At 59.7% G+C, this 65,075-nt stretch overlaps 3 protein-coding genes across 5 annotated transcripts in view; 2 read left to right on the forward strand and 1 right to left on the reverse strand.

The window, feature by feature from the left end:
* Positions 1-3,339: 3,339 nt before the first annotated feature.
* Positions 3,340-8,801, reverse strand: GID8 (GID complex subunit 8 homolog). Of its 3 annotated transcripts, XM_032878830.1 has the most exons (6): positions 8,666-8,801; positions 8,254-8,394; positions 6,015-6,144; positions 4,778-4,974; positions 4,113-4,310; positions 3,340-3,606 (listed from the first exon to the last, which is right to left on the reverse strand). In XM_032878830.1, exons 3-6 carry the CDS (start codon positions 6,130-6,132, stop codon positions 3,433-3,435), a joined length of 687 nt encoding a protein of 228 aa, XP_032734721.1. In that variant the 5' UTR covers positions 6,133-6,144; positions 8,254-8,394; positions 8,666-8,801; the 3' UTR covers positions 3,340-3,432. The 3 variants fall into 3 exon arrangements, with proteins under 3 accessions (XP_032734721.1, XP_032734722.1, XP_032734720.1); XM_032878831.1 differs by lacking the exon at positions 8,254-8,394 and having other exon boundaries at positions 8,666-8,798; XM_032878829.1 differs by lacking the exons at positions 8,254-8,394; positions 8,666-8,801 and adding an exon at positions 7,093-7,170.
* A 16,589-nt stretch (positions 8,802-25,390) lies between these two features.
* Positions 25,391-56,775, forward strand: DIDO1 (death inducer-obliterator 1). Its single transcript, XM_032878827.1, has 16 exons — positions 25,391-25,452; positions 25,964-26,075; positions 26,852-27,680; positions 28,341-28,662; positions 30,558-30,770; positions 31,710-31,920; positions 40,807-41,263; positions 41,385-41,544; positions 42,453-42,569; positions 42,700-42,804; positions 43,014-43,149; positions 43,534-44,059; positions 44,475-44,628; positions 45,287-45,376; positions 46,212-46,407; positions 53,716-56,775. The coding sequence occupies exons 3-16, from the start codon at positions 26,854-26,856 to the stop codon at positions 56,760-56,762; spliced, it is 6,561 nt and encodes a 2,186-aa protein (XP_032734718.1). The 5' UTR covers positions 25,391-25,452; positions 25,964-26,075; positions 26,852-26,853; the 3' UTR covers positions 56,763-56,775.
* Positions 56,776-64,888: 8,113 nt separating this feature from the next.
* TCFL5 (transcription factor like 5) overlaps positions 64,889-65,075 on the forward strand; it is a 14,431-nt gene continuing 14,244 nt past the window's right edge. Inside the window, exon 1 of the mRNA XM_032878705.1 lies at positions 64,889-65,070. Coding sequence (XP_032734596.1) covers positions 64,904-65,070 — 167 coding nt within the window. The 5' untranslated portion in view covers positions 64,889-64,903. The remainder of the gene's footprint in view (positions 65,071-65,075) is intronic.

Consider the following 65,075-nt stretch of genomic DNA (forward strand, 5'->3'; position numbering starts at 1 on the left):
GAAGCTTCCTCCGCCGGCTCTCGCGGACGGGCTCCCGGAGGACCGTGTGCCACACTGAGTTCCTTATTCTTATCCGAGTATCCTTGTGTGGAAAAACACAAAAGACCTTCCAGGCAACCACTCTGAGAAAAACATACGCAGCTGACCACGAATTTAAGAAGAGGCACCAAAAGCCACCTACTCTGCGTTTCTCAGAAGACGCTGTGGCGGGCACACGTGCCCTCAGGAGCAACGCGGACTCGGAACCAGGGGCGCACGGAGGCTTGCGGCTGGCCACGGAGGGACACCGAAGTCACATGACTGACGCAGACAATATAATTTACTCTTAAATCCGAAAAAGCAACACATTTCTGAAACAGAAACATACCCGCTATAGAAGCAAAGCGCGTGGTTTCCAAACAACACATCAAACGCCACACCACGGTGCTTCTGAGGCCACACGGCCTGGCCCCCGACCACCCACTGTGCTCGCATCTCGGGGGCAGGCACGCCGGCCTGGCGGTCCCAGTCTGGCCTCCCGCTCATGCTGGGACCACACAGTAACTCCCAGAAGCGGGTCCTGCCCCGCTCCCCCAAAGACACCACGGACTTGAACGTAGAATGTGCACAGTTCTTTCTGAAGCCGCGGCCCCGCCCGTCCCCCAAACCAACACTGTCCCAGGACACAGGCCTCACGCTGCCTGACCAAGACTGTCCCCCGGAAGCACCCTGACTGCAGGAAGAGCCGCCTCCTTGCTCCTGACGCCTCACACACGGGGTCTTCAGTCAATCCCGAAGACCAGTCCCGAGACACATTTGCCTGTTCTAGAACCTGGAAACCTTAATCCAAACCAAATCCCAAGTACGTTAGCTCTCACTGGATTTGCAATAATCCCGACACCTCGTAAAGACTCCAAACGGGGGTTTCCTCCCACAACTTCACGGTATCAGGAACGCAGACTACCAGGGTATTCTCACATTTTATTTATTTCAAGGCACTTTCCACAAGAAAATGTAAGAAGAATAAACTACGTAAAACATCACATTTTAATAAACGCAACAGCAAGATCCAAAGAAGATAAAGAAAAACTAAATTACACTTGAAGTTCATTATCTCAAAATGGCTTAATGTCGTCTGCCTGAAGACGGAGAGACCGCAAACGGCGGCCAACAGGAAAAGCCCGCAGAGCCGCTCCCGCCAAAGCAGGTTCCCAGTCGGGGACAGCACAGGAGGCACGAAGCGGGCCACAGACAGAAGCCAGGCCAGCAGGAGCACAGCCAGGGCGCCCGGTCCCACCACACCCAGCCCCCACTGGCAGCAGCGCCTGCTCGGGACGCCACGCGCGGCCCCAACAGGTGACCGTGCGCCAACACGCCGGCCTACGCCGCTCACTCGCGCTTCCTGCACGTGACAAAGCCCGTCGGGGCCCTGCTGGCTCCTGGGTGGCTCCCGCATACAGAACTTCCCGTCACCACGCAGCTCACACCCTCTAATGTGAAGAGCGTGTCAGGGCGATCGTATATAAATCATGCTCGTAAATGACCTCACGTACACGACTAGAAACGTGCTGAGTCCTCCGGCGCTTTTCGAACGCGGGCCCACGCACACCTCTCTGCTGCTGTCTCTTCCAGCTTCTGCTCTAGGTGAAGATTTGTTGCCTGCAGATCCAAACCTTAGCTCTAACTTACCACGTTCAAGCCTCAGAGGAAACGGCCCCCAAGAAAGGTCCCATTTGGAGAGCACTGCTGAGACGGTCGGAGCAGAAGCACGTCTGCTCCCTGGAGTCGAGAAGACCGCCCTCCATCCTCACAAAACCACAAGGGCAGAAGGGCAGTCAGAGGCCAGGACAGCCTCCCGAGCCCACACCATCTTGCCTCTGCGTCACTGACCCCCCAGGGCAGCCGACCCTGCCCAAGGCTCCTGCCCACCGCAGGAAACCACTGCTCCCAGAGCGCGGCAGGAGAGGAGCTGACAGACATCACTTCACACCACCACCCAGGGCTGCAGGCACGCGGGGGACAGGGCCCAGCCACCACCGGACCTACAGGAGCACCCACAAGCCTGCCCAACCTCGCCAGACATAAGCACACGTTCCTGGCAATTCAGCTGCCGTGGGCATCTCCCTCCATGAAGCCACAGGTGCCGGACCCCATCCCAGCACAAGGATCCACCCAGTGAGGACAGAGTCCCAGCCGCCACGGCAGCTGGGAGCTCCCACCAGGGGACGTGCACTCCTAGGCACCGTCACCACCACCTCCACGAGACACAGCTCTGTAACGATCGCCCCACAGAATCCGTGGCCAGTGACACCTGCAGTGAGGCCACACACACATGCTCGCATCCAAGTCACAAGGGCCCCAGCATCTGCCCCGGTGGTGGGACCGGGGAGAGCGCAGAATCAGAACACCTGGGAACTCACAAACACCATGAGACCGCAAGTGCACAGCAAGCTGCTGTGGCACCAGCCTCCTGATGTGAGCACGCACTCCCGGCAGGGACGTCTGCGGCCGAGGCTCAGCCGTCAGCGCGGGTGCTCCCTCCCAAGCACACACACCACACCGGGCAGAGGGGCCCTCCAGCCACAGGGACGAGCTGATGCCACTGCCATCACCACCGGGACAGAAGCCCCGAAAGCAAGAGGTTTGAGATGATTAAAACTTTTTAGAGGCCGTTTGGTCATTCTTGAGATCAAAGAGAAACCTTTATTTTCAACAAAACTGCCTAGAAGAGAAGGTTCATTGATCCACCAGGAAAGAATCTCTCACCACAACCAGCACCAAAATATATATTTAAAAAATTAAAAAACACACAGCCCCACCCCTCAGGCACACATCTCCCCAAAAGCCACACAACCCAGACGGAAAGGGAAAACAAATCAAACTCAATGCCCTCACACAAGAAAAAAGTCTGTGAATTAGGATTTACAAATTTATAGTCTCCCCCTATGGAAAAAGAAAAACAAAAAACCAAGGGGTAAGAAACAACTTCTGCACCGAGGCCTGGCGAGTCTTAGGAGATCCGAGAAAACGTACGCTCTGCCTACAAGCTAACAGAAAGCAGAATAACGATCAGTGCTTTTGCAGATTCGAGCGGGAGGCCTCCGTTTCACAGTACTCCCTCCTGACCGAGCACTCGGCCGGTGCGGTCCCTCGGGAGCCGGTGGCAGGCGCGCCCCGCCGCCCGTCCGCGCCTTCAGAACACGCCCTGCCAGCAGCGTCTGCATCGCCCTTCCCACGAGACAGTGCCATTCGCTGCAAGTTCTCCAGCGCTGAAAAGGGCCACTTTTCCCTTTGGAAAGGATGCCAGGTCAAAAAAAAAAGAAAGAAAGAAAGAAAGAAAAAGAAAGAAAGGGAGGGAAGGGGCAGAGTTCTCTACTGCAGTACAAACGTCTCAGTCACAGATGGCTGCTCCGAGGAGTCCGGGCCGTGGGAGCACGGGGCCACTGGCGCACTCTACTTGGGCTCCTCGATCACACCTTTGCTGAGGTCTGTCATTTTGGGATATTTGACTTTCTTCTGGTCCAGCTCATTCTGAGCCCAAAGGAGGAGTTTCAGTAATTTTGCCAGCTTGGGCGTTGACTCACGATTTTCATAATCTAGGACAGCCTGGTTAACCTCGCTCCACACCTAGAAAATAAACACATCCCGTAAAACCACCACACGCGCAGAGCACCAGCGAGAGGCTGCTACCACGTGCTTTTTATACTTCCTGGAAGCCGTTCTTACAGGCCGAGCTCGTTACTTATTTAAGCGAACGCGAAGGCCGTCACCAGGAGACATGCCGGCAGATGTGAAACCACATTCCTCGCCCAGAAGGAGCGCGTGGTGCGGTTGGCACCCATCACATCTGGCCTGGGAGAGACGCTTAAACTGACTGAGCCACCCGGGTGGCACCTATTTCTAAGTCTCCGAACAAAGAGAAAGATTGTGATAAAGGAGAAGCTAACAAAGACGTCTGAAAATTGTATGATCAGTCACAACGCTCCGTTCCGGGCCTCGCACAAAGACCCCACATCAGGGAAGGATCGCTGCCGCTGCCACTGTGCGTCACCCGCCCGGAGGTGGCCGCTGTGGTCTCTGAGCCCCACCCCGAAGGCCCGCAGGGGGGACGGAGGACGCCTCGGTGGGCTTACCTTCTGCCTCTGCATCATATGAAGCAGGTCTCCAAACGGCGACTCCTCGGGGTTATCGAAGGCCAGCAGGGCCAGCGTGCGCTCCATCTCTGTCAAGCACTCCCTGCTCTCCTCGCCCTGCTCCGCCAGCTGGGTCTGCGCGAACTCCAGCGCTGCCTCGGTCTCCCGCTGGCGGATCAGCTCTATGAGGTGCTGTTGCTGGTCACCGGCAAAGGCACACAGGCTTACACACCACGTCCAGCAGCGCGGCGCAAGTTTCTAATCAAAGGTCACCTTAGAGGACAACCTCCTAGCATCCCTGAGTTACTTGAATAGCGTTTTTTAAAATTTTATGTATTTCAGAGAGAGACGGAAAACACCCAAGCGGGCTAGGGGAGGGGGGCAGAGGGAGAGGACGAGAGAAGCAAGCGGAGCCCGACCTTACAACCTTGGGATCATGACCCGAGCCTTAACCAAGGGTTGGGTGCCTCAGTGACGCAAGCACCCAGGTGCCCCTGAATTAGCATTTTTAAAGCAAACATCTTCTGAAATGCAAAAAACCACAGCTACCTGAAACCCCTTCCCCACGCAAACGGACATGTACTGTAGGAATGCAACTTAGCCCCGTGACTTCTGAAACAGCCGCACGCAGCTCACGGCACGCCCGCGCGCAGCCGGCAGCTCACCTGCAGGTGAAAGTACAGGTACCGGTTCGTGTCCAGCAGCTCGGGGTGGAGGCTATTGATCAGTGCGATGGCCTCCTGGATCTGGCCTTTCAGGATCATCTCACGGATCTTGATCCGCTCGTCCAGTGTTTCTAGGTCCACGCTAGGTTCAATCCCGGATTCCATTCGAAACTTCTCCGCAGCTTCCTTAAAGCCCTCTGGAAACGACAACCATCGTCAGTGCTCAAAAGCCACCGGGACACGGATGCAAAGCATTTTTAACCCCAGAAAGCCCACTCACCTCCAATAACCTTCAACATGACCCGCACTCTCTTAGGGATTTGATATTGACATCTCTGTCACCTACCAGTTACGCCCCATAGAGAAAATGAAAAGAATGAGTTTCACTCCTTCCCATCCCACCCAAAACACCTCTCACCCACCAGCCGGGGTGAAAACGAATGCCACGAAGCCCGGTACATTGTGGGCTCCTTAAAGAGGGCTGCGGCCCAGGCCCAGGCCCAGAGGCAGGGAAGGTAGAGGTCTGTCCCAGGCATGTGTCCCCCAGGCACATCCGGACACAATGGCTTGCCTTCACAGATGACAGGGACCTGGTCACCCCTGCCTCTCGGGAGACCATACTTCTCCTCAACACCCAAGCAGCGCGTGTGCTGTCCCCCCACCCCACCTGGCCAGCAATAGGCAGACACTTCCTCGTCGCCTTTCCAATGACGGCCGATGAATTTGGGGAAGGGGAGTGTCGTGAACAACGGGAAGGAGACTCATACCTGTTTGAAACAACTAGATTTCCTGATCGGGCACAGAATTACCCTTTTCCTTCCCAGTATCAAGGAGGACTGTTAGTTACAGACCCCGTTTGTTCGTTTCTGTAGGCTTCTACCTTTCCCCCTTCCTCTTTTGAGTTAGGCGCACCTTCTAGAGACAGTGACTTATCAGACTGGCGCGAAGAGATCAGTTACCTGGGACTTTCAACGAACTTCAGAACGTTCTTACTTATCTCGCTTAACGTAAACACGTCACCGGTCAAGAAACAGGTTTTCGCCTTAGAGCTCAGACACCCAGAGTAACAATCTCCTCTCCAGAAGACCTCATCTTTACTACACCGATCTGCGAATTTGCTAATCAGCCTGGTGTTTTTTCATAACGTGCAAACAAGCTAACTTCACCAAGGAACGTCGGCGGTACAGCTCTGACCGTGGGCACGTCCACCAGGCAGCACCCCGCTGCAGGCCGTTACCTGTCACCAGGTAGTTCATGATGAGGCGGTTCATGTCCGCGCGCTGCACGTGCAAGTTATTGAGTTTCTCCAGCCACTCGTCTTTCGAGATTTCGTCAGGCTTCTCTGTGTAACTCATTCCGACGTGTTTCTACAAGAAAAAATATTTTCAAGACCAGTGAAGACGCTGGGAATGAGAGACACAGGACGGGAAACACACTCAGCGGCACTGCCGTCGGGCTAGACGTGACAGAGGGCGGCTACACTTGTGAGCACGGCACAACCAGACAGCTGTCAAGTCCCAACACAGCGCGCAGGAAACAAACCTAACACTGGTCTCCGCCATACTTCGGTTACAAAAAAAATTCTTAAGAATTCTACGACAACTGTGATCGTTTCAGAGATAAACACAGCTACATGGTGTGAAGTGACAGAGAGTGGGCAGATTTAAATCTGGAGGACAGCAAGTGCAAAGGGCCTGATGCCCAAAGGCAGTGGGGGGACCCGAGAGAAGGCTGGGATGTTAGGAGATAGGATGTGGGCAAGGAAGGGCCAAGAGCCTCTGAACTGCCAGGTCAAGAAGTGGAGCGTGTCATACTAAGGCCTTAGAGACTCGGGAATTTAGATCAATTCTCTTCCAGGCAGAGGGCAGCGAGGGCCGGGAGTGAAGGAAGCGTGCCCCCTGCCACAGTGCCCACGAGAAGTCCGCTGCCAGACGCTCGCTGGACCGACCAACACGGAGGAGTGCGACAGAGACACAGAGCTCCCTCGAGGTCTCCGACGCTGCCGTCAGGGCAGACAGGAACCGCAGACGTATCTGGCCCTTCTGCAGAGCTGCTCACAGGCCAACAATCCCACCACAAGACTGAGACCCCCAAGGCTCCCCACTGAGCACCAGACACACACAAACCCACTCAAAGGACAACTGCTCAGAAAGGCAGAAACATGGGAGCCCCCCACCCCGCTGTTCATTCGGTAGCAGCACGGACAGACAGACAGTGGTTCACAGAACCACAGCCCCAGGCCCCGAACCCTTAGGCAGGTATGTTCCAGAATTAAAAATCTTGCAGGCAGTATAGAGCCTGTTGGCACAACTCACCTACGTCACAGGACACTCACACTGCAGTCTGGGGCGGCACCCCACGCTAAGGACTACTTCTTTGGGGACGGGTCTGAACACCCACACTGAGTGAAACGCAAGTTATTAAAACTTGCACCAACTCAGATTTTTTGCCATCCAATAGTTCAAAAAAATAAAACACAAAAAAACTTCTGGTTTTCAGAGCTATCTGGATATCAGGATTGCTGAGAAAGGGTTATGATCGTGTGGTCCCGTAAGAAAACTGACTAGAACAGTTACAGCAGAAACACAGCCACACGAGTGACTCTCGCCAGCCAGCTGGGGAGGCACGGGCGTTGTGGCAGAGCTTGCAAACAGCCCCCCTGCAGGAAACGCGAGTGTGCAGTGTTTGCTTGTTTCAGCGGCGGCTACCGTGGGAGGGCAGGGTGGACAGGTGCCCCGGGAGCCAGCAGGGCTCTCAAGACGGTGGTGAGCCATCCGGTCCGCCATCGGGTCCTCCACAAGCAGCCTGTAGTGTGGATGCGGCTCCAGGCAACGGAGTCCACGCTGAACTGAGAACTTCAGCAGTGGAAGCCGGGTGGCCAGCACGCAGCCACCAGTGAGAGCTGAGCCAGGAACGTCAGAGCCACAGCGGGCGACAGCCTTGGCGGACCGCGTGCACAGGATTAAAACACACTCACACACTCACACACAAAACAGCAGCCCCTGAGCCGGCCGGAGCTTTCAGGCCTGAGACCTGGGAGGACAGGACAAGGCCACAGCCGCGGAGGCCGGTCGGAGGAGAGAACAGGTTCGAGCGGTGGGACGAGTCTGGGCCGACTCTCCGACGCGCAGCCGGGACGCCCCGCAGGCCCCTCCGCCGCAGGCCCGGCTCGGCGCTGGGAGCGCGCATGAGGAAGGCCCCCTCCGAACAAGGATGCTGAGGGCCAGGAGCCGGCCAAGGACCGCGCAGGGGAGAGCCGGCTGGGGAAGCACCGGCCCAAGACCGAGTCCTGCAGCGCCCGGAACAAGGCCGCGTCTCCGGGCAAGCACGGACCTCGCTCGGGCCGCACGCCACTTCCCCGACGAGCCCCGGCCTCCCACCACCGCACCGGGAAGCTGCCGGCAGCGCGAGCCGCTCTGCGTAGCGCACCGAGAGCGCAGCAGGCGGGCAGCCCACGGGCCCCGTCGCCTCCTCACCCGGCCGGCGAACGCTCCGCCGCGCGTGTCCCAGACGCCGTTCTCTCCCCGGGCGCGCCGGCGCGGCGTTTCGCGGCAGGACCGGCGTTCCAGAGCGCGGCCAGCCCGGCACGTCGGAGCCCTCGCCTGGCGCGCTCTGCCCTGAGGAGCAAACACCGGATTACGGAGCGGCCTCCGCCCCCGGGACACCAGGGGCGGCTGGACGTGCAGCGCGCAGGGCCGCGGCGCGCCGCCCGCTCGGACCTCGGAGCCGGCAGAGCCCCGGCGCCGGCCCCTCCGCCGCCCCCGGCCCGCGCTCCGCCCCGCGCTCCTCCCCGGTCCCCGCCGAGCCCCCGCCCAGCCGCGCCCCGGCCAGCCGCGCTCCCGCGGGGAAGCCCGGCCCAGCCGCCTGCGTCCGCCGCAGCCATCTTACCGTGCGGATCCCGCCTCCCGCGCTGCGCAGTCTACGCGGCCGCTCGGGGGGCCGGGCCGAGCCGGGGGTGGCGGTGAGGCGCCGAAGACGGGAGCGGAGGCGGGAGCCGCGGCGGAGGCGGGGGCGGAGGCAGGGAACGCGAGGGCAGACGCACCGACGGCCGCCCCTCCAGGCACCTCCGGCGAGATCGCGAGAGCGCAGGCTCACGATCCCGCAGCCAATCAGAAGCTCCCGCGGGGGGGGCGGGGCGCGGCCGCCGCCCGGAAGCGCGGGACTCCGGCTTCCGTCCTTGCGCAGAACTCCGCTCGCGGCGCCCTCGCTGTACGGGTTGGCGCGAGAGTCAAAAGGCGTCGGCCGACCCTGGACAAGATGGCCGCCGTCGAAGTGTCGTTGTGGGGGAACTTCGCGCCGCGATGGCGACATCTAGACTGAGTCGGAGGCCAAGGTCCCCGCTTCCTTTCCGTCATTTGTGTGAGCTCGGAGGGCAGGGGGCGGGGGGCGGGCGCCGGTGCCGCGCGCCGCCCCGAGGTGGGGGGGCCCTCCCCGCTGGGCGCCTGCCTTCGCGCGGGCCTGGGAGGAGGCGGCCGAGCGCGCCCGGCGGGAGTCTCCGCGCTGTCGGTTGAGGCGGGCTGCGGGGGTCGCCCGCCCGGGGAAGCAGCGCCCGGCGCTTCACTAGTGGACAGAGACGGGCCTGCCCTCGGGGGGCGGCGCGGGGGTCCGCCGGCCGCGCGAGGTCGGGGCGGGGCTGCGGGCGCGCGTGCGGCCGGGCCGGGTCGGGCCGGGGGCAGGCGTGCGGCGGGGCCGGAGCTCCCGGGCTGCCGGAGCCGGGCGTCGGGGGTGGAGGCCGACGTCATCCTCGGCTAGAAGCCGGGGCTCGCCGGGGTTGTGCGGTCGCTCCCGCGGGTGGCGGGTCGGTCTGACCGCGGCGCCTGCTGTGGCTGCTGCCCGGGCGACGGCCGACCTACGGGCCCGAAGTTCCGACGCGAACCCAGGACGCGCGGGCGCTGCGTGTCGGTGGCGGGGCCGTCCGTGCCGTGCGGCTGTCCGGCGGAGTGCGCGGGGGGCCGAGGGCCTTCGAGGCAGAGCGCCGCGCCCTCCGGAGACGGACTGCTCCGCCCGAAGAAGCATCCCGCGCCTTCTCCCGGGGTCGCGGGCGCACGGCCCCTCCCGCCGCGGCCACCGGGTCCCCAGCCGCGCAGCCCCCACGTCCCCCCGTCCTAGGTGGACGCCCGCGGCGTCCAGCGTGGGCAGCTCTGCCCCGACACTGAGGCCACCCTCTGCTTTGGGAGTGCGTCTGCCGGGGTCCTGCGCCGCGCTCTCCTGAAGCCCTCCCAGCGGCAGGGTGACCTCGTCTTCGGGGACCCCCTGGCGGCCCGGTCCGGGCGAGCACGGCCGGAAAGCTCCCCACGCCAGCCCCTTCCCCGCCGGCCCCTGCGGTCCTGGCGAGCGGAGGGGCTTCCCCGTCTCCCTGGGGTCTCCCTGGGGTCGGCGGCCCGGCAGGGTGGGGAGGTGTTCCCGAGCAGGGCGAACGCGTGCCCCCGCGTCCTCTGCCGTGTGTAGCGGGTCTCGCCGCGGTTGTGCTCACTGAGGCCTGATAACGGGTCAGCTCGGCGCAGACGTGGCAGCTTCCCGAGCGCCGAAAGCTCTGAGACATTTGTTGAGGACGGAAGGAGCCAGCGAGCGATGCTGACGCCGACCTTCCCGACCAGCGCTGCCAGCACGGCCCGACCTGCCCTGCGGAGAGAACAGTGGCGGTCCTCCGGGAAGGAGCTCCGGGACTGGATGGGCCTGGCTCACCCCTTGACGGTGGTGACACCCGCAGAGGAAGAGCCATCGGCGGGGCAGTGGGCCGGAAGGGGGCGGAGAGACGGGGCATCGGTGGTTCCCGCCGGTCGTGGTGAGAGCTGAAGGGGGAGACAGGCCTGCAGGTGAAGCTTCTGCCGGGGCAGCCGGGGACCCCTGAGAGATGTGTTTAGAGAAGGCCCTAGAGAGGAGGAGCGGCGAAGTCCAGGATCCAGAAGGATGGCAGCAGATGGCTGTTACCCGGAGAGCCTGTCCGCTAAGGCGGCAAAGAGGCTTGACAGGGCCGGGGCTGAGGCGGGCTCTGGGGAAGCCCTGGGGTGGGCAGTTTGAGACGACGCAGACAGCAGCAGAGCGCTCGCTGAGAGCGGCAAGGCCGTCCGCTGGTCCTCCTGCACAGGCGTGGTCATAGAGCAAGGAGCTCAGGGACGCGGCGGGAAGGGAGGACGTCAGATGGCAGGGGTCCAGAGGTGACTAGGGTGAGGGGGACACAGACGTGCGTTGAACACGTTCAGAAGCAGCATGTGTGGGAGCAGGCCGCAGGTGACATCGATCCCGAGAAACGAATTAATTTAAATTAACTAATTTAAAACTAAATTAACTTTCGCTAAAGCAAAAGAATCTGGTGGCTGAAGGGAGGATCTCCAAGCTTCCAGCGGGTGTGTGTGGGTTTACAGGGTGGGACCAGCACTGAACAGGGGACACCGGGGAAGGTCTTGACGGGAGGAGACGCTCAGAAGTCAGGAGCTCATTTTGCACACGTTTTCAGTGCATTTGAGGCATCGGGTGGAGGAGTTAGGGGAACACGTGAGTGGATGGATCCAGGTCTGGGCACAGGTAAAGGTCAGCACAGCCAGGAGGGAGCTCCCGTGTGGAGAGTGCGGAAGGCAGACAGAGGCCAGCCTGGGCCAGGGCCCTGAACCCCCCATGCCGCTGAGAGTCTGGGGGTGTGGGGTGGCACGAAGGACATGGGCCACTCTGATCACCGCCTGGGGCAGCCACCGGGTGGATAGGAAAGAGGCAGGGCTGTGGAAGGGGAGCTGCCAGGTGGCCAGAGCCTCCACTCTTCTCCAGGTCGGGGCGGAGAGTTTCGTTTTCATAGATGAGCGGTTCCGCACAGGGTAGTGTTAAAAGTTTGCTAGTTTTAAAAGAGCTTTAAAGCATTTTTTAAAAGGGGAAAGTATTTTGGGAATGAAACACACAGTGCTGCGTGTACTCAAATCCTAGACTGCTCGGGAAGCCGGCCGCGGCTGTGTCTCCCAGAACAGCAGCTCCCACGGCTGCTTTTATCTTGTTCTCAAAACCTGAAAGCATGAAATCAGGCCCGTATGTACTGGAGACCCTGCTTTCAAGAGATTTGGCTAAAACAGACCTAGTTCTTCAGGATAACGCATAAACTGATCCGTTAGTGCTGCCCAGGGTCATTGCCACCCAAGGCAGTTCACCAGCCTTAGCTCCGCTTCCTCGTGCGGGTGTCGAGAGTCAGGAGGAGCGCTCGACTGTTCATTCCGCGGCACACATTCGGGTGCTGGGTGGCTCAGCTGAGTTCCAAGACCCGGGCAAGCACGTTTCACGGGGTTTTGATGTGCCCCTGCCCCCCGCCTGATTGTATTTCTGAGGCTGTACCATCGAATCAGAAAGCACCGGCTCGAAGTTTCCTCGTGTGCATAAAAGCCAGCGCAGGTACCTCCTGGGGTAACCTGACCGGCGTACAGCGTGGTGTTTCCGTGGGGCGTGGGGGCCGCCCGGCTCGCCGCTGCCCGCAGCTGAGCCCCGTGGGGGTGCCGGTCCTGCGCCGTCTCGGCCGGATTTGACTGCTCCCTTCAGACCTGGCGGGCCAGAGGCTGGCACACACGAGTTAGCCTTTGTCTTTTCAGTGAAAGCGAAAGCACGGAGCTAGCGCACGCGCACACGCGCACACTGTCTCCCGTGCACACTTCTGTCGGCGCGTGCCCAGATTCCCGCCGCCTCCTCCGCAAACCCAGCCGTGTGATCGTGACCAGGTGCCTGATTGCGTGGCGGAAGTGTTGACGAGATTTTCCCAATTGATACCCACATTTGCTCTTTTTAGAAACGTGTGAAATACTGGTTTTTGGTTTTTTTGACTTTAAAATTCTCTTATATTCTTCAAATGCCTGCTTTCTGTTGGAATGAGAGGAACTTCTCGTATGTCTGACAGACTCGTCGCACACATTTTCATTTCTCTGTACCTCCGTGGAAGGCAGCATCCTGGCCTCCCGCCTCCCTGGACAGATTGGGGGTGTCGCTTCTCCTGCATCTCTTGCATTTTAGCCGCCGTGTGTTTGACTTGGAACTCAGAAAGAGTCATGGTGTCGAAAGGGTAGCGCGTGTGTACTCATGTTGTCCGAGTCCGGAATAAAGCTCTCTGGGTGCGCTCTGGAACCTCCGGGGCTGAGTCTCTGATCCTCGTCGGCACTTCCCGCAGACGTCCGTGCTGGCCTTCAGCACTCTGGCCCCACGAGCCCCCCGGTCGGTATTTCTGTTCTGCACCAATCCAGAAGGCCACTGTTTGACCTGAGTCTCAGTGGTCTCTCTCACTTTTTAAGTACTTTAATTTTGGAAACGATTTTTTTCTATTATAGCCTGTACACCTGTAGGCAGAGCCCTGCTCCTGAGGGCCCCCAGGCAGCAGACTGGCGCCCTGAGATTTACTGCTGTGGTGAGCAGCCTCTCACCTCAGGGGGCCCCTCCTCCTCTGTTACACTCCGTGTGTGAGGAGCCCTGTAAGCCTACGTGGGCACAACCGCTTTACTCCCACACCGCGTTTCTGTCGAACTCTTGCGACAGGCACTGCCTTGTCTGCCGTTTTTACTGGATGAATTGCTTTAGAGACTTAGGTGAAAGCAACCAGAAAGGAAACACAGTTCTCATGCTTCACGCTCATTAAAACACTGGTTTCTTCTGAAGTCGACTTATTTTTCCCTGAACTCACAGCGCGATGCCGTTGTGAAAGGAGTAAGTGGGCACTGTGGAGTGTGAACCCAACACTACTCGCAGCCGTTTCTCCACGTGAGCACCTCTGGACACGGGCAGGAGGACAGAGGAGAGCACGTCTGCATCGCCTGGTCACATATACACCTCTTCGTACCTTGATTAAGATACTGCCCCAAGTCCCTGTCCTTGTCCCCTCACCCCACAAGCACCCACGTGATGCTGCCCCTGCCTCCCCCGGAGTTCCAGCCTCACCTTGCTCGGCCATTGATGCTGGGTTTGCTTCCTTTAAAGACCCTGCGCGGGGTTCCCGTTCATATTTCTGACCTCGGAGGCCTCCTGTAATCCTCCCCTCCCACAGCAAATGAGCCCTGTGGGCCGGCCCCGGGTCACACTGCTTGTCCCAGCTGCCGTCCCCTTACACCTGCCTGGCCTCTAAACTCCCCGCTCCCCGTATCCGGGGACAGACTTGAAGACATGGTCGGGATGTTAGAGTGGACACCCTAGCCCTGCCAGTTTCCAGGCCGGTGGTCCTAACGGAACCACAGCAGCAGAAACGAGCTGCGTTGTAGTCCTCGGGAGGAAGCCGACCGGCTCTGCCGGAAACGAGCAGGTCTGGGGAGCCCCGGAGGGGAGCCCTGGAGGTGTTCATTGGAAGGACGGCGGCCCGCGATCGGGAGGCCCCTGCAGGGTCCGCCTCGCCGCTCTGACAAGAGCCGCGGGCCGCGCTGGCGGGAGGCCGTGGAGTCGCCTACGTCATGGGGGCTACGGCCCGCAGCCAAGGAGATCCTGCCCTCGGGGCAGAGGCGTGCGATGCGCACTGTGCCCCGCGGTCCATCTGTGGCGTGTCTGGGGACTGGCCGGGGCCGGCGCACCGAGTGAAGAACATCCAGGTGGAGGGCTGTGACCCTCGGCCAGACCCCCTTTTCCCTTTCTGGGCAGTGACCGTCCCCCTTTTCCTCGCAGGCCCTGCGGGGCGGTCGTGCGTGCGGGGACGAGAGGCGGGGGGCCGGCGTGCTGCGCTCCGAGTCCGGCAGAAACTTGAGAGCGCGGCTGGTGGCCGAGGAGCGCCGTCCCTGCCCCGCCGCCACAAAGCCGGCCCAGGCCGCGGGGCGCTCCCCGGGAGGGCGGGTCGGCCTGCGGCTCACCGCGGCCTGGGATCCGCAGAGCGCAGGCGCGCGGGCGGGGCGGGGGGCCTCCTCCCTCCGCGCGGGGGCGCTGCTCAGGGCGCGGCCGGCCCTTCTAGCCCCGAGTCTCGGTGACCGGCGCCGACCCCGCCCGCCCGCCCACTCCGCGGAGCTCCGAGGAAATGGCTGCGGGACCCCAGAGGCCTGCGACCCGCGCGGTGAGTGGTGGCGTCCCGGCCGCCGGGCGGTGGGCAGGGGCGGCCGCCGTGGGGCCGCACTCGGGGGCGGGCGGGGGTCGGCGGCGGTGGTGCGGGAGTCCGGCCCGCCGAGAGCCGCGGCGTCCGCGCAGGTCCGCGCTGCGCTCCCGCCGAGGAGAGAAGATGGCGGCGGCCGCAGGGAGGGCGGGAGGGCGGGGAGGAGGAAGGGGAGCGCGCGGGGAGGGCTCTCCGCTCCCGGCGACCCCGAGGCCCCTGCGGCGCGAGGAGGGTGCGGGCCCCGCGCACTGGCGGGAGTGGGGGGCGCGCGGCGGCGGCGCCGGAGGCGGGGCCGCTCGGGGGGAGGGAAACGGCTTCTTCCGCGAAGTTCGGAGTCCGGCTGGCGTAGGCGCCGATGGTTCGCTTCCCAGATCGCGGGCGTGGCCGGAGTGACTCCCCGGAGTTCCGGTTCCCGCCGCGGTCCGCTCCTGCCGGCGTCTGGAGGCCGTGGGGTGCCGTCCGGGGGCGCGGCGGTCGGTCCGGAAGCGGATGCGTGTGCGGGGCCGCTGGGCGGCGGGGGACGTCGCGCGGATGCGGGACAGTGGGTGCTGCGGCGGGCGGGGAGGCTGTCGGAGGACGGGCGCGGCCTCGCGGCACGGTGCCGGCGTCGGGTTTCTGTGTGGGGGCCGCGGGGCGCACGCCGGCCCCATTGTGTCGCAGCTGGTCATCTCGGAGGTAGGAGGGGCCGGCGTGGAGCGTCCCAGGGAGGCGCGCCCCCGTGGCCCCTCTGTGTCCCGTGCGGTGGGCGCCAGGACCCCGCCAGTGCTCTCCGTCCGCTGCCCCCGGTCTCCCAGCCGCGTACCCCTGCGCCGCGCTCCCGGCCAGGCTTCTTCTGGGCCTCCGCGTCCCCGAGGTGGAGCCGCCAGAGCGCGGCCGCCTGTGCGGGGCCACGTGCAGACTTCGCGGCCCCACTCGCGTCTCCGCGGATGGACCGAGGCCTTCGGGTCCCTCTTCGCTGCCCCGCAGTGCCGGTGGGCCGCGCAGCTCGGGACCAGGTGTTGGGCTGCGAATCTGGCTCCTCAGTGAGGAGCTTGAGGTGGGCCCCGGGGGTCAGAGACGCCCGCGAGTTCAGGTGAAGACAGCGCCGGAGTCGCCCGCAGGCCGCGGACGCTGGCACCCGCGTCCTCTGCCGCGGAAGGAAGGAGACGCGAGCCTGGTGCACCCGCGCTGGGGCCGGTTCCGACCTCCCGGGAACCGAAGCGCGGGACGGGGCTTGCTGCTGGGTGGGCTGTCGGGCCCCGGCCCAGACGCACGTGCCGCAGCCTACAGAGCCGCGGGGCCCGGCCGAGACCCGCTGCCGGGAGAAGTGCCGGAGCCGTGCGCCTGGAGGAGCTGAGGCCGGCGACCTTCACAGGGCTCCGCGGGTGCACCGGGTAGATGCTCGCCCCCCGCCACCCCACCCCCGTGTGCTAAGCCCCTGGCTGTGGCGGCGACCTGGACCTGAAAGGCCTCCGCTGTCCTGGAGACAGGTGCAGCGGGGCCTTGCGAGGACATCCGGCTCCTTCATTGGAATCTGGGGCTGGCGTAGGTTCGGGCATCTCGGTAGGACCAGGCCACGGTGTCGCTGCTTTAAACAGCAGCACGACGTCTCGGTAGTATCCCGGATGCGCCCGGCGGAGGCCCGCTGCGAGACCTCATGCCAGATGTGTGTTCTAGGCACCTCCTTGGTCCTGGTCTTGCCGGCACGACCAGCGAATTAGGTGTCGTGGGGAGCCTTACTGCCGCGTTTCCACCGAGAGCTGTCCCTCGTCAGCATGCGCCTAATTCGTGTTACTTCCCGCAGCTGGGTTCTGTCCGATGGGAGGAACGTGCGGTCGCTCTGCTCCGTGCGGCGCGGGTTCCCACGGGGACGGGTCTCCTGTCCTCTGCTGCCGCGGGCGTGCCTGCGTGGGCACCACGGTGGCTCTCTGAGGAAACGCTTCTTGTCGCTGGGGCTCGGTGGGGCTTGGAGGTCGGTGCCTTCAGGGTTTCGGGAGGGGCTGGAGCTTCCAGATGTTGCTGTTGACGCGGCGAGCCCTTCTCCCACAGGGGAGCGGCTCAGGAGAGGCCGGGGCCAGAGCGGCTCAGGGACCGGCTCCCTCCGCGGCGTGGGGTCCGTTTGCACGTGTGCACGGTTCTGTTTTCGCTGACGTGGTGCATTTTCTTTTGCGCGCTCCTCCAGGGATCTGGGTGGAGAGCGGAGGTGGGACGTGTTCGCGGGATCCACCAGATCGCTGTCGTCCTTGGGTCCCCGCAGTGCGCGCGGTCTCGTCGGGGCCTGGTTCTTTCGTGCCCGGTGGGCTCCGGCGGCCCGTTACGAAGGGTGTTTTCTTAAATGGAGTTCCTCGCCGGGGTGTCTACTTACTTACGTGGCGGGGCCCCATAGAGTGGCTGTCGGGTCCTCGCGCCTTCGTAGCTAGCGTCACGGGATGGGAGCGGACTCCGTGAGGAGGACCGTGCATTACAGCGGATGGAAACGCGCTGCTGGGAAAGGGTCTGCATCGGACTCACTTGCTGTAGGTGCTCACGGCGCTGGAGAAGGGTTCCTCTCACTTACGCCGGTTTTGTTACGTGAGTGCTGGTCCTCAGGGCCTGTTGTTGCGCCGCGTTGAACTGGTCGTCGTCGGCGTCTTAGGATTCTTGGGCTGTGGCTGTAAAACGTGCTCAGTCAGGGGCGGTTTCCCCGTGTGTTCCTCGTGACCAGGTGCGTCTTCGGGGATCCGGCTCCGATGCTGTGGCTTTGTTTTCCACATGCTGATGCGGACTCGTAGATGGTGTTTAATTCACCTTTGTGAGAAACGGAATGAGCACCCCCCCCCAGCGTAAAGATGGCTTTACCGTGTGTTGGGTCACAAATACACTCACGGAAAACTAAAGTAATAGAAGAAAAGCAGCAGAAACACCAGAAACGGCCCCATTCCGAAGCCACGTTACAGCTGCTCCCCCATGCGTGAACGTGGGTGGGTGGCTGTGGCAGGATGTGTTCAGGGAGTGTGGGCACCGCACAGGGCTGCCTTGTCACCCGTGCTCTTCACTCGCACGGGACTCTGTCCGTGCCTCTGTGGCTCGTCACCTTCTAATTGCGCTCTTAAAGTATTCCGTCATGTGGATGTTTCTTGATTGTGTTCCCCCGAAACTGTCCTGGTGATGGACATTGGCTTGTGTCCCTTTGTTTAAAAAAAACATGTATACGCGTGGCTGGGAGCACCCCCATAAACACGCCTGCCCTTACCCGGTTCTCGGAGGCAGGTCATGCCTGGTCGGTGGGAACAGGAATGTTGCCTGCTCTGCCCCTGGCCAAGTACACAGGGGATCTTGGTGAATGCTTGTCAGATAGACCCTCGTAAGGGGGCCCGTCTCCCCAAAGGCCCACCAACACGGATGCTGTCGTTTTAAGAGATGACACCTACTGCTTACCGCCTGCCTGCCCTGTGCACGCGCTGACGGCCGCGCGGCACAGTGTCGTCTCACGTGGCCTCTTCGGAAGTTGTGTGCTCGTGGTAGTCCGTGTCTCCCGGGCAGGAAAGCGCGGCCAGAGGGAAGCCCGCCGGTTCAGGTGGAAGCCCAGGGCGTCCTGCCGTGAAGCCCGTGCTCTCGTCATCTTCTGCCCCACTGCCCCCCAGAGCCTCCCGATGTCAGTCTGCTTATGAGCCCTACCCCACTTGTGCCTGGGGTGGGGGCACTGCCGGCTGCTGTGGGCAGGACTGCGGCGGCCCGTCAGCTGCCCCGGCACCCCAGGGAGGTTAGCAGGGCTACGTGGACCCTGGTTGTGGACTCCCCAGCTTTGTTAGACTGTGGTCAGGCAGGCTTCCTTTCCGCAGCGTGGGTCCTGTAGCACTAAGAGACCCTTTCTCTGCCCTTCCCGTGCGTGCAGCAGTGAGAGTCGAAGTGCAGTCCCGCTGTCAGATTGGGAGTCTGGAAACGGATACAGAACGTCCTCTGACCCTGTAACTTCTCCATTTCACCTTGGACCTTGTCCACGACCCCCCCCCGCCAAGAGCAGAACTAGGTCTTGAGCTCTGCTCGTCTCAGGGAAAGAAAGGAAGACCCCAAGTGAATCGCAGTGGCTTCCTGACGTGAGGTCCCCAGTGGTGATTCTCGTCGTTTGGCCTGTGGCGTGCGGTTCTGACAGTGCCACTTGGGAAGCAGGTGCTTGGGACGCAAGGCGTCTGCGTCTTCTCCAGACCGCGCTGTCTCCGGATCCAGGCGACAGCCACCGTGCGAGGCTGCATTTCATCGTTGGAAACAAGCGCCTTCTCCATAATCACTTGAAGCTGGTCGAGGCAGGGCAGGGGCGGGGTGTGGAGGTGCTGCTGCCGTCTCGGTCTTACCGACTGGGAGGGCCTGGACGGCTCTGGCCTTCGGAGAGCAGTCCTGTAAGGTTACCGCAGAGCTCGAGCGGCTCCCACCCTGCGGTCACTGGGATGCCGCAGACCGCTTGTTTCTGTCCTCACGTCTGGGGGTATTTACTGGGCTGGGCGTGGAAAGACGCACGTAAACTTACTCGCTTTTAAGTAGTAAAACTTCATGCGTTAACGTGAATGACGTTGTACACAGAAACTGTCCTCTAAGACAGAAACAGTGAGAGAGGTAGCATTGTTTTGTTTTAATCTCTGACTTCTGGCTCGGTTGACAACAGCTGGATTCTCCGGTCGGCGCACGGAGGCAGACAGGGGTAACGTCACTGTCGTTCGGCTTCTGGAAAGCTCTGCCGCACGCGCCTGTAAGTGCCAGTGAGAGAGGGTACATCTTTTGTGTTTGTGCCGGTAATTTGACCTCAGGGACCTCCCGAAAGGCCTGTGGACCTCATTTTGGGAACTTCAACTCAAATTGTGATTAGAGTTGCTCCTGCTAAGAAAAGAGAACTTCGCAGGAGTTGTCTCTAAACTTGAACACCTGCAGAGCTGGGTTACTTGTAGGAAGATAGACCCCGTCTTCGGTTTTTTTAATTGATTCAGCTGTGTGTTTGCTTTTTGCAAAGAGCATGAAATAAGGACGATTTGTCGTTCCAATGCACACCTCATTCCAGTAGACCGTCTGCAAGGAAGCAAGAGACCCAGGGCATGGCCAGGGTGCTGGCTGGGTGGTAGGGCCCTGAGACCTCTTTTGGCCTTAGGTCATGTGGCATGTAAGCAGCCCTTGCGTTGATTGTAGGATGTCCTTTCGTGATACACAGCCTTTCGCTGGGGCCTGCCTTCCTGCTGCAGGGAAGATGGGGGTGAAGATGGCCTATACTGACTGTGGAATGACCCGGCCTCCCGTGGCGTGAACCCAGGAAACCACAACAGGGTGTGGGGTCCTGTAGCAGTGCCTCCGTTAGTGCTGGAAGGGAGTGCCAGCGACCCACTTGGACTGCTGTGGGTATAAAAGGAGTCGGGCGGCCAGTTGGGCAGGGGTCTTTCCTGGAAGATCAGGGTTCTGAACAGCTACAGGACCTGGAAACTCATTCTGAGGGGAAACAGCCCCCAAAGTGCTGAGTGGGGACGACTGGCACTTGAATGTCATACTGTCCTGGGAAATGACTGACAGTGCCCTCATCCCATCCATGAGCATACACACCCCTGTTCCTCCTCCTCTCTGTCGGGGAAGGAGGGGAGGAGACTCTGGGAACCCGTCCTGGTATCATTCTTCAGTGTTTTGCAGTAGCTGGACTTGTCCCATAGAGCGGATTTTCTAATGACCCTGTATAGTTCAAGGGATCCCAAGAGCGAGGCGGTGGCCTTGTCTCAGGAGCACCAGTCCCCCGAGGCGTAGGGTTCCTGTAGTTCCTTGCAGTGTTCAAGACCATGTCTTTGTGCAGAGACAAAAGGGGAGCTGGCTCTGTTTGCTTGGGCCGCTTTAACAAAAGACCATGGGCTGGGGGCTGATCGAAAACCCACGTACCGGGACGCCTGGGTGACTCAGTGGGTTAAGCCGCTGGGTTCGGCTCAGGTCATGATCCCAGGGTCCTGGGATCAAGTCCCGCATAAGGCTCCTTGCTCAGCAGGGAGCCTGCTTCTTTGTGTACTCGTGCACGCGCGCTCTCTCTCTGACAAATAAAATCTTCAACAAAAAAAAAATCTCATCAGGAAACTAAAAAAGAAGGAAAGAAGGAAAACCCATGTATTTCTTACAGCTCTGGGGGCCCACAGTCAGGGTGCTGGCGTGGTCAGGTCCTGGCAAGGTGTCTTCAGGGTTGCAGGGGGGAGGAGAGCTCTCAGGGCTCTTTTTAAGGGCACTGACACCATTCATGAGCTCTGACGTGATGACCTAAGCACCTCCCAAAAGGGCCCATCTCCTGGTAGTGCCATCACTTTGGCACTGGGTTTCAGCATGAATTTCAGGGGCCTGGGGCACACAGGGCAGACCATGGCCAGCGCCTGTCCAAGGTAGCAGTTGGGAGACCGCACCATGAAACAGAACAGTGAAAGCCTCCTTTCCTGCTCCCTGACCTTGGTAGCTGTAACGGGGCTGTCCCAGTAACCGACGTCCATGTAGAGCTGCCCACCGAGGTCACGAGCCTGTGTTCTGCAGTGGAAACTGCTCAGAGACAGGCCGGGGCCCCTTGCTCACCCGTGCCGAGCCGGCGTCCCAGCCTCCAGCGGGGCCTGGCTGGGCGCTAGTCCCTAAGAGGCTCTCGGGTAGCACCTGTGGCTTTTTGTCCGCGTACGTGTGAGTGCAGGGTACTAAGAAATTCTAAACCGGCTTGTTTCTAGGTTTCTCTGTATATCGTCTCCTGAGAAGCTTACTGTGCTGGGGATACCGTCACCTCATTGCAACAACTGTAATAATGACCATGTTTCTCGGGAGCAGCGGAACTCTGAATTAGCTATAAAAGCTCTAAATGTAACACAGTCAAGTCCAGTTTTGTGTAGAGGTTCAAACAAATGGAAACTGGATTTCTTCGTTTACTTTGTGGGCCCAAACCTCTCCTGTCCGGGCTCAGCGCAGGTGGGTGTTTGCTGCCGCAGACCTCCAGGGCACAGGGGGAGAGGGAGAGCCTCCCGCCCCCGTCCTCCCGTTCCGCGGCCGATGCTTTCGGGCCGCAGTGTCGGGCGGAGCTGCGGGCGGGTGCTGGTGGGCGGCGATTCTAGTGCTGGGGCCTGAGCAGAATCTTCCGCGGGCCGCCTGCCTCCTTCAGTAGTTTGAAGAATTTCGCTTCTTGGCCACCTTCGTCACCCGCAGGGGAGGGTTAGTTGGGGGTGCGCGACCTTCAGTACAAAACAGAAACTTGGGCATGGCCTGGCATTTCAGAACCTCCGTTAACAGAGGCAGGAATAGGGAGGCTGCGCGGCGACACGCACGTGGCATCTGGTGGCGGGTCAGAATTGTTCCTGGACACTGGCGGGCGGGGGAGGTTCCGAGAGACCATGTTGGGTCCCCGGTGGGACGGCCACGCACTTGCGTGTTTCCTTCTTGGGAGGGGCCCCGGCTGTGTTGTCCTGGTTGTCCTGCCTGCAGACGGGAGCTTCCTTGCGGTGGCCGGCCTGGCGTCTTGGAGAAGCTGCTCTGGGGTCTGCACGACCGCCGTCGCTTCTGGAGCTGCGCCTTCAGCTTTACAAGAAGGGTTTAAAGTCGCGCATCACTGACGCGTAACAACTGTGGAGCTTTTGTTTTTAAGAGACCACATCTGGCAGCTTAATATTTTGAAAAGTTGGAGACTCTGAAGGGAGAATTTAGTGGTTTTAGAGCAATTCTGTGGAAGGAGATGCTCAGTCCCTTCTGATACTGAAGCACAGAGATGGGCTGTTGCTTTGCGCGTCTCCGGGGTGTGCTTAACTAGTGCAGGTGTGACGCGCGCGTCTCAGTGTGTCCCCGGGATGCCCGGGGCTGGCACCGCTGGCACGGTGGCAGCAGCCCACGGAAGCCAGTCCAGACAGCGGCGTTCCCCTGTGCAGCGTGCTGTGTGCTGCTGAGCCCCAGTTGGTCGTGGAAAATGTGCTGTTTGCCGTTTGCCCCGAGCGTGTCCTTGGAGAGGCAGCAAGGGCTGTTAGCTCGGTTGCGCCCACCACTCGGGCCTGTCCCGTCGCTCCAGGTTCCCTGTACCCAACGGGCAAGAATGTGCAAAACCCTCCTGTACCCAGAGCAGGCGGGCCCGCCGGAGGAGGCCTGTGCCGGCCCGGCCGCCCCCTGTGGGCCAGCCCTCATGCTGGGGAGCGTGCACAGGCCCACGCTCCCTTCAGACCCAGGACTGGGCATTTTCTCGGAGACGATGACCTGAGTCTCCAGGAAGCAGCGGACGATACTTGTTGGACGATACTTGTTGCTCGTGGTAAGATTCGAGCTTTCAAGTGAAAATTACAGTTTTGAAAATCTCCTGCCCGCCCATCAGGAGCTTGATGGCTTCCCAGTCATTAACAACGTTAGAGGGACACCCTGGGGGCTCTGGCTCAGGTCATGACCCTGCTTCGCTCCCTCTGGCCCTCCCCCGCCAAGCTCTCATTTGGTCTCTCTCTCAAACAAATAAAACCTTGGGAAAAGGACAAAGAAAAGGACATTTGGGGAGGGGGTGGTGGCGTTAACGGTGTCTTTGTTGCGGTGACGTGTGCCGCGCGGACCCGTGTCACTCAGAGACGCGCCCACCACGCGGGCCCCGGGTTGCGAGTGTGTGCGGTCCCGGCGGGCAGCGCGGAGGCGCGGGCAGCTTGCGGCCAGGGTCGGGTCTTGGGCCCCCGCATGGCGGCTCTCGTGAAGTTGGTCGAATTTTGGCCCCACGTCCAAGAACACCCACAGTTACCTGAAAACGTCCTCAGCTGTAGTCTTGGGAAAACCCCCGGTCGGTCCCACACGAACAGACGCTTTTTGGAGCCCCCGCTTCTAAGGGTGCAGCGGAGCCCAGAGAGCAGAAGCTGTGAAAAGCTGCGCATTCCAGATGGTTTCCCGGCCGCGGTGGCCACTGCTCGTGCTGGGAGCGGCCCGGCCTGGCGTGTGGCGGCCAGAGGCGGGAGCTTCCCCAGCGGGCCGGCTCGGGCTCCGGCTCCGCCACCCCCGGGGACCGGCTGCCGCCCTGACGGAGCGCAGGACAGCTCTCCATTCTGTCGGCGCATTCCGTGTGCACCGCCTGTTCTCTTCCCAGCGGCAGGGACGGCCGCCTTCCTCTCCGCTGCCCGGGACGGCGCTTCTTACCCTGGTGTGACGCGGTCCCTGAGCACACCCTCCCTGCCCCGCTGGGTGCTGCGACCCCGGCCTGCTTGTGTCGGGCTCGGCGTGGGCTTCTGTTGTTCTGTCTTGATATACACGCTTTTGTTGGAATTGCTGAAGCTTTTATTAGAATTTCTACATTGAAGAAATTATCAAAATGTCGATTTTCTGAAGATAAGTGAATCAGATGATCTAAAGTGATTTGATCTATTTTGAAATCCCACTCACAGAAATAACAAAACTTCCCATTTTCCTTTTTTAATTCATGATTCGGAACTCAAACCCAGAAATGTGTTTATTTCTCAGATAAATGTGTATTTAAATTTTTCGTTCCTAAGTTCTTTGTTTTATTAACGCGCAGCGTTATGAAATACAGAAGTAAAGTTTATTTTAGCTTCTCCTGGGAAGGAAAGGCATCTGAGCATTGAAGCCTTGATTTGAAATGCATTTACCACATTTGAGAGATTTGATGGTCGGGGTGGTGGATTTGGTTAGCGGAATGGGCACTGTCTCTTTAAGAGGAGATGCCTTGGAATGTTTGTCTTTGTTCTGGGGTCCCTAAGGAGACCACAACTAGCTGTACCCACCTGGAGGCAGGAAGGCAAGAGCGGTGGAGGGGAGGGCTCGCTGGGAGAGGGGTTGGGAGCGACCCTGGGGGCCAGAGTGTGACGTGTGTGAGAAGAGCAGTATTGAGGACCCGTCCAGGAGCAGAGGCCTGTTGGGTGCACGTTCCAACTAGGCATGAGCTTTTGCAGGACTATAATTGAGAACTTTTTTACATGCACGTAGATGAAATGTGGCACGTCAACATTAAGTAATTACGAGTCTCCTAAAGCCTTTCTTGGGCTTTTAACTAAATGATGGCGTATCTCCAGTGTTAAGATCTGTAAGTACTTCTGCCGTGGACCATTTTGTTCAGCCTTTTTGTGTTTCTCTGTGTTTGGCTTTATCAAGCCGAGCCCATCTCAGAAGTGGGACCATACTTGGAGAGCAGCTGGTAATCCGTGCCTGGTTTTGAAGCGGCCGTGCTGCTGGGGCAGCTGCGCTGTCCACGGCGGCTTTCTCCCCGCCACCCCCGGGGACCGGCCAGCGCCTGGTGCCCTCCGTGACCGGCGTCGCCACGTTCCGTCCCGGTGCGGTCGCATGTCTTCCTTCTGCACAAGTCCTTAAAGAAGAGGACTGTGTTCTTGCCTTTTCTCCTTTTTCTCTTTTTCTCCCCCACCCCACCTCCCTGAGTGGGTCGCAGGTGATGACATACGTTCAGATAATCGATTACTTGGGAAGTTTGATTCCTTTTTTTTTTTTAGTGTTAACAGTTACTTGAATCTATAAATAATTTTCTTATTTTCTTTCAGGCACGTTCTCCGTGGGAACAGTCTTGAGATGATCTTTACTGTTCCCTGTGGCCAGTGACGGACAGCGGCAGTGTCGGAGGCCGGGCTGTGCCTGTGGAGCAGGCGATCCCGTCCGTCAGGCGATCCATCCATCAGGCGATCCCGTCCGTCAGGCGTTCGGACCTCTGGAGAGGGCGTCGGAGTGTCCGGGGTCGGGGCAGGTAACACAGCACTGGTGGCAGCATCAGTGACACGGTTTTCTCTTAATGGGTTTGAAGTCGTGTGTCCTCTTTCTGAAGTGCCATTTTTCGTGAAGAAGCACACGGTCTGACGTTCGCACGTGGTGTGACGTAGCACGTTTAGCCCTGAGGCGTAGGCGAGTGTTGCGCCGCGTGCTGAGAACTTTTACTCAGGGCACTCTTTCACTTTTCCACTGGCTTTTTGTTGGTGCGAGTACTTGACGTTTTAGGCTCTCTTCGGTGACTGGTGTGTCTGTTGAGGAGAGTTTTTCCCACGCAAAATCTCAGGACCAGAAAAGTGGTGTGGTCCTTGCTGGCGCACCTGCGGGTGTCACAGCCGCTCCCAGAAGCTTCCGAGAGGCCTGGGAGCGTGCCGGCCAGGTTCGAGAGTGGAGGGTGGGTAGAGCCAGCAGGAAACGGGGAGTAAAAGAAAAAACAAAAAACAAATCTGGTGCGTGTGGTTTTGAGTTTTGTGTATTTTGTATTTTTGAAGGTTTTCATCCCAGCACAGTCCTTCCCCTGCGACGGAATGTGGCGTAAAGGCTGAGTCAGCGTTAGTGTTCGATGCGAGTGAAGCCTGGCTAGCCTAGAGAACCGTTTTCAAGGTATATACTGTCTTTTTCAGGTGTCCTCAAGAGTGCAGTGCTTTAGTAGTGTGTCAGCGAGAAAGGATGTTTGCACAGAAAGCTCTTCCCCGTGTCATTTTCTAAAGTGGCCAAGTTACTGTTGCTGCATGACAGCCAACCCGGAGTCCGGGCTCGGGAGTCTGGGCAGGCCTTAGCCTCGCGACCCTTATCTCCACCGGGGGCCTGTGGTTGGGGGGGACACACTGGCACTTGGGCCGCAGTAGGCCTGGGGTGCCCTTCTCTCTAGCAGGGTGGTTGGGCCACTTACACAGCAGCTCAGGGCCCCGCGGCCTGGGACAGAAGCAGCCAGTCCTCTCGCACACTGGGCCTCGAGCCAGCCTGGCTCTCCGTCCTCTGTGCCAGGGTGTTGGGGGGCGGGGACGGGTGCGAGGCGCCTCCAAGCACTGCAGCCCTGCTCCGCTCACGCCCTCACAGCGCCCAGCTGAGTGCTGGGGGGACGGGCTTGAGTCGCTGGCTGCGGTTGTGTGCTGAGCTCTAGAGGCGTGACTGTTGACTTCTGTCCGGGGTCCCCCCAGATCTTCTCTCGCGCTGCCTCTCAGGAGACCCTGATCGAGAGAACTTGTCTGAATCGACACCTTCGCTTTGTGTCAGCAGAAGGCGGTGGTCTGACGCGCGGCTGCGCTCCTTCCGCGTGACTCCAAGGCCCTTTGTGTTCGCGGCTCAGGGGCTTGCTCTTTGCCAAGAAATGTCGCCCCGTTAACGTGGCTCGTGGCTTGGTTCCCTTTCACTGCTAGGTATGGATGAGAAGAGGGATCCGAGCAATGAGGAGGTGCCCAAGGCCATCAAACCCACCAGCAAAGAGTTCAGGAAAACGTGGGGCTTTCGAAGGACCACCATTGCCAAGCGAGAGGGCGCTGGGGATGCCGACTTAGACGCCCCGGAGCCGCAGCCCCAGCAGCAGCAGAGCCTGTCCTTGCGACGGAGCGGGAGGCAGCCGAAGCGCACGGAGCGGGTGGAAGAGTTTCTCACGACGGTCCGGCGCAGGGGGAGGAAGAATGCGCCCGTCTCCCTCGAGGATTCCAGTGAACCAGCGTCTTGTCCCGTCACAGATGTGGAGACGGCGTCTGAAGGGAGCGTGGAGAGCACCTCTGAGGGGAAGGGCGGGCCCCCGTCGGGCTCTGCGGGTGGCAAGGAGCGACCGGCCGCCTCCGTGAAGGCCCCAGGAGGTGAGGACGAGGACGACACCTCTGACAGCGACAGTGACGGGCTGACTCTGAAGGAACTTCAGAACCGCCTGCGTAGACAGCGGGAACAAGAAGCGGCCGACAGGCCCCCCAAGAGCCGCCTGAGGAAGAAGCGCCGGGAGCAGGATCCCACGCGGACCGTGGACGCGGAGGCGGGCAGCGCCGCAGACAGCGTGCTGCCCCGCCAGCAAGAGCCCGAGGCTGAGCAGGGCGCGGCGTCCCGGGCTGAGAGGGACGGCGGGGACAGGGAGCCGGAAGAGAAGGCAGCTCAGGGAGCCGAAGGTGGAGACCCCAGGGACATGGGCAGGCAGAAGCCCGAGTGTGAGGCCTATGAGCCCAACGCTCTGTACTGCATCTGTCGTCAGCCGCACAACAACAGGTAGGCCACGGTACGGGGGTGCGCTGGGGGCCCCAGCGTCCGGAGAGCTCCAGGGCGTGAAAACAGCAAGGGAGGGTTCTGTGCATTTTGAGGGGACACCTTCCAGAGCTGGGCTGCACGAGCGACTCACTCGGGAAAGGATGAACGAGGCATGGGGGGGCGGAGCCACCGAAGGGGAGGGATTTTCTGTAGCCACACAAGGGCCCCCACTGCCGCTGTGTGGTGGGGAGGACGATGAGGCCATACAGACTCCGGCGCTCCTGTCGTAGACGGGTGTTGGACACACCGCCCTAGACCGTCCGGGGGGCACTCGTGAGCAGGCTGCGGTCAGGCTGCAGCTTCAGCACCTGGAGCCCGTCTGCGCACCGGGCCGCGTCAGGGAGCCGCCGCCTGCTGTGTTCCGTGGGACAGAGCGACGTGCCGGTCCGTGGGGATGAGGGCAAGGTCTCCGGGCGGCCGTGCCGTGAAGCCTGCAGCTCTCGCTCAGAAGGCTTTTCTCGGGAAAAAGTCCAGAGAAGGGCATCTGAATTGTTCTTTGTTCTTTACTTTTTTGTATTTTGCTTTTTTTCATAACGTGTTAAAACCTGAATTCAGCCTTTTAATAAGTCTGAAACCGTTTATTGAGCTTGACGCTCCTGATGCAGTGTCTTACAATTTGAGGTTCATGATTTGCTGCGACCGGTGCGAAGAATGGTTTCACGGCGACTGCGTGGGCATCTCCGAGGCCCGGGGACGGCTCCTCGAAAGGAACGGCGAGGATTACATCTGCCCCAACTGCACCATCCTGCAGGGGCAGGACGACACGAACTCGGAGAGCGCAGAGCAACCGGAGGCCAAGTGCGCGCCCGCGGACGTGGACGGCACGGACTGCACGAGCATGGGGACGGTGGAGCAGAAGTCCGGCGAAGACCAGGGCATAAAGGGTAGAATTGAGAAAGCTGCGAACCCGAGTGGCAAGAAAAAGCTCAAGATATTCCAGCCTGTGAGTACTTGTCTGCGAGGCCAGTGATGGACGGGGACGCGGTAGATCTCGGGCTCCTGGCGGCAGAAACGTCAGGACCCCGACAGTCGGTCTTTCGGAGCACGCTGGGTTCTCCCTTCCAGACGGCCTTGTGTCTGCGGCGGGCGGGGCTCCGGGAGCAGGCAGCCTCCCCTGCACGGGGCTTCGCGGGCGCCTGCGCTCTGCGGCTGCAGGACGGCGTGACGGGCCTTTCTTTAAGTCTTAATCGGCCTCCTGTGCTGTTAGTATCGAGTTAATGTTTTCCTTAAACAGATTCCTTTTTTAAAGTAAGTTTTTTTTGGAATATTTTTTTTGGAATGTCAATTCTCGTACACATACGACAGAATTATTGTGAGTTCCTGAAGTAAACGTGCACCTGTTTGACCTGACCCCATCGTCCTCAGATTGCTGGTGGTCTTGCACCTGTCTTGCTGTGAGACGCTGAGAGCAGTGCTGGCGACCTGGGCCTCCCGGGGCGGCGGGGGTTGGGGGGACACACCACTTCATCCTCGGCATCCAAGGCACCTCCCTCAGCTGCCACTGGCGTCCCCTTCTGGAACACCCAGGCACTCGCTAGTAGGGCTGTGGCTTGCCTGTGTCCTCAGCTTCTGATGTCGAGGCACACTGTCACGGGCTCGCATGAGCACGTGCCCCCAAGTCCTCGGAGTCCCTGCACAGCCTTGAATTGGAGGCCTGTGCTCGGGCCTTGGGCGTGCAGAAGCTTCGAGAGCTGTGAGACCCTCGAGGCAGAAGTGCTGTGAGGTCTGGACCAGTTAAGCAGCGTGGAGATGTCCGGACACACTGAGTGGGGACGTGACGGTTATTCATACCTCGTTGGGTCATTAAGAAAAATTCGTGGACATGGAACAGTGGGAAAAGTCACCCCAATATCGTGTCTTTGTTTTTGATGTTGGAGGCTGCATAAGCTTAGGTTTATTCTTGGTCAGACTTGGGTTCTGTGGAAGAAAAACCGTGTCAGAACACCGAGGTGCAGACACTAGGTGCGGCTCAAGTACGTCTGAGGGCTGCGTTCGGTCTCGCTAGAGCCTCTGCGCTGCGCGACCAGGGACCTGGCCTTCACGGCCCCCCACAGCGCGCACTTACTAGCTTCCACAGGGCGGAAGCCTGGGCCTGGCCTAGCCGGTCTCTGTGCTGGGTCTTCAGGGAGGGCACCCCCGTGCCAGTGGAGGCAGAGGTTTCCTCGGAGGCTCGGGGGAGCAAGGATCCACCCCTGCAAGGTTCCGGTGGTTTTGTGTGTGCGCGCGCATGCCCTGTGCCCGGCCCCTGGTGCCCGGCATGGGGCTCAGCAGTGCTCAGTCGCCCGTCGTCTGCCTGAGACTCAGGTTGAAGGGGTGTTCCTGGGTTTGGTCCAGTAGCCTCACCCTCAGAGCCTCGCCACCAGCCCCCCCCCCCCCGACAGCCCTCTGCTCCTTCCGAACCAGTGCTGGAGTCCTCTCTCTGCTGCAGGGCCCGGTCCCTCTTTGGACATGTTCTGTTGATGAAACAGACCCTTTCCTTTGCTGAGGTCCCTCTCGTTAGCATCCTTAGTTGCGCCCGCAGAGCTCCCCGTCGGCCCTGCAACGGAACCGAGCTCTGGGGGTGAAACCCAGTGGTGGCGAAAAGTCCCCAGAGCCTGCAGGCCAGGGCAGAGCCCCGGGGCCGCCTCCCAGCCCTGCAGCTACCACGAGGGCCCTGCAGCGGGGCAGAGCGGGGCAGGCGCCCTAAAGAAGCAGGGACACGTTCTTACCGGCGTGGAAGGTGCCGCTAGCGTGTCCATTAGAATAGTGAGCCCCGAGGCGTGACCGGGAAGTTGGGGAGCGCGGGTGCCTGCTGGAGCAGCAGGGACGCTGCTGGAGCCCACGCGTTCTGTCCCGCAGGTAGCCGAGGCGCCCGGGGCCTCAAAATGTATCGGGCCCGGGTGCTCCAGCGCGGCACAGCCCGACTCTGTTTACTGCAGCAGTGACTGCATCCTCAAGCACGCCGCGGCGACGATGAAATTCCTCAGTTCAGGTAAAGAGCAAAAGCCAAAACCTAAAGAAAAGACCAAGACGAAGCCAGAGAAGCTCATTCTCCCAAAATGTAGCGTCCAGGTAAGCCGATCGGTCCAGCCGTTGGAGTGGTGGAGGTGGGCCGTGTCTGCGCGTCGTCTGTGCGCTGCAGGCAGGCGCGGCGGGTCGGCTCGCGGCGCGTGGGGCCCAGCGGGTACACACCGAGCGCCGCTGGTGCCCGCGCACTCAGCCTCCAGCTTCACACACTCGCCCTGGCATCGCTCGGGTGTTTTCTCCCCGCGCTGTGGTGGGCGTCATCGGCACAGAGTGCAGTGAGGCGGGTGCGGGGACCGAGCCCTCCATCTGGGAGCCGGCACCTGTCAGGGACCAGCTGGGGTTTGCCAGGGTCTGTGTGGCACTGAGATTCGCAGGCAGCCCAGGCTGGGGAGTGGGTCTCCGGTGGCCAGACTGTGTGCCTCGCCTCGAGTCCTGGCTCGCGGACCGTCTCTCTGCTGTGCCTTATGGGACTCAGGCATAGTCGCGGCTGCTTCAGGAGTCGCCCAGAGTCCTAGCTCAGGTCCGTGGGCCGCATTGCAGCCTGTTGCATCTGTGATGAGCGAGGCCTAAGTAGTGCCGTGGGGAGCCTGGCCCGCTGTTTGCGTGCTTGCGTGGCCTGTAGATGGTGTGGCTTGTACGGCTGCTGGTTCTGAGTCCCTGGACCCCCAGAGCAGCGGTTGCTGCCGTGTGGACCGTGCCGAGTGCCTGGCACAGGAGGCGGGACGTCGCCTGCCTCCGGTCTCCCGGTGTCCTCAAGCCTTGCCTGGCACCCAGGTCCTTGTTTGTGACCATCCCTCCACATCGCTTGGACGTGCGAGGGTAGCCCAGCCCTGCTGCTGAGCAGGTGCAGAGCCCAGGGTTGGGGTGGCGAGGGGCCTCACGTGACCCTGACCATAGAGCATATCACGCCCTTCATTGCGGAGCGTGATGAGCGGAGGCTCCTTTCTGACCTCCTTAATGATTGGGGTTTTGCCGGTTTTCCAGGCAGGCATTCGAATCACTGCTGTGCACAAGAGACCGGCTCCGGACAAGAAAGAGAACACCGTGAAGAAGGCGCTGGTGGCCCCGTCAAGGAGTGAGGTCCTCGTGAAGGAAGCAGCCAGTGAAGGCACGCCGTCCTGGGCGAGTGACCACAATTACAATGCAGTAAAGCCGGAACAGACTGCTGCTCTCTGGCCGCCACTGTTGAATAAATGTATGTATCACTTAGGGGTAGCGCCTGGACCCTTCCTGGTCTTTCTGGACAGCTGTCACTCAGGCCTGTCCAGGACCAGGAGCTTTAGCCGTGTTTAATGCCGCACCTGCAAAGATGGAAGCAGGTGCCCGAGCCCCATGTGCTTCGAGCCCCGTGCACCCCCCCAGTCTGTCCGCCCTGCCTATGAGTACAAACCTCACAAAGCTGTACAAACCTCGTGGCTAAACGTCTCACCCGGCAATCAATGTCTTTAATCTCCTTCACTTTCACGGTCAGGCTCTGGTAAGTATCGGTGTGGTCTTCGGCGAGGTCACACTGCGTAAACGCGCTCCCAGCATCCAGACTCCGGCCGCGTGGCCCTTGCAGGCTCGTTACGGCCCCACTGGCTTAGGAGTCTGTCCGGCTCATCTAGTCTCCGCACACGCGCTGCCTCTCACGGGCATCCAGGTCTGCAGATAGGCTCTGCCTGACACTCGCCTCAAGCGTGGTTTTCAGGAGTTACGTTATTTTTGATCCAACAGGAATTTGTGTGTGTGCAACTCACATACTACACACACACACACACACACACACACACACACACACACGTGTACGTACGTTCAAGTTTTGAAGGCTGTTTGCTGCCGCATATGCTCCGAGGTAAGTGAGTGTGAGGGGCTGGCCCTCGGAGCAGTGCCCTCCCTGCAGGGAGCCCGCAGTAACCGGGACTGACTCTGTCCCAGAGGCCTGCACTGTCGGGTCGGAGCCTCCTCGCCCCCAGACTGGTCCCAAAGCTGCGTGGGGCCCTGCTCTAGATCGTGCAGTTGGCTCCTCTCTCCGTTCTGGCTTCTCAGCGAAGCACCCCAAACTTAAATTTGGGAAATTTAAATTGGTCCATAGCACACGTCTTGTGCTATTACTAAGATTATTTTCACTCAGTTTTAAGTTATGTCGTCTTATCTTTTGTGCATTTTAGAAAAGTACTAAAAGGCACTTAGCTTCAAGTTCAAAACCATGGGCGTGTGCCACACTGTCCCGCGGCCTGCGCTCCCGCAGGGCCATGCTAGAGCCAACGGGGTTGGGGAGCTGTGAGAGTGACCCCAGACCTGCGGGGGTGGGTGGGGTGGGGGGAGTCGGAAGGAGCTGTTCCATCACAGGGTGAACTGGGTGCTGGATTAAAAAGAGTCCCTGACACACCTCAGGCGGTTGGAGCGGCCTCCGTGCTAACAGCACATCTCAGACCTTCAGCAGAGCACCCTGACGAGTCCCGCATGCACCTCAGTCAGCACCGCGGACCAGCGAGCACGCAGGCGGGGAGCACTCGCTTTGGAGTCTCGTGCGTCAGTGCTCGGAGTTGGTCACGGGCACATAACCGACCGAAACAGCGGTGGGGGCTTGGGAGCCCCGGGAGCCCTGGTGGCGGGCTTCGGCACAGCTCCGTCTTTACCAGCCAGGCCCGGAAAGCTGCTGCGAGGCTCCCGGTGTGCACGGGGAGGGGGAAAACGGGGATGGCTCCTGTCCCCGGCTTCTTCCCCTCACTTGGTCCTTGAGGGGAGTGGAGGCCGGGAGGAGGCCCGCTTCTGCCCCCTCCCTGCTGCCTGCCCTTCCTGCTGCTCCGCTCCTCGCGGAAGCGCGAGCTGCTCCAGTAGACAAAGCTGGGACCGGTGACCGCCGGCCCTTTCAGCACACTCACATCTCACAATTAAAGTCGGCGGATACCCAAGGTGGATAGCACGCATAAGGGACATATTTTTTAGCTAGTTGCTTCTGACCCTTTTTTGTTATCCCAGAATTGTCATCTTCCAGTCATTGATAAAATACGCGACTTCAGCCTCGGTGAGTAGCAGTCGTGTCTCCGCCCCTCCCCCAGACCCATCACCTCACAGTTGTGGGGCGTCAGGCAGCACGCATACACACAGCAGAACCCTGTGTCCCCACAAGGACCTGCCTTTCCAGCTGGCTGCAGAGCATCTTCTGGGTTGGGGTGGCTAGATTTGGGGTACAGCTGGTACTGGGACCTTTGTTAGAAGGCAGCATTCCTACATTGACCTGGGTACATGTTAAGTCTGTGGGTATGTCCCCCATTCCACAGTGCCCACTGCTGAGGGAGGGACACTGCCCGGGAGGTACCCTAGACTTCCCCCCCCCCCCCCCCCCCCCCCCCCCAGGCCACTGCTGCTGACCTTGGGTCGGGGGGAGTGACAGCTGTCCGTGAACAGGGTGAGAGGAGACCTCCCATGGAACAGATGGGGACTGGGAAGCTCACTCTGCTCCCACAAGAGGACCCCCAGATGCTTTGTGTCCCAGGTGACGGGGTTCACAGAACACAGCTCTCACTGGTCTCTGCGCGGCTGCTGCTCACATGTAGAACCCGCTGCCGCTTTATCTGCTACTACCCTAAGTCACCACGTGTCCTTGTTTCGATGACCTTATTTTTTTCTGTGCTTTTTCAATGTTGGGTCAACTTCCTGTTGTCAAGGCATGAAGAGAAAAGGGCTAAAAATTTTTTCTAAAATGTCCCTGACGAGTTAGCATTTGGAAATGGAGTTCTGATGCTTATAGGCACAATTCCTGGTATCTGAACCCCCTAAGTGGCTCATTAGGGGACTTAAAAAAACACTGGGATTCTGAACAGATCTTGACTGGAAAGTGAGATTTCTACAGGTTCGTTTAGCTTTGAGAGAAAGCAAAACCCTAACCACTGGGACTCCCAGACTCACCAGATCTGGTAAAGCAGTCTGCCGCGGATAGAAGCATTTCCCCTGTAAGTTCGTGGGCACGCCACTCAGATGGTCCACCTGCTTGTGGAATGGAACAAGGAGAACGTGGATTGCCACGGGGATAACGAGCGGCTGCAGAGGCACGCTTCCCGAAGTTCTGAGTGGAAACAAGTTTCCTGTAATAAATACGCAGGGGGTGCTGGGACCCGGGAGTATCTCGTAGAAACGTACATCCTTACCTGTGAGCGGTTAGGGTTGTATCAGTTACGTGAGCCGTTTTCAACCTATTCCAGATCGTCATTGGCAATAAAATATGGTCAGGGACAAAGCAGACCTGGTACATCGGAACCAAGGTCCCCCCTGTCCCGTCCCCCCCCCCCGTTAAGAGGGAAATCCAGAACCTGTACTGAGAAAGGGGGCAGCTTGACCACCCTTAATGCTGGCTGTGCACCTGGGGTTTCCTCGGTGCTCCGTGATGGCGTTTAGGTATTTTGGACTCCCCACGTCTTGTGAGCTCAGAACCAAAACAAACAAACTGGGTAAGTTTAGAAAATCAGGTCAGGGAAAGGTTTCCCACATACACGGACTTGAACACTGGAGATGAAACTGCCAGTAGTGCCCAGTGCTGTCCCCGTAGTTGAGCAGCAGCCGCTGGAAGTTTCCAGGAGGATTGGCTCCCTCCACCTGCCCTCCAGTGAACTTCACGTGGCCTTGGGGAGCTGTGGCTCTACTATGATGTCTAAAGACATACTATAGGGAAGTCCCTTTGGTGGCATCTGTGTCGATGCCCCCGTAACCCCTCCAATGTGGCACACTAGTTTTACAGGGCACTTGCATTAAGTCGTAGCATTCTTAAAGTGAAGTTGCATCCCCTTGCACGGAGCTATATTATTTGCTTCTGCAAACCAAAGAAGTTTTCCTGGAATGAAGGCTGGGCCCTCTTTTCGTGCCAAGAACCTGGAGAAACTCAGCCAGAAGCACGCAGAGGTAGTTGCTGCAGGGCCCCAACTCTGGTCTGCACAGGGCCAGCAGCCATGGGGTTTTCTGTGGAATAGGACCCTTTGGGACATGGGATGGGTAGAAGGGTCAGTGAGCTCTTTTAAGAAGCCCTCAGCCCCCTAGGTACGTGTTGGATGAACTGGTAGACAGTTGGGTACAATGGTAACGGGTTAATTTCAGCTTATTAAAAGTATGGTTCTGTTAACCGGTTGGGGAGCTCTTGGGAAAGCAGCAGCTCCGCTCCCAAGTGAGTCTCAGGCCCCACATCACTCCCGCTCAGACAGCGGGCCACTCACCGGATCCCAGTGGTGTAGTCGAGAAGAGTGAAGGACCACCTGTCTCCCCACACGGCCTCAGTCCCATTTTGTCTGCGTGGTTCGTGTGGAAGGACGGTCTGACTGGTTCTTCTGTAGGTTACCCCTCCAGCCTGGCTCGGGCTTCGGGCTCGTTTTCAGAATGCAGGGAGTGGAGCTGTTGTACAGTGAGGAAGGGGTTTTGCTTCCAGGTATAGACTTGGGGGTTTTTTTGTTTTACAAGTGGAGAGTTCTGTTCCTCTCTCCACTAAGGTGTAAGTCACTCATATACTGGACATCAGGAAGAAAAAAGCCTCGAAAAGCTTTTGTGGAGCCCAAGCCAAGACAGTGTGCCTGGGGGTCTACATAACGACGAGGCCTGGTCTGAAGAGTGTCAGGACGTAGCTTGGGCTTTCTTGAGTGTTAATTGGGGGATTATACATGGTTTTTGATGCAGCAGCAAATTGGTACTTGATTATGCTTCCAGAAAAAAAACTCACTTTAAAAATTTTAAGCAAAGGCACAGAAAGCTGGATGGTTCTCTCTCGCTACTGTTCATTTGACTTTCACGCCAGGACAAATCATGCCGGTCAGAATTGAAGTGGGAAACTTCGTTGAGCGTAGAGCTGCCGTCCCAGCCAGCAGAATGCACAGCCCGGTGCACTGGGGACCCAGCGGGAATGAGGGGGCGCACGGAGGTGGCTGGCGGTGGGAAGCAGGGGCTGAGTTTTGGGGCCTCACCTGCCCCGTGGAATGCACCCATGCTTGAACCCTTGTCGCACCAGATACTCACTCTTCTTTTTCTGGCTTCTACAGCCAGTTACTCTCAGCGGTGAGACCAGTGGGACTTTAATCTGGGGGGTTTTAGGGTAGACTAGTACTAGTTGGGGCAGGACCAGAGCTCAAACGGTTTAAAGCAACTTGCTGCTACTCTGAGGGTTTCCCACCGGCCCCTGTGAAGGGTTGTCCCTACATGTGGGTGTCTGGGGCTGCCGGGCTGGGGCTGTGCCAGCCGGAGCCTCACCTGGGCAGCTGCGACTGCCTCCGGTGGAGACCTGTGCTCCCGGCTCCACGGAGGCCCACCAGTGCCACCCAGTGGCCAGCGATGCCGCCGCGTCACTGCAACCTGGCACTGGGACAGGACCCCAGTCGGGCTCGTCAGGAAGCGGGCTGGTTAGAGAGTCTCCACGCTAACCCGCTGCGCTCAGCTGGGCTGCACCCAGAAGAGCTCATCTCCGTTACAGGCGAGTGGCCAGAGCCAGCACGGTCCGCTCCATCTGGGGCGATGGCCCGACCCATAGGGGCCGCTTCTCCTGTAGCTGCCGAGGTCCTGCCTGTCCTGGTGCTGTGGCAGCACTGCCCTTCCCCACAAGCAGGCCCCAGAGCGTGGGAGCTACAGGAAGCTTTGCTGCCAGGGTGACAGGCTTGGCACAGTCCCCGCAGGCTGCCTCCCACACACGGGGCAGCTTCCGGGGGGATTCGGGCCCCTCCTCTCTGCTGACCAGAGAGTCCTACACTGCTTGGGGGCATCAACTGTCCCCTGGAGACACCCTTGTCTGCTTTTTTAGACTTAAGGCTTTTCTGGTTACACGATTACTTCTTGTCCTATAAATTAATACATGGTCTAATTAAGTGAATTAAGGTGAAGAATTTGCAAACTGGATTTTAGCTCTACTCAAAAACACTAGTGTGTTCTCACTGTGCGGGCACTGCGGCGCTGTCCGGGGCCGGTCGCCGGCAGCCAGTGCAGTGCCAGCTCGCAAGGGGACCGAGTGCAGCTGCATCCGCGGCACTTGCCGGATTGGGCCTTCGGCACGTTTGGAACGTTTCAGAGTGGAAGAGGGTCACGTCCAGCTCGCTGGCGGAGCCCCTCAGCGTCAGGACGTTGCGCTAATAATTTGCTTATTTGCCTAGTTGTACCTGTTGATATACTTCCCAGAGCACAGGTAGGGGTAGCAGAAGTTGGCTGTGACGAGTAACAGCTAGTCTGTAAAGCAGCGATGTGTTGGCTAAGGAAAGCCGTCACGTGCCGTGAAAGATTGGGCTTATTTACCGTTGAACCATTTGTGGACAAGAGGTCACTTTAATCACATCTGGGGACTATCCTAAACGTAGTCTTGACCTGGCTTTTTGCGGAGTATGTAGGGAAATGCTGGTTAGACCACTGGCAGTTCTGGCCGGGACACCTTGCAGCGTGTGCTTTTAACCGTTAACTTTTCCGTCTGAAGAACCTTAAGCTGTCATGGACGCAGGTGTTCCGGACGTGCCCTCCTCTGCTGGGGTTTCTGGACGTGCCCTAGGCCGGCTCTTAAAGCACCCTTGGCAGAGATGGGCTTCGGGAAGGGCAGGGACCAAATGGTTCTGGGCCTCGCTTTTCCCAGTGGCTTCTCCTTCGTTCACAGCTGCTGGCAGGCGGCTGCCTCCCTCTGCTCGAGGTCTGTGTGCTGTAGGCCTTGCCACCTGGGCCCCTTGTCCTTGCTGTGCCACCCTTCCCTTCCCCTGGCTTCCTGCAAGAAAAGGGATCTCCATCCATTTGATTTAACCCCCAAACCAGCAGTCCCCCGGGCAGAGTGGAACTTGTAGCCAATCTGAGCTGGTGAAACTTGGCTTCTAGGTGTTGGGGTACAGTACTGTCCACAGCCTGTGCACTCGACGTGATGAGGTGCTCCAGGAGAAACCTGCTGACCACCGTCCCTGCCGAGTGCCTGTTGTCTGCTTTGTGAGACGCTTCTCATTCCGTCGTGTGCTTTTTTCCAAGCTCCCGTCCCCAGGAGCACGAGGCCTTTAGAGGTGTGGCCACTGAAGACCGTGGGCATGGGTGGTGGCAAGAAGCGTGATGTGGCGCTGGTACACCCCACCTGGGGGTGGGGGGCAGCGCTGAGCTGCCGGCAAGCCCCTGGTTCTGGCAGACAGGCCAGGCCACGTTGGGCAGGGTCAGGCATGAGGCCCGAAACTGGAGGGCGTTGTGAGCGGAAGGTGCAGGATTTTAAAGTCAGAAGTGATGCCTGGTGGCAAAGGACTCGGAACAGTGCCCCAGGTGTGGACCCTGTAGTGGTGCTGCTGTCGGCAACGGGCAAACGAGGTTCTATTTCTCCTGTAAAGTGGGGGAACTTGAGGTGCCGGGGCTCTTAGCTCCCACTGCAGCACTGGCCTCGCCGGCTGCTGGGGGGAGGAGGACCTCGAGAGCAGGGGCTCTGGCCCTCTGCCAAGATGGCCAGGGTCCCGTGGCAGCCTCAGGAGCGCTGTTTGTTGGGTCAGGCTTCTCTGTGGGTAAGATCACCTCTTTTCCCTCAGATTTGAGACTTTCTCCCTTGTTCATTAGAACAGTGACTGGTGATTGAATGACTTTTTTCCCGGGGTAAAACCGAAGGCTCGCTGGAGCGTGGGACGAAGCCCCTGGATTGGTGTCAGGAGGCCCCCTGCTCCGCACGAAGTTCAGGAGGAGCCTGTGTCTGGTGGGGGGGGAGGGGGCGGTTTGTCCCCAGGTCCCTTCAGAGACTTGACTGTGGCCCTAGACGGCATCCCCATGTGGCATCCTGGCCCACTTGCTGGGCCCACTTCTCTGGCCATTCGGCTCCTCCAGATCCGTCCCTCTGGTGTGCGGAGCAGCGGCCGTATCTGTGGCCTTGCTGCGTGCCCTGCGGCCCCGGCTCCCTGACCCACTGTGTCCCTGGAGGCCTGGCCAGCCCCAAGACCCAGCAGCCGCAGCGCTGGCCCAGAACTGTCTTGTTGCTCACCGGAGACCTTGATTATGATGGTCTGGTACGGGGTGGATATGATCGGTCCTTCATGTCTTCTCTCTCAGTGAAGAAAAAGTGCCGGCAACGTCGGCTTTTGTGCAGCTTGAGGGGTTTTGGCTTTGTAGCTTTCAACTGCAATCTTGCCTAGACCAAAAGCACTAATTTATTGTCTTGCCCAAAATGAGGTCCAAGCAGAGGGCTGTCCTTGGGGACGCCAGTCACACGGCCTTTCTCTGTTTGAGTGTCAAGTGGCTGACTGTCCCCGTGCCGCAAACCCCCATCCGCTTTCCCTCTTTATCCGTGTCGTTTCCACTTGACTTTGATCGAGAGTGGTAAGCACCTGCATGCGGCCCCAGGCCCTGCGGTCCCCCTCCCGAGGCCCCGAGAGTGGGCAGAGGGACAGGTGGACGTCTGTTTAAGGGGAAAGTGTCTGACCTGTCCTGAGATTTCCTAAATTCACGTTTACAAAAACTTGACACTTGAACTTTTTTTTTTTTTTTAAGATTTTATGTATTGGACAGACATAAGCAGGCAGAGAGAGAGGAGGAAGCAGGCTCCCCGCTGATGCAGGGCTTGATCCCAGGACCCCGGGATCATGACCTGAGCCGAAAGCAGAGGCTTTAACCCACTGAGCCACCCAGGCGCCCCGACACTTGAACTCTTTTTTTTTTTTTTTTTTTAAGATTTTATTTATTTATTTGACAGGCAGAGATCACAAGAAGGCAGAGAGGCAGGCAGAGAGAGAGAGGGAAGCAGGCTCCCTGCCGTGCAGAGACCCTGATGCGGGGCTCGATCCCAGGACCCCGGGATCATGACCTGAGCCAAAGGCAGCGGCTTAACCCACTGAGCCACCCAGGCGCCCCATTGACACTTGAACTCTTAACGAAAGTGATCTTCTACATCTTTTTATTGACACAGTTTGCCTTTCAGCTTTTATGCTGTGTTCATGATTTAAATTAAGCCTGTGGTAACTAGGGTTTGTTGCTGAAGTGGAAGGTTTAATGTCCTAACACGCAGCAAAGCATATTTTTCTGAAAGAAGGTCACGGTCATGCATATTGTTGGCAATCCTTCACTGTAACATTTCTTTGCTGGATTTAAGAGTTGCTCTCCCACAGTAGTGCGGCCTCGCTAAGTATGTGTGCGTCTCTTGCAGCCACGAAGGAGGACAGGCGGGCAGAGGAGAGGACCATGGCACCCAAGAGAATGGCTCCTGTGGGCCCCTCGGCAGGCGGCAGACAACCTTCACCCAGAAATCTCCTTCCAAAGAAGTCTCCGCCCTTCGCAAACACAGCGGCAGCCAAAGTGGCCATCAAAAAGTTACCCTCGGGTTTCAAGGGCCCTGGACCCAAGCGGCCCTGGCTCTCAACCACGCCCTCCAGCAGCGCTCCTGCCTCCAAGCAGGCAGCCCTGGCATCTGGGGCTGCTGCTTCCAAAAAGCTCCCCAGCTCGGCCACATTGGTGGGGGCCGTCAGGAAGCCGGGGACCACTTCCGTGCCCTTGGCATCTCCAGCCCCAGGACGCCTGGGAACCTCGAACCCTGCCCTGTCGCAGCCAAATTCGCAAATCCGGCAAAATATCAGACGCTCCTTGAAGGAGATTTTATGGAAAAGGTGGGTGGTTCTCCTTGATTTCTCACTGTTAGAGCAGCGGATTGCGGTCACATCATGACTGCCACACTTCGGGGACCGTGGGGGCACAGTGGCCCATGCGGACTGTTCTTGTTCCTTCTAGAGTCAATGACAGTGACGACTTAATCATGACAGAAAGCGAAGTTGGGAAGATCGCCCTGCACATTGAGAAGGAGATGTTTAACCTGTTCCAGGTTACCGACAACCGCTACAAGAGCAGATACCGCAGCATCATGTTCAACCTCAAGGACCCCAAAAACCAGGTGTGTGCAGGCAGCCCAGAGCGGGGCCCGCGGGCCGGTGGGGTCTCCCGGCCGCAGCTCACGGTGTTCCCCTGGACACAGCATCTGGAAGCTCTTGTCCTGCCGCCCAAGCCACAAGGCCGCCGCCACACCTCTCCTCGGCTAGGGGTGCGGGTTCACACACACGCTCTCGGGACGTGCCTGGTCTCACCAGCCGCTTCTCTTCTCAACGTGACTGTGAAGTTACGTTCCTACCGTTTCCTTGGCTCCCGAGTAACATTCCTAGTCTTAGTCTTAAGTGTAGGAGTGTCTCCGTACTTGGGCTTCAGACAGCCTTTCCCATCTTCATACCATCCCCTCAGCTGAGTGAGCCCGCCAGTCTGGGCCTTGTTAGAGCAACGTCGGTGCTCCCACGTGGGCAGGGGCTGTGCTCACATGGGGAGGGAGCAGTCTTCCTAGCAGCCGTGGGTGAGCAGTGCTCTTCCGCCGCGGTTGAAATGGGAGTTCCCGGGAAAGCATTAGCCACTTGCCGGGTGGGTTCCTCCTGCCGCCCAGGGCTCGTGTCTTCAGGTCTCCTCTCCAGTGGCCGCTCGACCTGCTACACATGCTAAGGAGCGGAGCCTGACTTCCCAGCCCCCATAGTAACCTTGCGGCAGAAGTGATTTCTTACTGCCTTTATCCCTAACTACCTTTTTGAGGGGATTTTGTTCTCTGGGGTCTTCTCGGCAGAGTTGGTGGCGCGTGGTACACAAGCGCAATTAGCTGACACGCGCCGGTGTTGTCTGGCCCCCGCGGGCCTCTGTCCTGCTGCCGCCGGGCCTCCAGCAGAGGCTGCTTTTGCTGCTGTGTCTGTCTTGCGGTGTGTCTGGTGTTTTAGAAACGGACACCGGCAGGTTTTGAACGAGTGAACGAGACGTGTTCGTTTACAGGGCCTCTTCCATCGCGTTCTGCGGGAGGAGATCTCTTCGGCCAAACTGGTGAGAATGAAGCCAGAGGAGCTGGCGTCTAAGGAGCTTTCCACGTGGAGGGAGCGGCCGGCCAAGCCCGTGAGTGCTGGGAGGGGCCCGGGGCGCTCGGTGCCAGGCCTTCCTGGGTCCCCAGGGCCTCGGTTGATGGGCGAGGCATGAGTGAGGCCTCCTGAACGAGCTTTCAGGCTCCGTGTCCTCCTCACATCAGGTGCTGGAGTCCAGAAATAAGCTGCCCAGCGAGAGTAAGAAGACCGCCGCGAAGCAGGAGTCCGTGCCCGACATGGAGGATTCTCCACCCGTGTCCGACTCGGACGTAAGCCTTGGGGACGCGGGACGGAACCGGAACGGAGTCAGAGTGACCTGCCCCCAGTGTGCTCAGGTCGTCCAGGTTCCAGGGCAGGACCCTGAGCTCCTAATGAGCACCGCGTGCAGCGGCCCTCCCCCGCCTTCGGGCCGTTTCTGTGCTGCTGCCCTGGAGACCGAGGGAGGCGTGACCGGCTCGCTGTCCCCTCTTCCCTACAGGAGCAGCAGGAGTCCGTGAGGGCCGTGCCGGACCAGAGCGCTGCTCCCCTGCTGGACGTCTTCAGCAGCATGCTGAGGGACACCACGGGCCAGCACCGGGCTCACCTGTTCGACCTCAACTGTAAGATCTGCACAGGTGCGCGCCGCCGGGGCCTCACCTCCTTTTGCTCACGTCGTGATCCTGACTGGATCGTGTTCCCGAAGTGTAGGGAGTTAGCCTCTGCGGTGTTGCTTTCGGGGGCGCCTGGGGGCTCTGCCAGTGAGGCGTCTGCCTTCGGCTCGGGTCACGATCCGGGGCCGGCCGTCGCGCCCCGCGTCGGGCTCCTTGCGCAGCAGGGCGTCTGCTTCTCTCTGCCTCTGCCGCTCCCCCTCCTTGTGCTCGCCTCTCACCGGTGCTCGCTCTCTCGAGTAACACCTCACGATATCGGGCTTTTTTATTCGCACAAGGAGTCGTCTGCTCGGGGGCGACTGCGCTCTTGAATGCGGGACCTCTCAGGAGGGTCTTCCTCACGTTCTCCAGGTCAGGTTCCCTCGTCGGAGGATGAGCCAGCTCCAAAGAAACAGAAGTTGTCTGCTTCCAAGAAGGAGGAGCCAAAGCCCCAGTACGAGCCTCCGCCCTCTGAGCCGGGCCTTGGCTCCGCTAATGAAGCGATGCCGGAAACTCTGCTCGAAAATGCCTCTGAGCCGGACCTGGAAGGTGCCACTCACACGCACTCGGAGAGGAAGTACTTCCCCGAGGCAACAGGAGACAGCCGCCCGGAGCCCTCCGCCCTGGAGGGTCCCTCCTGCCCGGCCACCTGCGGGGGCGCAGTGCTCACCACGGTCACGGTGTCTGGCCGAGACCCCAGGACTGCATCCAGCGGATCGTGTACAGTCACGGCCCCTGCGGCAGCCCGCCCCGATGGTGCCCACCCAGCAGAACCCCGACAAGACGTCCTGAAGCCTGCTGTGACCTCAGTGACGGTGCCCAAGTCCATCCTAGCGAAGCCGTCCTCGTCCCCTGAGCCCAGATACCTCCTGCCAGTGCCACCGGCCCAACGCGTCAGGTGCGTCCCACACGCGGAGTGGGAGCAAGCCATGAGTTACGTTTCCCGTGGATTAACAGAAGAGGGGCGTGGGGGTGAGCCTGTAGTTGAGCCCCCACCCCCCCCGGGACACACTTCACTCTGGCAGTTTGCATGGGCATGAGAAGGCCTGGTTTTAGCACGCCTGGCCCTTACTTTAAGCACACAGGTCTTGAAAACCGAGGTGTGGCCCCACGGCCGTTCAGGTCTATGGCGCGTTCCGTCTGCTCTCTCTCGACCAGCACGTCTGGCACTGTGGTGAAAGTAGCCAGTTTGGAAAAGCCCAAGCTCGAGGGGGTTCACTGTTGCCCTTACAGTTCCGTAAAGTCTCCATATTTTGGAGATGGTTTGAGCGGAGGAGAAAGAGTGATCTGTTTCCTGTGGTTTTGTTTTACAGTCTCTCCGAGTCAAGGTCCCCTCCAGAAGGAGATACAACCCTCTTCTTGTCTCGACTCAGCACCATTTGGAAAGGATTTATTAACATGCAGAGTGTAGCAAAATTTGTCACTAAGGCGTATCCCGTGTCTGGGTGCTGTGACTATCTCAGTGAGGTCAGAACCGAGCGTGAGCGCGTGCACTCGCTGTCCCGCCCAGGGCCGGGGTCGGGTGGGGGCTGCCCTTCCCGCAGAGGGCGGGCTGCGTGAGCACTGGGGAGGCGCGGTAGAGCCTGTTGTCTGAGTCAGCAGGTTCAGCCGTTTGGACGGGGCGAGGTTCGAATGAAAACTGTCCCGCCGTTTATGAAAAAGCGGGGGTCGCTCTCCTCCCGCTTCTGCTTAGTGAGGGCGTGGAGCCCGTGTGTGTGCGTGTGCGTTCCCGGCTGAAGGTGTGGCGAGGCACGTGTGACTGTCTTGGTGTGTACGCGCAACAGCCCTTTGCTTTCCCAAAATCTGTGTGAACAGCACTAGCGCTTACAACCTCAGCGAGCAGAAGCCACTCCCTTCCGGATCATGTCTGAGTCCCTGCTGTGCGCCCACGTTCACAGCCGATAACCTAGAAATGTTCCTCAGAACGGTCCCCCGTCCGGCAGGAGGCCGTCGTGCTGCACTCCCGCTGGGGGAGCCGGAATCCCGGGTACTGGCCGGGCGCCGTCCGGCGCTGGCGTTAGCATGTTCGGTGGAGGAGTTGCGGTCCGCTGCACTCTCGGGTAGTTGGTGCCTTGAAGTGACTACGTCGTTTCCCGGGTCACTTACCAAAGTACATTTTGTTTAGGACCTGCCGGACACGATTCACATTGGCGGAAGGATCACACCCAGAACAGTTTGGGATTATGTCGGCAAACTCAAATCTTCTGTATCTAAGGTACTTGCCGTAGTCTAATCTGTGCGCCCGGGGAGGAAGGCGTCTTGTGTAAATGCAGCTCCTCCTTCCCCTGCCATCTTGATGGGTTGGTGCCTGCAACGTCCGCCTATAAGTTGTTAAATATTGCCAGGTAAATGTTTACGATTCCGTCTGCAGTGGGGTGGCTGTGTGAGTGGGCCTGTGGCAGCAGTTCTGTTAGAATTTATGTGAGTGGGTGTGTGGTTCAAGGTTAGTGGGTAATACAGGCACTGTGTCGCCCCATCGTTCCTGTGACTGAGGGAGCCGGCAGGTGCTGGAATGGCTGGTCACAGGAGGCCCTGGCCCGGGGCGAGCTGGGGGCCACGAGCCCCTGAGACGCAGCCGCAGCGGAGCGTGCATGCGTGGGGAAGGGCTGCGGTTTTCCTCAGGCACACGCGGGGCTTGGACCCTCTGGTCTCGTTGAGCTTTCCTGTTGTGGAGCCGCTCCGGGCTCGTGTGTAGATCACACAGCCGGGTGATCAGGACTGGCGTCCTCCCATTCCGTGCCAGAGGCTGCTCTGGGCTAGCACCGCAGCTGATGACGGGGCTCTCTGGGGAACAGTGGGGCTAGGAGTAGAGGCAGTCTTCCAGAGATGCCCACCAAAACCAAGGTCTGAGTCCAGCATCCCGATGCCGGAGTCCCCGCCATCCCTCCCACTCCGTCATCCTGGCGTGCTGGACAGCAGGATGGTGGGGAACAGGCCGAGACATGCTCGTTTCTCATTTCGGATGGCCTCTGAGGTTTCCATGGAGATGGGAGCGGTGCCTTCCCCACGAAGCCACAGGCCAACGCGCGCTCGTCCTGTTTGTGTTGCAGGAGCTGTGTCTCATCCGTTTCCACCCGGCGACCGAGGAGGAGGAGGTGGCCTATATCTCTCTCTACTCCTATTTTAGCAGCCGTGGCCGCTTCGGCGTTGTAGCTAATAACAGCAGGCACGTCAAGGACCTCTACCTGATCCCACTGAGTGCCAAGGACCCCGTTCCGTCCAAGCTCTTGCCCTTCGAGGGCCCAGGTAAGCACCAGCTTTCTGAGGGGTGACTAGGCACACCGGACCCCACACGACCCTTTCCCCCCAACACCATGTCCTGCCAGACTTGGCATGCGTAGATCTGCCACCTCACCCAAACCGGGGCTTTCTAGCCGCAGGAGCACGGCGTGTGGATGGCGTCGCATCTGGCTGTAGAACTCGGCTTCTGGGATACCAGAGAGTGGCCCTAGAAACACCCTTACCGTTGGCATGAATTGTCTTAGGAAAGGGACAGGAAGAGGGGAAAATCCAGTGTCCAGCCAGCCGGTCACGGCGTTGGGTCAGTGGAGGCAGGAAAAGCGCCAGAGAGGAAGGTCATCCTCACAGTGGGCTTGGGGGGTCGCCTGTGCTTACCGTGGAGCTCGGGGCTGAGCCTTCGCCAGGCCGGGGAGACAGGAAAGCTAGTCCGTGTGTTTTCCTTCCTTAGAACGTGGTGGTTTCAGAAGATCACTCACAGATTAGCGCTTTAACAAAAACAAAGCCCTCAGGCTTGTCGAGGGGTTGAGGGTGACTCCAGGGGGCCATGGTCTGCAGGAGGCCGACTCTTGTTGAGCCCCGAGAGGTCCACGTGGCTGAGTTGTGCAGTGGGTCGAAGACGCCGCGTTGAAGTGCCTCCTCGGCCACGAAGTCCCCAGAGGACGGAGACCACATGAGAGACGCCGCGTCTGACACATGGTGAATGCTCTCGGAGCGCTTGGGTCTAGAGCCGCGGCTGGACCCCAGGCCCTTGGTGGCACTGCCTAGAGCTGGCTCCTCTGTGTCCCTGTCACCGGTCCTGGCAAGCGTTCCTGCCGCAGCCACGTGCCGTACTTCCCGCACCGAGCTATAGCTCAGCAGGGCTGTGGGGCCGGAGCGCGCCCCCCGTGGGCACATCCCGGGTCCTGACCGGGGCATGTTAACGCTTGAGCTATGCTCGGCTGGTGCCTGTGCGCCACAGGCGGGCCTGCCGTGGTATGGGCTGGGGCCCGCAGTCGGGGTCAGCTGCTGGCACGCTGCTGCGTTGAGTTTCCTTCACGCCGGGTACATTTTAAAAGCCAAGGACTTGAGGGCATCTCTCGCCAGCCCTTGCGGTGAAGAGGCGCCCCAGTGGGTGGCGGAAGGCCCTCCCTGGAGGTTCTCGGCGAGCAGCCCTGGGAAGCATGCGGGCCGCTCCCTGGATGACCGTCCCGGGGCCCGAGGGTGAAGACGAAGAAGCTGGCCTCTCGGGCCCGGGGGGAGCCTCCAGTCGGTCACCAGCGTAGAAGCTCGCGTGCACGACGTAGCGTAAGCAGAAGCGTAGGGTCCCCTGGTGACAGCTGCGGGTGACTCTCGCAGCCTCCCTAGAGCCGGGCTAGGGCTCGTCCCACTGTCTCAGCGGCAGGGTCCGCAGCGGGTGAGCTGCCTGGGGAGCAGGGTGGAGGCCGGCGTGGAGGCCCCGCCTGGGCAGGGCTGCCAGGAGCTGGGCTTGGTGTGGAGGCAGGTGCGGGCTCCCCGCGGTGGACAGGCGAGGAGACCCTCCAGCAGAGCCACGGTGGGGGCAGCCCAGCCAGCAGAAGGGCGGGGGTCGCATCGAACGCTTCTGGGGTGACATGGGGACGGGGGGTGGGGGGGGCACCTGCCTGGTCTGCTGAGCGTGATGGGCACTGGGCACCCGGACGCGCTTGGTGACGGCCACCTGCACTCCTGAAGCCCCCACGCCACCTGAAGGGGCACCCAGACGACCACAGACTTCTGTCCACAGTAAATACAGGACCGGGCGGGGGGCCTGCGAAACAGTGAGAGAGATTCTGCGCATAAGCTTTTAAAGACTTTCTAGTCTAAGGGGTTTCTAAATCTAACCCCATTTAGCATGTATTTTTTTTGTTTTCCTGATACCGTTATTACCGTTAGTCCCCATGTGTGTATCTTACACAGTTCCCCAGCCACACAGCCTGGAGCCCCGGCCAGGTTCTCTGCCTGACCTGCTTCACATACCCGCAGCGGGACTTGGTGCTCTCTAGGTCCAAGTGTTCGTGTGTCCTGGTTTCGTGGTGTGTGTGTGTGTGTGTGCATGTGTGGAAGGCAGGGCACGTGTCCTGGCGTGTCGTGTGTGCGCGTATCTGGAAGGCTGGGCGTGGGCCCGTTTCTCCTGTCATGGAGGTCCCTGTCCTCACGGAGTCGGTCTCTGTGGCATCCCTTGAAAGCACAGGCCTGGTCCGGGACGGGGGTGGCGTCCCTCAGCAGAACAGCCAGCGGACTCGAGCAGGCGCCGTCCGGCGAGCGCTGCCCGCAGCCTGGCGGGGGCACCTTTGACTCCCACCGCAGCCCCTTCTCCCAGGGGTGGCCCGCGCTGCCCACAGTTGGCACTTGCCTGGGGTCGCACACCCAGTAACTGGTTGTGCCCAGGTCTGCACCTCCCCTGTCTGTCACGCTCCATCTTTGTGCAAGCGCACAGAGCACAGGCCTCGGTGGACACGGGGCTCTGGCTCCGGCGAGCCTCCCCTCTGGGCAGGCGGCCTGCTGTGGAGGCAGGATGAGGTTAGGGTGGAGGTGGCGAGCCTGTCGCAACAGGGCACGCCCGCCCTCCCTGAAGCTCGGCTGGCGGAGGGTCCCTCCATCCCTAGAGACAAGCTACAGGGGCCCTCACCTCCTGGACTCGGGCCCCGTAGATGTCCACGTGGGATTCTCCCCCAAACTCCTGCTGACCATGCTTGAGAAGCAGGACACAGAAGGCGCCTAACCTGGGGACTCCGTGTGCACCTGCCCCTCGGCCAGTGCCGCGTCCTTCCCCAGCGTCACGCTTCCGTCGGTAAACACGGAGCGTGTGTCCACACGTGGCCGCTCCCGGCCTACACACCGGGTGTCCACGCAGCATGTCAGAACAACCCAGAGCACGCTCCGCTTCTCTAAGGACGTTTCTGTCCGTGCGTATACACAGCATGTGTCCACTGGAAACGCCAGGCGGTCTTGTTCTGTCACACACGTCATTCTTAATAACCGGGCGGCCCAGTTTCAGAAGACCCCGGGAAAGCCCGAGTTACTGATCCAGCTGACGTTGGACGTTCATCTTACGGTCCCCTGTCGCCCCAACAGGGCTGGACCGCGGGACTCGGGAGTGCGCAGGCCCCGGCCCCGAGCGCCTGGTGATGGCGTTGGGCTTCTAGGAGTGTGTGCCGGGGGTCTGGGGCCAGGAGCTTAGTGCAGAGGGGGATTTCCTGGAAGCCTGGAAACCCACGGTGCCATCTTCTCCGTTCCCATCTGCCTGCTTTCTAAGCTAGCTGGCAACTTCCGTGAGGTGCGGTGTCCTCAGGTAAGCGCCCCTCGGTTTTCCTGCGCGCGTGTGAAAGAATCCGGGGCTGTGCACACGTCCTCACGGTCAAGCAGGCATTGAATTCAATGTACCGCTCTTTCTCCTTCAAAATCAATAAAAGTATTTCCTGGAAACTGGTCACTGTTTGTTTGAATTTGAACTGGTAGCTTCGGTACCTGCCACAGGCCCACAGGGAGGGAGGACGGAAGTCTCCACTTACTGTTGTAACCCAGCACGACCCGCTCTGGGCACGTAGCCCGGACGAAGACACACAGCGCTCCCCTTTGGCCGGAAAGTGCGCTGAGCCCAGTGGCTCTTTCCGGGTCTTAGGAATTCAAAATTGGAAAGAGAAGAGTGCGTGCGTGTGTGTGCGGTGGTCGTGGTGGAGGGTCGGGGAGGTGTATGGTGTCTCCCGTGTATTTGCCACGTCTCTTCCTAGGCAAGTCCTCCTGCAGAATTAGGGTCTCTTAACTCCCACACACTTTCTGTTGAGCAGGAGTGAGAAGTTTGTCCTGATGGACTCAGACGAGAAGAGTTTTCATTTTAAAAAATGAGTACCAGATAGCGTTGGGGGTAAGGAGTGCGCTTGCGGGTGGTTTCAAGCAGTTTTGTCCCGTGCTGTGTCAGGCTTGAGGTATGTGGGGGTCGTCCAGGGCTGTACTTCCCGCCCCTTCACTTCCCTGGCCTCCCTGTTGCTCAGCACGCAGGAACCCCAACCCTGGTCTGGGTCTTATGTCGGGAAGTCCGTGGACATGACCGTGCAGATGTCCCCAACCCCAGTCCCTGGGTCCACCCACTTTCCTGTACGGGTCTGATTCTAGCTGTGGACACTGAGGCTAGAGAATGCCTCTACCACAGAGAAAATTCAGGAATGCCTCCGTACAGCTAAGGAGGCTTGTGCGACACATGCAGTGCCCCCTGAAGACCTTCTTGCTCCGGCATTTTGGAGCAGGTGGGTGCAGACACCCTTGTTCCCAGTGATCACTCCTCTGGAAATGGAGGACGGCGTGCTCAGCTCAGCTCGTGTGGCAATCTCCCCCCCACCTGGTAGCTTGTTTCCGTCGGCTTTATGAATTGCAAACCTAACCACCCTCAAAAGGGCAGTGGGTAAGTAAGCAGCTCTGCTTCTAGTAATGGACAAAGGGAGGAATTTTGCGAAAGCAGAGAAGCAGCTCCATGCTCTGGGCTGGAGCCCTCGGTCTCCACACCGCAGCCAGTGTGGTCACCACCGCCGCCACGGCAGCTTCTTGGACACCCTCTCCTCTCCAGGGGAGCGCTGGGCAGTGGGCAGGCCTGCAGAGGGCCCTGGCTGCGAGGGGGACGTTCTGGAGGAGAGCCAGATCTCTACTGCCTCCCCAGGGGCGGGCACCCAATTGCCCTTGCCACAGTCACCCTACCTGCCGCCTGCCCTGTGGCAGTAGAGGGCATGGTCAAGTCTGGGGGACACCCCCAGCTCAGTAGAGATGGATCCTAAGGCCCAAGACAGATGAGTGAATTCTGCTGCTTATTTCACGGACGTCCGTCACTGCCAACGTGCCAGTTACACTCCAGATAGTCGCGCACACAAGTCCGATGATAAGATCTGACTGCTTCAAAACACACATGCATTTTTGGGACCACCCAGTCTGAATTTTAAATACTTGGCAAAATTCAGAACTAACACTGATACGAGTCGGAGCTTCTTACAGATCGCTTACAGGTCACTCGCGGATTTGTGCAGGTGAGGGTCGAGGGTCGAAAGCTACTTCGTTAGCTGCCTGTGTCCGGAGAGCTCGCTGTTCTCAAAACAAACGCAAATGCGGAGTAATGTAAGCACCGTCTTGGCTGTGATGAGTAGGACAGCCAAGGCTGGAGTCTACAGGGCGAGGCCGAGGTCCGGGTGTAGCGGTGGTTTTCTCCAGCCAGCACGGGAGACCGTGGGGTTAGGATGGAAGGGTACACGGCACCAGAACCGCACAGCAGGTCTTCCTGGGTTTAACACAAGGTCTTCGCTGTCGCGCACAGCTCACTGGCCTGAGACTTGGCCCCGAGCCCCGAGCCCTGACGGTGTGTCCGGAGGTGGCATGGCGCTCTGCCTTGAGTGTGGTCTTGAGGACTCCCCTGCACAAGACTCCCCAGCCCTTGCTCACACCCACCCACCCATGTGGCTGAGCACATTGCTTCACTTTGGCTCAGATGTCAGGTTCTTCGGGGAGAGCCAGGCTTCCGGAGCTGCCGTCGAGCGTGGCTGGCAGGTCCAGAAGGGCCGCGAGGGCCATTTTAGCAACTGATCGTACCCAAAATGACCTGAGTAAGCAATGCAACTCTCCGTAAATGGCTGTTACAGTAAAAGAGCTGCCATTCTGAGTGAAACTATCGTTAACGCATGTTAATTAGGAAACAAACGTGATAGATTACCCCTCACGTCTGCTGGGCAGAAACAGTTGGGTAGGACACTCGGGCTGGGCTGCCTGGCCTTCCTGTGTCTACTCCCTCCTGTGCCAGCGTCTTCCCTTCCTGGATACGTGGCTTTTATTGGGGACCGGGGAGGGGGGCAGGGAGAGGACATTCCGGAAGCGGGGTCTCTCATGAAGGTCCTGGTGTTAGGAGTGGGGGTCTTCCGCAGGCATTTCCACTCTGACAGCCGTGAAGCGGGAGGCCCTTCCCACACGGGAGGGAGGGAGGGTAGCACCGTGCTGTGTGCGCAGAGGCTGTCTCCCCAGCTCAGACCTGACTTTGCCTCTCAGGGGCTGGATGGGCCATCTACCACCCTTGTGTGCTCCGTGCGTCAACCCAGCTCTATTGGAATTTGGGAAGATTAGTAGACATTTTAGAATTACATAATGATGTCCGAAAACAACTGTTTGAAGACACGTGTGATCATCTTTAAAACCAGAAAGAATGGGAAGACAGTACTGATTTTCAGTAAGTGAAAGGTGGCACATACAGCAAAGATAGGTGTGTACTACGGGGACGTTGGCTTATCAGTGAGTGTATACAATTTGACTTTAAGTATCTTTCACTATTGACAAATTTTTGTTTGTGTATCCTTTCTCCCTAAAATTACTCTTTTGTGACTTGGGGTTTTTTTTGTTCCTCTTTTGGTATTCTGGATTTATGAGTGTGGGGTAGAGAATCATTATTGAAATACTAACATTCCTGGAAAGATGTGCGATTTAGAATGGAATAATCTTTTTACTTAAGAAATGATTATGTTTAAGAGCTGTCCTGTGCCCAGAAACCGCAGTGTCTTCCGCGTGGCCTGTTGTCCCCTGCTGGTTTTCTGAACACTCTGGGCTGCTTGTCTCAGCGCCGGCCTGTGCTTGCAAAGACTGTGAGCATCTGGTTAAGTTAATGTTAATGGAGCGTCTCTCTAAACCCAGAACATTTACTTCAGCCACTTCAGTCAGCCCGGTCCTTCCCGTTCACCAGAACCTGGACGCCAGCAGCTGCTGAACTTCCCTAATGGCGTGTGCGGAGGTTAGCGTCGTAACCAGGCTGTAGGCCTGGCCCTCTGCTTCGAACCTACAGCTTCATTTACGTAGTGCAAATCCTTAGTTAAGAGGGGACGGGCCTGTTGCCTCTCTGATGCGTTAGCAAGAGGCAAACAAAAGAACACAGCTACGATTTTGTGGCAGGTCCTCCTAGTACGTCTGTGCCTTACGCCCTGGGGCTTAGCAGATGTTGACGGGCGGTTGCATGATGGCCTTCCCCATGCCCTCTGTCACACTGTCACTTCGGCTTTGTATCTGAGGTTTGGATCTGTAGCGTAACTTCTGACAGTCGGTGTGAGTTTACCCCGGGAGCTGGGCCCTGGGCTCTGTGGTTGTGCTGCGGGGGCCGGGCCGCCGGTCAGTGTGGGCTCGGACCCACGGTCTTTGGCAGCAAGCACTTCAGGTCTTCCAACCCTTGACTTTACTTTGCCAGGGAGTCCCTTCCTCCTGCCTGCCGAGACGCGCCCACTACCGCTGTCCGTGGGGTTTGCCCCTGAAGAGCAAAGGCTGACGTTAGATTCTAAAATGTGCACAACCGTTTTTGTTTTTCAGGTCTTGAGTCGCCGCGTCCCAACATAATCCTTGGGTTAGTAATCTGCCAGAGAATAAAGCGTCCTTCAGGTGCGGGAGAATTAGATAAAGTAGAGGAGAAGCGGACCCGCCCTCAGACCCAGGAAGAGACAGAGGTTTCGGTGTATCCCAAAGTGTCCGTGGCCCCACAGTCCGAGAGGAAGCCCCCCAGGTTCCAGGTGGGCTCCGGGGACATGGCTGTGAGCACCACACCCCCGGGGACTCCTCCACCGCCGCCCCCGCTGCCGGAGCCCCCTGCCGCGTCTGCTTCGTCATCCGTGCTGAAAATACTGTCCTCGCTCAAACCGGGAGCCCCGAGCACCGTCCCCGCAGCGCCCGCCGCAGCGGCTCTCCCGACGGCTGCTCCTTCAGCCAATTCCTCTGCCTCCAAAACAGCCTCACCCCTGGAGCACATCCTGCAGACGCTGTTCGGGAAGAAGAAGTCTTTCGACCCCCCTGCCAGAGAGGCCGCCGAGTCGGCCCCGGCCTCCCACCCAGGCCCCAAAGCCAAGGCGGACGGCGGGCTGCCCGCGGCGCCTTTGCTGGATCCAATCGTGGAGCAGTTTGGTCAGTTCTCCAAAGACCGAGCCCTGGAGGACGAGGAAGATGACCGACCCTACGACCCCGAAGAGGAGTACGGTCCCGAGAGAGCCTTTGGCGCTCAGCTGGAGCGAGGGAGGCGCCCCGACGCGGAGAAGGCCCCCGAGACCGCCGAGCGGGAAGAAGTGGCCTACGACCCGGAGGATGAGACCATTTTAGAAGAAGCCACAGTGGCCATCGACGACCTGCCCAACCGGATGTGTGCGGACGGGAAGGGCGGCGCGGCGGACAGGCCCGCTGAGCCCGTGGCCCCCGGGGCGGCCCCCTCTCTGGTGGAGCAGCAGCAGATGATCGAGGAGCTCAACAAGCAGATCGAGGAGCAGAAGAGGCAAGTGGCGGAGCAGGAGGCGGCGCTGCGGCAGCAGAGGGCCGCCGTGGGCGTCTCCATGGCGCACTTCTCCGTGGCCGATGCACTCATGTCGCCACCCCCAAAGGCCTCCCTGCCTCAGGCCGAGCTGTTCCCGCAAGAGCAGCAGCCCACGGGCCGCCCGGCCGCCCTCCCCGGTGCCCCTCCCGCAGCAGGCCCCGGCTGTGACCCACGGCAGAGTCGGGACCCGCGGCAGGCGCGGCGGCTAGCCGCAGAGCACTGCGAGAGTGAGGCCGGCTCCAGGCCCCCCGCAGCCCGTGAGGACGGTGCAGAGGCTGCCCTGACCGCCAAGCCAGATGGCCCCAAACACGAGCCCTCCCTGAGCCCGGCCGCACCGCCGGCAGACGGCGGCCCAACCCCAGCGGGCTCAGGCAGCGCGCCCAGACCTGCCCGCAGGGTGCTGCTGCCCACGCCCCCCAGCTCCGCCTTCCAGCCTGGCTTCCCTCTGCAGAGCGACACGCAGAGTTTTCCCTCTCCGGGAGCGAGGGACCCTTTCTCAGCTCCAGTGTGTGCCGCTCAGGAAAAGTACGAGGATCCGAGAAATGCTCAGTTTGCTGAAAAAGGGGACCCCCCTGCGGTTGAAGCCGAAGGAGACAGAGAGCCGCCATGCAGACCCGGTGAGGGGGCCGCCGCGTTCCCCTCAGCTGGACAGAGAGGAGGAGCCTCTCTGCCCCCATCTCAGGGCCAGCGTGAGCCAGCACCACGCACGTTTGGGACATCGGGGCTTCATGGCCCCAGTTTCCCAGGACCAAGGGTGCCAGCCCCTCCGCTTTCAGAAGAGAATATCGTTTCTAATAGCGATGGGCCACGAGGGCCTCCCCCGGCCAGATTCGGGGCCCAAAAGGGACCCATCCCTTCCTTGTTCTCAGGGCCACATGGGCCCCCTCCCTATGGGGACAGCAGGGGTCCCTCCCCTTCCCACCTTGGGGCGCCCAGAGGATCAGCACCACCCCAATTTGAGGAGCGAAAGGACCCCCACGGGGAGAAAAGAGAATTCCAGGACGGCCCCTACGAGGAGATGGCCGGCCCCGCCCCTCAGTTTGAAGGAGCTGCCCAAGCCCAGTTCGTGGGAGGTCGAGCTGCTGCGCCGTTCCAGTTTGGAGGCCAGAGAAGGCCTCTGCTGTCCCAGTTTAAAGGACCCCGAGGGGGTCCCCCTCCCTCTCAGTTTGGCGGTCAGAGAGGGCCCCCCCCCGGCCACTTTGTGGGCCCGAGGGGGCCACATCCCAATCAGTTTGAAGGACCCAGAGGCCAAGCGCCAAATTTCATGCCAGGACCCAGGGGGGTTCAGCCTCAGCCGTTCGAGGAGCAGAGGGTGAGCTCTCCGCCCAGGTTTGCCAACCCCCGCGCGCCCACACCCCTCCCGTTTGGCGGACCGAGGGGGTCTGTGCCCTTTCCCGAGAAGAGCGAGCCCACGCCCCCCCGCTTCCACTTCCAGGGCCCACCGGCGCCGGGGCTGAAGGCAGCCCCCCGGCCGCTGCTGGAGCTGCCCAGTCACCCGCCGCCACACAGGCCCGAGCGCTGGGACGAGGCGCCGGCGCAGGGCCCTGAGTCCGAGTTCCGGGAGGGCAAGGGCCACGACTACAGGAGCCCGGCCTTCGAAGGGCGGTCGAGGGAGCGGTTCGAAGCGGGGCCCAAAGAAAAGCCTCTGGATGAGCCCGAAGCCGCGCCCGAGGGCCGGCCCGGCAGGGCCCTGGACGAGCGCCGGCGCGAGCGAGGGCGGCGCTGGAGCCGGGAGCGGGACTGGGAAAGGGGCCACGAGCGGGGCCGGCACCGCGACAAGGACCCCGGCCGCGAGTGGGACCGGAGTCGGGAGCGCGGTGCCGACAGGGACCGGGGGCGGGAGCCGGAGCGGGCGTCCGAGTGGGGCCGCAGCCGCGAGCGCAGCAGGAACCGGGAGCGGGAGCGCCGGCGGGAGCGGGAGCGGTCTCGCAGCAGGGAGCGCGGCCGGGACCGGACCCGCGAGCACGGCCGGGAGCGCAAGGACCGCAGCAAAAGCAAGGAGGGCTCCCGGGACCCGAAAGCGGACGCCCCTCGGGCCGCCACTCCCGCGGGGCAGAACTAGTGGCCGGTGGCGGCTGCTCCGCCCGGGTCTCCCCGCGGCCGCCCTCCGGAGCGCCGGCGTGGGCGTCGTGGCGAGCGCTGAGCTGGGAACTTGGACGCAGAATAGAATACCCCGGACTTCAGAAATTACTGTAATGTTGTGTCTAGTGGTTTCTTACAAAATCTCACGTCTTTGCAACTCAGATGCTTTTTAAAAACTAAGAACTCGGTATTTCCATTTAAAATTACTGAAATGGGAATGTGTCTACAGAAGCATATTGCTTTTTCAGATTATAAAGTTATCTTTTCCAGTAACTTGATTATAGTAAATTTTAAGGGAATTTCCGTGGACCTTCGAGCCATACCTGTACTGAGATCCGCTCTGTATCTGTTTCTGAAGGCTGCTGTCGCAGGCCGGCTCGCACCAAAGCCTGGGGAGAAGGCCGCGCTCCTCCCTGGGGTGTGCGCAAAGACAGAGCTTTACAAATGCGTGTTTCTTTTGTCACGAGGAAATTTGAATTACAAATTTCAACCAGGAAACAAAACATTTCTTAGTTTTGCTGGTTTTGTATATCACCTTATACATTTTTTTTCTCAAAGACAGGATTGAAAGCAACATCTGTCCTAGTAGGAACTTTTGCATTTTTTAAATAGCAATTTATTGAAAAAGGTGTAACCTTTACCAGCCTAAAAAAAAGCGAGAAAGGAAGCCAATTAAGTGTTCTTTAAAACGGGGGTGGGGGTGGGGGTTGACTTTGATTTTCATAATCAGGAGCACTTTCGTTTGTGAGGCGACATCCCCACAGTCCTTCCCGCGGCCCAGGGAAAGCGCGCCGCCCCAGGCTGCTACCCTGTCCGTGATGCGTTGTAAAGTCTGTCATTGAAAGTGGGACGATACTTGTGTGCAGTCTGAGACGGAGGATGGTGACGCGCTGTCACTCGACCACAGCAGAGGGGAAGCTGCTCCTTGTCGCACATCGTCACATACTTCTGAAGCAGGAAGCAGAGAAACCCTTGCTAATTTATTTGACTGTACAAATAAATACACTTTGATAATTTTTTTATATTTTCATAAACTTACTTTTGCAAGTGTAAAATTAGAGAATTTCATTCATTCTTTGGAGTCTCTTCCATTGTACATCACTACGGATTTTTCACTTTCTAGCACAAACGTTCAAACGATGAGAATGCATACGGAGAACTTGGTGGCTCGTGTGACCGGTTCCAGACCCGGTGTCAGTAGGTTAAATTGCATCGAAGCGGCGTCAAGCTCCGACATCTGTATGATGTGAAGGGTTTTTTACATGTAAAACAAATTTTTCTAATTTAAATACACAAATGTAAAAATCACGTGTGTTTCTTTAGGTTTACTTGATAGAAATTTCTGTAAATTGTATTTTATATTGCAAAGTATGATATCACTGTACATTAAAACATGTGGCTCCATAGGTTTTGTTACTCGAGGTAGAATAAACGTCTACAGAAGGTTTTCTGTCCCTTGTGTGCTCTCACTCTTCCCCGCTGGGACTCTGGGGCTAGACCGGTGCGGGGGGGCACGACCATGTGTCCTCAGGCAGCAGGCAACGTCCGGCCGCGAGTTGGGTGACCCGCCCTGCAGCTCCTTCTCCTCAGCGTGTGGCTGGACGTGCCCAGTGCTGCTCAGGGAGCACGTGGCGAGGCGGCGTGTGTGGCGGTGGCCCGGCCAGCAGGCTGACGAGGACCCCTCAGGGCTCCGGGAACCTGCCCGCGGCCGCGGCTGGAGCAAGGTGAAGGCAGCTCGACACGCTACCCGTAGCTGCCCTCAGTCTGGTGACGCCTTGCCCGAACTTCCCTTTCTCAACTTGAGCCCCCCTACTCCGCTGTGGGCAGAAGCCAGGACATCCCTTGCGGCAGGACAGGCTCCCGTCCCAGCGGAGCTCACAGCCAACCCCGGGGGCACAGGGGCAGCCCACAAAAGCCCCTGGAACCTGCTGGGGAGCCTGAGGGGCCAGCCCTGACCACGTGGAGGGCCGCTCTCCAGAGAGCTGCTGGCCACCCAGACCCTGCAGGTCGGAGGGCCCAGCTCTGCAGGACAGACGCTGAGGAGTGCCGAGCATGGCGCCCTGGAGCCATGAGCCCTTGGGCCGGCGGGCTGCCGCCAGAGGGGTCTCCCCGAAATGTCGGAAAACTGGGTCCCATTCTAAAATCCTTGGTCCATCATCTACTCAGACGCTTGGCCTCGTGTTCACCCCAAAGCCCGTCTTCCAGAGGCTCCACGTAGCCCTCCCTGCAGCACCAGGCAGCGCCGTCCTCACCCTGCCATCTGTCGCGTCCGTCAGCCCTCCAACCTGCGACCCCGTGCAGCCAGTGTCGCCCACAGTCGGGGACCCACGAGCTGTGTGTGGCTCTCCAGAAGCCCGACTAGCGAGGGGTCCTGCTCGAGGACGTGGCCAGGCAGGGCAGTCCCTGGGACCCGAAAGCCACTGTGTCACCTGCTGGGGTGCCACCAGGCTGTGGCCCCTCGTCCTGGTGCTTTGCCGGCTGGGCTGCACGGTGCAGAGGCGGCTGTAAGGCAGCATGAAAGGAGCTCGTTCACCAGAGTGCTGGGAGAGGCTGGGCCTCCACGGCGACAACACTGAAGAGACTGGACACCCTCCCCAGCTCCACCCCCCACCCCACTAGTCCAGGGACCCGCCTAGAGGCAGTGCCGGGTAGGGGGTGAGGCCCGCAGGGACTGCTCTTGAAGGGGCCCTGAGCAGAGGCCAGACAAGCACAGGCCCCTATGGACAAGCGCAACTGAGGGCCTTGGAGGGGAAGGAGGGAAGGGGGACCTCCGCCCCCGGGCTTCTGGGTCTCCCTGTGAGGCCTGTGGTATGCACTTACCGTAGGACTCTGGGGGGGGAACAGGAGCACTGAGAGGCCCTGTGACTTGAAACCCAGCAGTAACTGTTGGTAACATTTGTCTGTTTCCTTGAATCTTCTTCCCCTGTTTTTCTTTCACAAAATTGGGATTCTATACTTTTTTTTTTTTTTAAGATTCTATTTATTTGACAAACAGAGATCACGAGTAGGCAGAGAGGCAGAGAGAGAGAGAGAGAGAGGAGGAAGCAGGCTTCCTGATGAGCAGAGAGTCAGATGCGGGGCTCGATCCCAGCACCCTGAGATCATCACCTGAGCCGGAGGCAGAGGCTTTAACCCACTGAGCCCCCCAGGCGCCCCTGGGATTCTACACATTCTTATATGTTTTTTTTTTCATTTGTCTTATCCTGGATGATTCCCAAAGGCATCAAGTATTCATCAAAAGCATTATTTGTGTTTTTCCGCATTGTTCAAAATGTTCATGTCCTTGTAGTTGGCGGAGAATGAATGCTCCCTGTAGGTCTCTGGGGTCCTAAGTGTCCACTCAGGAGAAGAGGAAATCAAAGTAGGGTATTAAGTAAACCAAGATACAGCCCGCGGGGTGGGGGGATGCGGTCATCCAGAAACAAGCATTCCTGGTGGTATCTCTGGCCCCTTTTTTCTGTGCTTGTGGTGCTGATGCTGACGGCTGCATCACCAGGGAAAACATTTAGGAAATGCCCAACGAACAGATTTTAAACAGAGCTTTGTCTGTGTGCCTCACGCAAACCTAGAGGCAGGCAGTCGCAAGGGGCCGAGTGGCCTTGGTGTCACCGACAGCCGGTCCTCGTGGCTGCAAGAAGGCTGCCTCGGCAGGCATCACCTCATCCCCGCAGAGCCTCGCAGGGCCTCACCTGCCCCGCCTGCGCGCTGTTCACAGCTTCTGGTTCCACGTTGTTAGCTGCGGGCAGTGCCACACGGCCGCCCCTAGGGCAACGCCACAAATCGCAGACAGCCGGTGAACTCGCAGGGGCTGAGCCACCATGGACACAGCGTGGGTCAGCGCGGCGGGTCAGGCCCCGGCACAAACACGCGCCGCCGCAGGAAGGGCAGGAGCAACCAGGCCATCCCCGGTAAGACTCGCCAGTTTCCGACCAGGGACGTCTCCGGCTAAACGCCAACCCCCCAGCGCGGCCCCCAGAACCGACCCCAGCGAGGCCCCCAGATCCGACCCCATAGTTCGGCACAGAGCACCGCACCACCCCCAGCAAGAACCTCCCACCCGAGCACTGACCTCAGCACCGCCCCCAGCTCGGCCCCGAGCACCGCAGCGCCCCCAGCACCGCCCCCAAACCCGCCCCCAGCACCGCCCCCAGGACGGCCCCAGCACGGACCTCAGCACGGACCCCAGCACCGCCCCCAGCACCGCCCCCAGCACCGCCCCCAGCACCGCCCCCAGCACACCCCGAAGCCTTGCTCTAAGCCACTCCTTAAACCACGTTTCCAGGGCGCCTGGGTGGCTCAGTGGGTTAAGCCTTTGCCGTTGGCTTAGGTCCTGGTCTCAGGGTCCTAAGATTGAGCCCTGCTCAGCAGGGAACGTGCTATCCCCTGTGCCTCTCTGCCTGCTTGTGATGTCTCTGTCAAATAGATAAAAAAGATTTTTTTTTAATAATAAATAAATAAATAAACCATATTTTCTAAACTAGGACAACGGCAAAATCACGCCGCCACCTAACCGGATGCAGCCATCCTGAAAACGGGCCAATCCCAGGAGAAGAGAGTCTCCCAAAACGAGCAGGGTCAAGGTCATCCACAGCTGCTGTGGTCCTCATCTCCACAGCTGGCCACAAGGCATTCTTCACCAACCAGTCTGTGCTCCTGGGCCGGGACTCCCTGCCTGGTAGGAGCCCCGAAGACTTGCGAAGCCCCCCTGAATTGCGTCCTTGTACTTTTGCACCGACTTCAATCACAGGACTTGGGGGTACGGGGAGGTGCCCTGGGACTCCTCCTGCATTCTGGGCATGTCCTGCAGACCCTCTGCCCCTTGACAGGCAGGCCCAATCAGCCTGACCCATACAGTGTCCCTTCTTTGCCCCTTGACTCACTGGCACAAAGGGTCCCACGTGGCCAGGTGGCCACCCCAGGCGACAGCCCAGTGACACCATCACTGCGTCCTCTGGACGAGGCTCTCTTCCGCTTGAACTGAGCCTTCTAGAACCAGAAGTTGCAGGAACTGGCAGCAGAGATCCAGCTCGCGGACCAGGAGAGGGAACAGTGAGAGGAGCCACCCCATTTCCAGCTCTTGACTCCCAGATCCGTGAATCCCGGCTGTGCAGGAGCGTGACAAGCTGTTTGCTGACCTCTAGCACGTGCTGTGCCCCAGAAGCGCCACCCAGCCCTGCAGATGCGGCCACCGAGCCCGCGCGGTGGTGGAGTCTGCAAAAGGCCAAACGACCAAAATCCAGAACGTGGACCCCGAAGGCTGGTGAGGGCGTGGGGCCTCAGGCGCCCTCATCCACTGCCAGTGGGAGCACGACCTGGGGCAGCCAGCTTGGAAGGCGGTTTGGTGGTTCCTTACAAAAGTCTTAGAATGCGATCCGCAGCCACTCCTGTTGGTGTGTGTCCAAGGAAGGAGAAAACTCTTGTCCACATGAACACCAACACATGGACGTTTGGCAGCTTTATTCATAACCGCCGAAACTCAGAAGCAACCAAGATGTCCTTCAGCAAGTGACAGACAAACACTGTGTGGGCCATCCAGCCCGCGGAATACTATTCAGGGCTAAAAAGAAATGAGCCGTCAGAGCCTGAGAAGACACGGAGGAACTTTAACTGCATCTAACAAAGTGAAAGAAGCCAGTCAGAAAAGGCTCCGCACTGGGTGGTATCGACGACACGGTGGGAAAACAAAGATCAGGGACTTCCGGGGGAAAGGGAGGGATGGATGGGCAGGAACACAGAGGAGTTTTAAGGGAAATAGTCTGACATCTAACATACATGTTCAAAACATGTGTTTTGTTGAAATTTATACCTAAGCATATTTTTGAGTGACGGTAAGTGGTATTGTGTTTTAACCAATGTGCACATGTTCATTGCTAGGGTGTAAGACACAGTGACTTGTTTTTAAGATTTTATTTATTTATTTGAGAGAGAATGAAAGTGAGAACAATCACAGAGGGAGAGGGAGAAGCAGACTCTTTGCTAAGGGGAGAGCCCGATGCGGGGCTCGATCCCAGGATGCTGGGACCATGACGCCATCTGAAGGCAGATGCTCAACCAACCGAGCCGCCGAGGCGCCCGGGAAACACTGATATTTGAATGCTGTTCTTCTATTCTGTGCCCATGGTGGGATCAGTAGCTTTTCCATAGATCCCACGGGTTTTTCGGCATAGATCGTCGGGTTTTCTGCAAGGAAAGACAGCGTACTTGTCTCTCAACCTGGTGCCTTCTCTTCTGCGTGCTTTCTTGGACAGAGTGGAGCTTCCTGTACGATGGTGAGCAGCACTAGTGATGGGCGACGTCCTTGCCTTCTTCCGAACCTCAGGGAAAGCATTCAGTGTCGTACTAGAAAGTGCGATGCTGGCTCTAGGTATTTCATAGGTACCCTGAGTCAGGTTGAAGACATTCCCTTCTATTCTCGGCTTGCAGAGTTTTTACAGGGATGTTAGATTCCTCAAACGCTTCCCCCCGCCTCGGTCTCTTAATAGAATAAATGATGTTGGGTTGATTTTCAAATGTAAACAACACTCGTGTCACTGGAGTTAAGTCCTACCTGGTCAAGATGTTTTATCCTTTTTCAAAAATCTCATTGGATTCCATTCGCAAAGACTCTAGTAAGAGTTTTCACACGTTTGTTCACGTCAGATGGTGCCCTGCGGTCTTATATCCCTGTAGTATCTTTGTGGTTTTGACATCACGTCACACTGGTTTCACAAAATGCATGTTTGTGTAACAATTTCACGTTCAACACTTGCCCTCCTGACACGGCTCACACGGATGGGTGAGCTGTGGGCCCTGGGTGCCTAAACTGACTTTAGGACCCACCATGGGTCTTCCCCTAGATAATGACCATGCGAGCCGCGCCGCCCTCCTGTCCTTGAAGGGCTAGTCCTGTCTTCAGAGTCCCTCTTGAGTTCTATCCTCTTGCATGTTTGGGACAGGGCCCGGCGGCTTGCTCACGGGAGCGGTGGCGGGAGACTTCCTCACGCCCTGCACGCTAGGCCTGGCCTGACCCCTCGTCAGGGCTCTGGGCTCCGCGGGGCTGCCTCCTGAGGGCCGGGCAGAGCCCCCGAGCTCCGCGCGTCTGGTGTCCCGCTCCCGTTGTACCGGGAGTGCACCCTGCAGCGAAGCCCGGTCCGTCGCAGCTCACGTCTAAGCGCAGCGCACGACCGCGGTCTGCAGGAGCGCCGCCGGACCCGAACCCGACACGCACCGCCGGGCTGGCTCTTCGTCTCCAGCGAGCGGAAACCGCAGCGGACACGCCTCCATCTGTGGAACGTCGGACCTTCACGGTGCTCTGTGCTTTCGCCCTTCCAGTCGGGGTCCTCGGACCGGCTGCGCCCGCGCCGGATCGGGGCTTCAGGCCGCCCGCGCCCGAACCAGACTCGGCTCCGGGCACGATCCCGGCGATTCGGTGCGCGCCACGGCCCGGCCCGGAGGCCCCCCCGCACGCGCGTGCGCCCCCGGCAGTTCGCGCCGGCGGGCTCCTCCGTCGGGGCGGCTCCGCCGTCCCGTCCCGGCCCGCCGCCCTCCGCAGAGCGTCAGGGCTGCAACACGAGGGAAGCGAGTTAAAACCGCGGCGGGCCCGACCTCACCCCTGCTCCGAGAACGGACGCGGCGGAGGAGCGCCGCACGCTCGGGCACACGGCCGCGGTCCGGCCGGGGCACGGGTCACCGGGTGCACGCGGCAGACGGCTCCCCTGGGAACCGCTACAGCGCACGCGCCCGCCGGCCCCGCCCCTGACCTGCGCGCGCAGCCTGCCGCCCCGGCGGGCACCCCCACCCCGGCTGTCCACACGCGCGCACGCACACGCACACCTCCCGCAGCAACACACGGAGACACACACACAGACACACAGGCGCGCACACACCTGCGCGCGCAGCTCCTGTGCCGGCCGCCGTCGGTGGCGGGGCGGGGCACGGCGGGCCGGCGGCCTGGCGGTTGGCGGGGGCGGGCCCGGGGGCGGGGCCGCGGCGCAGGGGGTGGGGTTTCCGTTGCGGGGCGGGGCGGCGCAGGCGCGCTGCGGGCCCAGCGGTTTCCCGCCCCCCAACGTCGCCCGGCGAGGCCGCGCCGGCCCGGTGCCCGCCGGCCCCCCGCCGCGCGCGCGCCCCGCCGTTGGCTCCGGCATGTCGGGCCCCGGGCCGCGGGAGCCGCCGCAGGCGGGCGGGCCGGCGGGCCCCGAGGGCGCGGACGCGGCGCCGGGTGAGGCGGGGCTGAGCTTCACGACCACCGACCTGAGCCTGGTGGAGATGACGGAGGTGGAGTACACGCAGCTGCAGCACATCCTCTACTCGCACA

The sequence above is a fragment of the Lontra canadensis genome, unplaced genomic scaffold (genome assembly GCF_010015895.1).
Source record: "Lontra canadensis isolate GAN:19392208 unplaced genomic scaffold, GSC_riverotter_1.0 scaffold65, whole genome shotgun sequence".
NCBI classification, from domain to species: Eukaryota; Metazoa; Chordata; class Mammalia; order Carnivora; family Mustelidae; genus Lontra; species Lontra canadensis.

Coding starts and splice junctions, on each gene's coding strand:
- DIDO1 (XM_032878827.1), top strand. CDS start 26,854: ATGGATGAGAAGAGGGATCCGAGCAATGAGGAGGTGCCCAAGGCCATC. Junction 27,681..28,340: donor CGTCAGCCGCACAACAACAG/GTAGGCCACGGT, acceptor TTACAATTTGAG/GTTCATGATTTGCTGCGACC. Junction 43,150..43,533: donor CAACTGTAAGATCTGCACAG/GTGCGCGCCGCC, acceptor CACGTTCTCCAG/GTCAGGTTCCCTCGTCGGAG.
- GID8 (XM_032878830.1), bottom strand. CDS start 6,132: ATGAGTTACACAGAGAAGCCTGACGAAATCTCGAAAGACGAGTGGCTG. Junction 4,975..6,014: donor CATGAACTACCTGGTGACAG/GTAACGGCCTGC, acceptor TGTCGTTTCCAG/AGGGCTTTAAGGAAGCTGCG. Junction 4,311..4,777: donor ACCTGTACTTTCACCTGCAG/GTGAGCTGCCGG, acceptor GCCGGTGACCAG/CAACAGCACCTCATAGAGCT.